Below are 72,089 nucleotides of genomic sequence, written 5' to 3' on the forward strand. Positions count from 1 at the left end.
CTGCAGATGTATTTCATGTTACAATTATATATTATTGGCAGGATTAGTGACTTGAAACCTTGAGACAGACTGTTAGCTATGCTGATGTTGCACTATTTGCAATCTGACATTCTCCCAGCTATTCTTCCATGGCTTATACATTTTCATATATCCCGTTTACTTTACTGTCCTTAATTCCATATATTCCGTTCAGATATCCACATCCCCCCTTTTATCATTCTATGATAACATTTAGGATCATTCTATGAGTATTGCATTGTTGAGTAGTTCTCTAGTTTGTTGGATCATAACCCGGAACCCTTGACCACAAGAGGGTCTGCTAACCTTGTCATTGCTTTACAGCAGAGGTTAAGGCAACCAACAATCAAACAGCAGGTAATTATTATGATGAGAACAATTGCCCCATGTATTAGATAGGATCTCCAAGATCCACCCAGAAACCAATCAAACCTGCTAAGTTCCTTTGCTGGTGTGGATAACTTCTTCACCTCCCTCCTTATGTGATCGGCAAGGTGGGCTATGTTTTCTGAACTATCAGGAATGTAAGTGCAACATTCAGATCCTATCAGGGCACACGTTCCCCCTTTCTCAGCTAACAGGTAATCGAGGGCCATTCGGTTTGTAATGCTACGGTCCTTATAGCTACCATTTCAGCTGTGATGCCCTCCAGAGCCTCAGCAGTGCGGTTAGCTACCTGTTCCAATATCGTTTCTTTGAATCCATCTAACAGTCTCAGTTAGGATCAGGGGAACGGTGCGCAAAGGAATTCCCCCTTTAGAATGTATAGGGATATGTGAACACACCCAGCATCTAGTGAAGTGCCCTTTTTCCGCATAAACGTAAGACATATACAAAAAGGTGTTTACATGGAGCTCTCGCCTTTGTCTTCCTTCCCGTGCACCAAAACTGTCATATATCAACACTATTATGCAGACAGTAGCATACAGACACAGTCTCATCTTATAAATAGTCCAATTATTTAGCTGATAAGAGTTCTGTTTTCACGTTTTCCTTCAGGTCTCCGTCAGTGTATTTGGCTGTCTGACAGGTAAGAGTTCAAACTGATCCTCCTTCAACTGCCTTGTTCAGCTATAGGGAGGAGGAGATCTGGAACAGAAACAGGAATTAGACTAACCAGCAAAATTTGTTTAAATGGTGATGAGCTTGCAGTGGTGCAGGTGAACCCAGGCACTTTTCCCCTCAACCTTGGCTGCAGTGGGGGTAGTGAGTGACACCTAAAAAGGCCCCTCCTATTGTGGCTCTAATCCCTTCCGAATCCATACTTCCCTGGTGCCACGAGGGACAATTCGGGTAAAACTGGGAGGTCGAGGTGAGCATCTTGAACCTGGTTGTGAACTAGTCGCAGAGCCTGAGTCAGAGAAAGAACATAGGTGGTCATCAGTCTAGCTGAGATCTCATATCTAGGAACAATTTCCCTCATTGACACCTTAACAACAGTCTGAGTCTTATTGTCCAGGTTAGGGTAGGCTTCAATCCATCTGCTAAACACATCTACTATTACTAACACATATCTGTAACACTGAACTTTTTGCAACTCAATGTAGTTCAACTGAAATGTCTCAAAGGGACCTTCGGGTAGGGGCGTTTTACCCCAATCACAGGGGACTCCCTTCCCTGGAATATGTTGCTGGCCAACCAGGCAACGACTACTGATGTTCTGGGTGAGCGCCTGGAGTTTAGGGTGCCACCAAGTAGCCAAAAGCGTATCACTTGTTGCCCTTGCTCCACAATGAGTAGCAAAATGCAGACATTCTATAACCCATGAGGCCAACTCGTCAGACATGCAAGTCTGTTCCGCGGGAGTGGTCCAGAGTTTAGAAACATTGTCATAAGTACATGCATAATATTTCCACAACAGTTTATCTTTTTCAGGAGCGTCCTCCTGTGCTTTTATAACATCTTGGATGGTTGGCATTGGTTTTTCCGAGGCAAACTTATCCTTCGCAGGATTTTTAGTCTGACTCATAATTTTGGGCACTACCATCTGTTGGTCACGAGAGGCCTGTTTGGCCTCTTGGTACAATGGCAATGCGTTTGGGGAACATGAGGGCTTGCAACAAATCAGATACTAGCTGTTTGAGATATCTCATTCCCCTGTGAGGTTAGGAATCCCCTATTTTTCCATAATTGTCCGAAATCATGCGCCACCCCAAAGGCATACCTAGAGTCGGTATAGATATTGACTTTGATATCTTTGGCCAAGATACAGGCTTGGGTGAGGGCGAATAGTTCAGCTTGTTGAGCAGAATAGGCGGTTTCAAAGCAGCAGATTCCAAGACCTGATTCTCCTGGTTTACTATGGCGTATCCTGAGATTTGTGTATCTTCTGGATTAATAGAAGTACTTCCGTCAACATACATAAACAATCATGACTGGGTTCTTCCTCATCTTGGGGTGGCTCAGTAAGAATACAGTCTGGATCTTCCATCAACTAAATCTTCCCTGACTGATGTGGCCTCTTAAATTAAAGATAAGCAATCATGACTGGGTTCTTCCTCATCTTGGGGTGGCTCAGTAAGAAAACAGGCCGGATTAATTGCAGTACAGTGCCGAAAAGTCAGTTTAGGATTGCCTGTGATTTCAGTGGGTTCTGTCGGATAGAGGGCCAGTCCACATTGCCCTGCACTGGGATCTCAATTAATGGGAGTATAACCCACTTGGAAAGGGGTCCTCTGCCCACACATGAGGATCCACATAGTCAGGTATGTCCGAGCCAGTATGATGCCATAGAGTTGTTAATACTTTCTCGGGGTCCCCATTAAATTGGACTGTTCGGCCATGTTTTACAATTTGCACATCCCGGCTGGTAGGGTCAGCCTCATCTATGGCCTTGCGTACCATAACTCCCAAATCTTTAGCATGGTGAGGGGCTAATACTTCACGAGCAATATACGGTGCCATTGTTAGGGGCTGTTTCCACAGATTCTTATCCACTTCCACAAAATCTGCCTCTCTTTCCAGTCCAGTCACTCTAGCCCTTAATAGAATTCCCTTCACTTCCCCTTCGTGATCCTGATAAAAGTTCTGCAGGTCCTGATTCTTTCCACTGGGATCGTATGCTAGGGTCACGTGATAGGGTGCCTGCGGCAGGTCCAGAGACCACCACTGAGGGGTTCTAGTGGTATAATACTGCCGCTTAAGGGTTTCCTGTTTTACAATAATCTCCATACTCCAAATGCAACTGGAATTTGCAAAGGAGGTCTCTAGCCATCAAGTTACAGTCCAGATTGGTAGTGATGACAAATCGATGTTCTACCAATTCTTCTTGGTAACCCACTTTAACTAGTTCTGACACCGGGAATGTCGAGATTTGTCCCAGGAATCCTGAAAGTTCCTGTGTTTCAGTAGAAGCAGGGAGTTTAAGCTTTGATTGTACAGAAGACATGAAGGCTCCCGTATCTATGGGTTCGTCGTCCGGGGAGGATCCCTGCACAATCAAGCTGCGTAGTCAATCGGGGGACAATTGACCAAAGGGGTTGTTCTGGGAGAAGTTAGTGTAAGATCCTCCTCTCCCCCTTTGCCCCCCTCCTCTTCCTCTTCCTTTTCCATGCTGACGGTAGGGGCAATTTTTATTCCAATGTCCTTCCTGCCCACAATTAAAACAGTCAATCCTCCTCTTACCCAGTCCCGGCCTCTTCCCATACCATGCCGGGGACAATAGGGAGGTTTATTAGCAGGGCTCGGGTCGTTTGGTTGTTTAGTATAACCGTATCCTTGCTTATCCATCCAATCCTGTATGCAACACTGCGGTTCTATTGATCCTTCCTCCCGAGATGGCTCTTCCTTTCTAGTCACGTATTCAGTCTTGACCCGGGTTGGGGGCGCACCTCCCCCCTCCCCTTTCTTTTTCTGCCAATAATATCTAACTGCCCTTTCCATCTGTCCGGATAGCGTGAGCAATCAAATAGTTGTTTGAAGATCACAGACATCTATAGAGAGGTGGTCTGCAGCTTGTTGTGCATCAGGGTTTGGCATTGGTCTGACAGGGAATTGGTGTCGGGACTTTGGGATCTTGGAAATCATTTCTAGGCCGGAGGATGTTTCAGAGCTGTCTGACTGCTTGACAGTTCTGCGTCTCGATCGGCGGGGGTGTTTGCTATGTCTTTCACAACTTGGACTGGTAGGTTGACTAGAAGATTTACGGGACTGTTTGTGATGTTGAGATATAGTTCTGCCCTTTCGAGTGTGAGATCTGGTCCTTTCGGCTATATTGCCTGTGAACTGGGGATCCGAATCGCTATCAGAGGATGAGGAGTCAGTTTGGGTTTGTTGCTTTGGTGATATGTGATTGTTCCTAACTCTTTTTACCGGAGTGTTAGGTGGAGGGTGTTGGGAAGAGGACTGGAGCAAGAGGCCAGGGGGTGCGGGAGGCGCCATTGGGCGCTGAGTCAGTGGCCACTCATCAATTTCATCATCAGCCTCGGTTAACACAAAGCCAGCCATTTTAACTTGTAGTTGATCAATACCTTTCTCAGAGGTCCCAGAGGATCTCTTAGCAAGTTTCTCGTGCGCACATTCATTTTTTTTTTAGACGTCTACAGCTTTAACATGTGTTCCCTCTGTCAATGCAAGTCCTAATTTAATAGCATTTGTTTGCCAACTCGATAGAAGTGATGCATCTTTTAATTTCTGACAATAATGTCGCCAGGTTGCAATTAAATTTTTTTTATCCCCTTTTCCTCGTCCCCTTCTCCAAATTAATCCCTGTGCTTTTTTTTTTTACCTCTACGCTTCTAGTGTCACCTAGAGGCCACTGGTCATCCCCTAATAATTTGTTCAGGGCTCCTGATAATTTTCTAAAGTCTTCAGCTCTTTCAGGGAATTCCTCACATAGCTTTTGTAGCGGATTATCCGCATCCGTGGTTTTATCCAACTGATTACCCATTTTCACACTGCCCCTCGTATTACTGTGTCGCTACGCGTTCGTGTCGCCATGCAATTTAAACAAACTTAAAAATAGACACAGACTTTACAGAACTAACACTAACTTTAACTAACTCCAAATAACCAAACTTTACTAATGCTAACACTTACCCGCGTCGCCGCGCGATTTCAATACTAAACTACCACGTTGCCTCGCAGTTCACGTCGCCGCGCAATCCGCGTTGCCTCGCAGTTCACGTCGCCGCGCAATCCGCGTCGACCCGTGGCTCGCGTCGCCGCGCGAGTTAAGATACTTTAAACTTTAAAAGATAAACAAGGACTTCTAACACTACACACGTCGCCGCGTGGTTCGCGTCGCCGCGCGATTTACAAAATAGACAAAGACTTCTAACACTTACCCGCGTCGCCGCGCGGTTCACGTCGCCGCGCGATTTCAATACTTAAAACTTTACTTAAAACTCTAAACACTTTAAAACTTACAGACTTACTGCCATTAGCACTGACTTTCGCGATTCGCGTTGCTGCGCCTCTGCGTCACTACGCGTCGGCGTCACCGCGTGTTTACGTCACTGCGCGTCTACGTCACTGCGCGTTGACGTCACTGCGCGTTCGCTTCACTGCGCGTTTACGTCACTGCGCGCTCGCTTCGGCCCTACCTTCCGAGTTGCTGCGGGGTTTTTTTTAAAATTCAATCAGAGCCTAGACGGGCCAAGTGATATACAAGGTCGACGTCGTACCTGAGTTGAACACCTATCTTCTATTTAAATCCCCATTTTATTCCCTGTGAGCCTAATTTTCTAATTTTGATTTCTTATGAGCCTTAATTAATTTCTTTTAGTCTCCAAATTTCCCTATCCTTTCGCGTTACTGCGCAGTTTAAATCCAATCAGTCAATGAAAGCCCTAATTTAATGGAGTTTTTCTGCCAACTGGACAGGAGTGATGTATTTAAAATCTCAGAACATTTTTTTTCTTTCGGCACCTATTTAGTACGTTACTTTTTTTATAACTAGAGAGAAGTCTGGCACGTAGGCTGTGGACTGCTTTTCGTTATCTCAATTGTTCCAGCCTCAAGGTCGTGTTATTTAATATTTTTTTTTAAATCCTTTTGAATCCATCTCAGTTGTTTTGCTGTGCCTTCTCTGAATGTTTTCTTTCAACAAGTTTTTCTTTTTTTTTTTAACCACCGGGACCATGTAATTTTTTCTTTTTTTTTTAACAAACCTATCCTTTGGGCATTTCCTGGCTCCGTAACTTATCATCCGAATATACGTAATTCAATAAGGTTCACACTCTTAAACTTCCCACATACAGGACAACACTACGAAGGGTTAAAACAAACTTTCATTCTGTTTGAGATAAAACAAACCACAACTCCCCGGCTTTTTTTTTACAGTAAAAGTCACAGAAGCATTTCTCATTTAAACAGACATTCACAAGAGTCTCTTTTCTTTCCTATTAATTTTTTTTTTGGATCCATGATTGATCATCTATCCCTATCTAGCTCTAACTATCTTTCCCTTTCCAAGTCGCCGCTTGGTTTGCGTCATCGCGCAATTTCCCTATCTCTATCCCTATTCTAAGTTTGAAAGGTATTCACCAGATTGTCCTGGATCTCGTTCAGACACTACCTGAGAACCAGCGAGTGGCCAAACTTTCCTCAGACTTTTGAAACCGGGGGAAACTGGAGCAGTATTGAAATCATACTCACTCCAGTGGCCATTTTCCCCTCGTCTCGTCCAAGGCTAGTCTGGCTCTTAATTCGCAAGTTTTCGGCAGTCGTCCGTTGAGATCCCACTTCTGACACCAAATGTTAATTCCTGGATTCTTTTACTTCAATCTGGTTCAGTAAAATTACTGAGTCGAATACCTCTTGTGCTTTGAACAAAGCAGTCTTTATTACCGGCCAGTAAGACCTATCAGACAGAAGATATACTCTCTGGATAGAGCGTACACACTCCCTACGGATAGGTGAAGTTACATCGTAAAGCGTTAACAGTTATACAGTTTTGAAATCAGATAACAAAATACAAATGGATTGACAGTCTAATTCAGCCACTCATTAGTCAATCTATATGAGATGCTCTTCTTGAAAGCTCAAGTATTGCCTCTAAATGTTTCAATCTAATGGTGTGACTATTTACTGAGACCTTGCAATTCTGCAGATGTATTTCATGTTACAATTATATATTATTGGCAGGATTAGTGACTTGAAACCTTGAGACAGACTGTTAGCTATGCTGATGTTGCACTATTTGCAATCTGACATTCTCCCAGCTATTCTTCCATGGCTTATACATTTTCATATATCCCGTTTACTTTACTGTCCTTAATTCCATATATTCCGTTCAGATATCCACAGCCCTATCTTGTTATCTTTTGCCCAAAATGTATAACCGTCGTCCCTTTACATTGTAACGTCACTTTGTCCGTAGGAAGTGGGTGCGTTCTATCAGAGTTGCATTCCTTCTGTCTGATAAGGTCCCCGATCGGGATTTGCTTTTTAAATAAAAGCTTGCTTTGTTTAAAGCACAAACGGTATTCGTTTCAGTAATTTTGCTGAACCAGATTGAGGTAAAAGAATCCAGAAATCAACACCCTGACCAATTTGATTTGTCCAATCAATATGGAGGTTATTGCTGATTATTGCTGTTCCCTTTTTACAAGCCCCCACTATTTCTTGGTTTATACTCTGACCAACAGAGTTGCGACTTAGGGGGCCTATAGACTACGCCCATCCCGTTTTCCCCTTATTATTCCTTATCTCCACCCAAACTGTTTCAAAATACTGATCATTTGAGCCATATCATTTCTCACTGTTGCAGTGATTCCATCCTTTATCAATAGAGCTATCCCAATTTCTTTTCCTTTCTGTCTGTCCTTCCGGATTGTCAAATACCCCTGAATATTTAGTTCCCAGTCCTGGTCACCTTGCAACCACGTCACTAATGGCTATCAGATCACACCCATTTGTATGTATTTGTGCCGTCAACTCATCTATTTTGTTATGAATGCTACGTGCATTTAGATAAAGAGCCTTTAAATTTGTTTTTTTACACTTTTTTCCTGCTTGTTTCCTCTGTCCTTCAAACTCACTTTCTTTATTTTTGCTTTCTAATTCCAGCTTTACTCCCCTCCCTACTGAATCTATTCTCAGGTTCCCATCCCCCTGCCAACCTAGTTTAAACCCTTCCTAACAGCACCAGCAAACCCCCCTGTGAGGATATTGGTCCCAGCTCTGTTGAGATGCAACCTGTTCGGCTTGTACAGGTCCCACATCCTTCAGAAACTGTCCCAATGCCTCAGGAAATTAAAGTCCTCCCTCCTGCACCATCTCTCCAGCCACGCATTCATCTGCTCTATCCTCCTGTTTCTGTACTCACTAGCTCGTGGCACCGAGTGTAATCGGAGACTACTACCTTTTGAGGTCTTGCTTTTTAATCTCTCCTAGCTCCCCAAACTCTGCTTGCAAGACCTCATCCCTCTTTTTACCCATGTCATTGGTCCCGATATGGACCACCACCTCTGGCTGGTCACCCTCCCCCCAGAATGCCCTGCAGCCGCTCAGTGACATCCGTCGGTGACACTTCACACTTTTCTGCACTAAATTTCATCTGCCATGTGTCTGCCCATTTCAACAGTCTGTCTACGTCTTCTTGAAGTCTATCATTCTCCTCCTCACTGTTCACTGTACTTTTGCAAGTTGGCTGCTGCATTTGCCACATTACAACAGTGACTACACTCCAAAACTACTTCATTGTGTAAACCGCCTTGCGACGTCTGGATAAATACAAGTCTTTCTTTTTTCTTTACAAGTTTTGTGCAAATTTTGAAATTATGCGCTGTAAACCCACATCCAAATCATTAATATATTTCAAGAAAAGCAGTGGTCCTAGTCCCTGGGGAACACCACTGTATGTATACCTTTGTCCAGTCTGAAAAACAATCGTTCACCACTACTCTCTGTGTCCTGTCATTAAGCCAATTTCGTATCCATGCTGCCACTGTCTCTCTTATTCCATGGGCTTCAACTTTGCTGGCAAGCCTATTATGTAGCACTTTGTCGAAAGCCTTTTGGAAATCCGTTACCTCATCAAAAAACTCGATCAAGTTGGTTAAACACGATTTGCCTTTACCAAATCCATGCTGGCTTTCCTTAACAAATCCACATCTATCCAAGTGACTGTTAATTTTGTCCCTGATCACTGTTTCTAAAAGTTTCAGCACTATCGTGGTTAAACTGACTGACCTGTAGTTGCTGAGTTTATCTTTACACCCATTTTTCAACAATGTTATAACATTTGCAATTTTCCAGTCCTATGGCGCCATCCCCATATCTATGGAGGATTGGAATATTATGGCCAGTACCTCCGTGATTTCCACCCTCAATTCCCTCAGCATCCTAGGATGCATCCCATCCACCCCTGGTGATTCATCTACTTTAAGTACAGCCAGCCTTTCTAATACCTCTATCAATTTTTATCCTATCAAGTATCTCCACTATCTCCTCCATCACTATGTCTATGGTAGCATCCTCTCTGTTGGTGAAGACAGATGCAAAGTCCTCTTTAGTACCTCAGCCTCCTTGCATAGGTCTCCTTGTTGTTCTCTAATCAGTCCCACCCTTCCTCTTACTACCCGTTTACTATGTATATGCCTATAGAAGACTTTTGGATTACCTTTTATGTTGGCTGCCATTCTATTCTCATACCCTCTTTGCCCCTCTTATTTTCTTTTTCACTTCTCTGACCTCTCTATATTTAGCCAGATTCTCAGATGTATTAGCAACCTGACATCTGTCATACATACTCTTTTACTGCTTCATCATATTCTCTGTCTGTTTCGTTATCCAGGGAGCCCTGACTTTAGTTGCCCTGCCTTTCCCCCTAGTGGGAATGTACCTCAACTGTAGCTGAACTATTTCCGCTTTAAAGGCAGCCCATTGTTCCATTACAGTTTTGACTGCCAGTCTTTGATTCCAGTTTAACTGGGCCAGATCCGTTCTCATCCCACTGAAATTGGCCTTTCCCCCCTCCCCCCTCCCCGCCCCCCCCCCCCCCAGTTAAACATTTTTATTCTAGATTGCTCCCTGTCCTTTTCCATAGTTAACCTAAACCTTATGGCACGATGTTTCCTAAATGGTTACCTACTGACACTTGCTCCACTTGACCTACCTCATTCCCCAGAACCAGATCCAGCAATGCCTTCTCCCTCGTTGGGCCAGAAACATACTGATCAGGAAAGTTCTCCCGAACACACTTCAGAAATTCTTCCCCTTCTCTGCTCTCAGCAGTATTATGATCCCAGTCTATACTCACTCGCGCGTGGCATCGGGGTAATCCGGAGATTACTACCTTCAAGGATTAGGATAGTTGAAGCTCCCCATTATTACAACTCTTAAGTTCTAGCACGTCTCTCGAACTTATCTGCAAATTTGCTCCTCTATCTTTCCCACTATTTGATGGTCTATAGAATACACATAGTAGTGTAATGCCACCTCTATTATTTCTTAACTCGAGCCATATAGACTCTGTCCTTGACCCCTCCAGGATAACCCTCCCTCCAGCACTATAACATTCTGCTTAACCAATACTGCCCCACCACCTCCTATCTTTCCTTCCCTATCTTTCCTGAACATCTTACTATTGTGTTCCTAACACAGATGAGGCTGCACACAGGGAGGTTAAAGTAACAGTGACCTCAGTCTTTAATAAGATACTCCAGAGTGAGGAACAGGCCTTAGGGGCTGGCTTATATACACTGCTCCCAAGGGATGCTGGGATCCCTTGGGACTTCAGGGGATGAGCTCCCTGGTGGCAGAACATGGGAGTGCATGCTTTACAGATACACAACACTTACCACCAGGAATATTTATTACCCAAACCTGCCCTTTTTTGAGCTAGGTCTCAGTTATTGCCACAACATCCTACTCCCAGCTATTTGTACCTCCAGCTCACTTACCTTGTTTTCTATGCTAGTGCGTTCACATACGTACACTGTAAACCCATCTTAGACCATCCTGTATTCTCTCTTAGTTTGACCCCACCTAATACCTTACTATTTCTTTCTTTAGTGCTCTCTGCCTTCCCAATCCTTTGAGCACTTTATTTCCCCTTTCTAATGTTATGTCCTGGTGACCATCCCCCTGCCAAATTAGTTTAAACCTCTCCAACAGCACTAGGAACCATCGCCCTCACCAGTGCTCAGAACAGAATACTGATTGGAGACGAGATATACTCAGGGGACTCCTGCTCTACCTGCCTTAAACTTAAAACTTAAAAAAAAAACCCTCACCAATCAGCTCCTTCCCGTGTGCTGACGTCACTTTAGGTTTTTTTACTCTGCGGCGCTCTGTCTTGCCCAGGTCCTGCTGCTTCTGCTCCCTGGTACAGAGAGTCATCGAATCCTGTTTGCACCACAACCACTTTAACCACTTTCACTCGTGGTGTGCAATAAATGTCCCATAAAGAAACTATTGTCCTGTCAGCCCACAAACCATTTCCCTTCATGTCTTAGTCCTCATTGCACTTATATTACTGCTGAATTTAATTTTCCTCAACATTGTGCATGTTTTTCATTCTCAAAATCTCTTATGTGGCAGGTTCTCTAATTCTATCAAACCAACACACTCAAGAAGCTTGACACTGTCCTGGACAAAGCTGCCCACTTGATTGGCAACCCATTCACTCGCTCCACAACTGGCGCACTATGGCTGCAGAGTGTACCGTCAACAAGATGCACAGCAGCTTCTTCAACAACAACCCCGAAACCTGCGGCCTCGACCACCTAGAAGGACAAGGGCAGCAGGCGCATGGGAACATCGCCACCTACAAGTTCCCCTCCATGTCCCACACCATCCTGACTTGGACATATATCGCCATTATTTCATCGTTGCTGGGTTACAATCCTGCAACTCCCTCCCTAACAGCAATGTGGGAGTACCTTCACCACATGGACTGCAGCGGTTCAAGGTGGCGGCTCACCAACTCGAGGGAAATTTGGGATGGCCTTTAAATGCTGGCCTTGTCAGAGACGCCTACATCCCAGGAACAAATTTAAAAAAAATAATGGATCTGTACATATCTGGCATTGTTCACTCAAACTCCTGGGGTCTCTGAGGCAACAATTCCACTCGGAGTCCATCTTCAGGGGTCAGGCAGCAGGTTCCTCCTCTTGTCCAATCGGTCGCAGTCAGGAGGTTCAGCAACATCTGCTTCCACATTTTGCATTACTGATCTGGAATAGGACCAGAATCCCCCTTGAACAGTCTGAGCTGGTTCGTGTGGAAGTGTCTCTCAGTGGGTCTCTCGCCACCTGTAACACGAGTCGTATACACAGATGAACTGGTTTTATCTACAATATAATATGGATGCTGCCATTTAGAGGAAAGACTATGCTCGCTACCCACCCCCCCACCATCAGGGAACTGAAGTGCCATCACCTTCTCCCACTTGCTAATCATTTTCTCGGATCCCTTTTAGCAAACCAAAGTTAGGATTTCTGTGACGCCACCCCAAGTTGATTTACCATCTACAACAGTAAGTCACTTACACTATCGTTCAACTGTTCCACGTACCTTTCCATCGTAACTCTATCATTGGCCCTGGGAGGTTGACCATGAGATGTTTGGGCAATTTCATGACTTTCCAAGTGATAACCTTGAATGAGGAGCACTTGGTGGACGTGGCTGGTGTGGCTCGGAGAGCCCTCAGCACTGAGGGCAGTTCCCTGGTGTGACTGAGAGCCCTCGGCACTGAGGGCAGTACCTTGGTGTGACTGAGAGCCCTCAGCACTGAGGACAGTTCCCTGGTGTGACTGAGAGTTCTCAGTACTGAGGGGACTTTACTGTTCCAGTCTTTGCCATTATTCAGAAATTTCCGCAGCATAGCTTTCAGTGTCCTATGCCCTTTCTTTCTTTTTTAAAAAGATGAGTGACGAAGGCAGTATACCAGGGATTCTAATCGTCAGGTCTGGGAGTCTCCCAAGGAGAACATCCACCATCGTTTTTTAAAATCAAAGCCACCGCATCAGCTATCACCATATCCTCCATTCTTGCCTTTCAACAATTGGTTAGTAAGATCAATCAAGCAACTGTTCTTGGTCATAAAATTGACCCTGAGGAGACCTCGTTATCTGGTAACCGCAAGCATGAATTTCGGTACACCTTCCCTCACCCCAAACTGAATACCTATGTTTTTAGAGAGGAAAGCCTCCACTTCATGTCCCACAAAATGACTTGCCTGAATTGAGCACGCTCTTCTTTGGGATTTCCTGGTACAGAGCTGACACAACAGCACCAATATCTCAAGGCATTACATATTGACGACTTCCTACCAACGCCTTGATACATGGTCTGCCATGGTTATCAACTTGGAGCGGTGCCAGGACCACCTCCGAGACCTGTATGTCAGGAACGGTGCCGTAGTGGTTATGTTACTTGACTAGTAATCCAGAGGCCTGGACTAATGATCTGGAAACGAGAGTTCAAATCCCACCATGGCAGCTGGGGAATTTAAATTCAGTTAGTTCAATAAATCTTGGATAATCTAATACCAGTAATGGTGACCATGAAACTATCTGATTGTCATGAAAACACATCTGGTTCACTAATGTCCTTTAGGGAAGGAATTATATAGGATATACAGCACAGAAACAGACCGTTCGCCCTAACCAGTCCATGCCAGTGTTTATGCTCCACTCAAGCCTTCTCCCGTCTTACTCTATCAGTATAATCCTCTATTCCATTCTTCATGTGCTTATCTAACCACCCCTTAAATGCATCTATACTAGTTGCTTCAACCACTGCCTGGGGTAGCGAGTGCCACATTCTCACCACGCTCTGGGTAAAGATATTTCTTTTGAATTCCCTATTTGATTTCTTGGTGACTATCTTATATTGATGGCCTCTAGTTAAGCTGTTCTCTGTATCTAAACATTTCATAATTTTAAAGACCTCTATCAGGTCACCCCTCACTCAGCCATATCTTTTCAAGAAAACAGAATCCCAGCCTGTTCATCCTTTCCCAAAGGGTATACCATCATATTTCTGATAACATCCTTGTAAATCTTCCCTGCACCTTCTCCAGTGCCTCTATATCCTTTTTATAATATGGTGACCAGAAATCTGCCATCCTTATCCGGTCAGGCCTATATGTGATTTCAGACCCACAGCAATTTGGTTGACTCTTAACTGCCCTCTTGTATTGTTGTATTCAAGGCAACAGCTCACCCCCATCCTCTCGGGGGCAATTAGGGATGGGCAATAAATGCTGGGCTTGCAAGCGACACCCATTTCCCAGGAATTATCTTTTTCAAAATCCTCTGGTTATCAACCCACCTGCCAGTGAAACTAATGTCTCCTTATTTACTCTTATCAAAAGCCTTCATAGGGTCATCACCCATAAGCCAGGTTTCTGTCAATGCCAGTATGTCCACGGATTCTCCAATGAGGGCACTCTTCATGAATTGGAGACCAATATAGTGTGGGTTGATAATTTGCTGGCAGGAATTGGGCGTGGGGTAGTGAAAGAGGAAAGCACCCCTAGAACAAGACTGTCGTATGAGGAGAGATTGGACCAACTAGGCCTGTTTTCACTAGAGGGGATCTCATTGAAAACGTATAAAATTCTGACTGGGGAAGATGTTTCCCCTAGCTGGGGAGTCTAGAACAAGGGGTCACAGTCTCAGGATATGAGGTAGGAAATTTAGGACTGAGATGAGGAGAAATTTTTTCACTCAGAGGGTGGTGAACCTGTGTAATTACCACAGAAGGCTGTGGAGGCCAAGTCACTGAATATATTTAAGAAGGAGATAGATAGATGTCTAGAAACATAAGAACGTAATAGGAACAAGAGTAGGCCATACGACCCCTCGAGCCTGCTTCGCCATTCAATAAGATCATGGCTGATCTGATCATGGACTCAGCTCCACTTCCCCGCCTGCTCCCCATAACCCCTTATCATTTAAGAAACTGCCTATTTCTGTCTTAAATTTATTCAATGTCCCAGTTTCCACAGCTCTGAGGCAGCGAATTCCACAGATTTACAACCCTCAGAAGAAATTTCTCATCTGTTTTAAATGGGTGGCCCCTTATTCTAAGATCATGCCCTCTAGTTCTAGTCTCCCCCATCAGTGGAAACATCCTCTTTGCATCCACCTTGTCAAGCCCCCTCAATCTTATACGTTTCGATAAGATCACCTCTCATTCTTCTGAATTCCAACATAGTCAACCTTTCCTCATAAGTCAATCCCCAGAATCAACCGAGTGAACCTTCTCTGAACTGCTTCCAAAGCAAGTATATCCTTTCGTAAATATGGAAACCAAAACTGCACGCAGTATTCCAGGTGTGGCCTCACCAATTCCTTATATAGCTGTAAGACTTTCCTGCTTTTATACTCCATCCCCTTTGCAATAAAGGCCAAGATACCATTGGCCTTCCTGATCACTTGCTGTACCTGCATACTATCCTTTTGTGCTTCATGCACAAGTACCCCCAGGTTACACTGTATTGCGGCACTTTGCAATCTTTCTCCATTTAAGTAATAACTTGCTCTTTGATTTTTTTCTGCCAACATTATACTCTATCTGCCAAATTTTTGCCCACTCACTTAGCCTGTGTCCTTTTGCAGATTTTTTGTGCCCTCCTCACACATTGCTTTTCCTCCAATCCTTGTATCGTCAGCAAACTTGGCTACTTTACACTTAGTCCCTTCTTCCAAGTCGTTAATATAGATTGTAAATAGTTGGGGTCCCAGCACTGATCCCTGCGGCACCCCACTAGTTATTGGTTGCCAACCAGAGAATGAACCATTTATCCCCACTCTCTGTTTTCTGTTAGTTAGCCAATCCTCTATCCATGCTAATAGATTACCTCCAACCCCGTGAACTTTTAACTTGTGCAGTAACCTTTTATGTGGCACCTTGTCAAATGCCTTCTGGAAGACCAAATGCACCACATCCACTAGTTCCCCGTTATTCACCCCGTTCGTTACATCCTCAAAGAATTCCAGCAAATTTGTCAAACATGACTGCTCCTTCATAAATCCATGCTGACTCTGCCTGACCGAATTTTGCTTTTCCAAATGTCCTGCTGCTTCTTTAATAATGGACTCCAACATTTTCCCAACCACAGATGTGTTAGGCTAACTGGTCTATAGTTGCCTGCTTTTTGTCTGCCTCTTTTTAAATAGGGGCATTACATTTGCAGTTTTCCAACAAAAGGCATCAATGGGTATGGGGGAGAAAGGAATATGGTGTTGAGATAGAGAATCAACCATGATCATATTGAATGTGCAGATTTGAAGGGCCAAATGGCCTCCCCTACTGCTCCTATTTTCTATGCTTTCAGCAAGGGGTGGTGTAGTCGGCATTCCTGCTCTGGGAGGGTCAGTGCTGAGATGCCATGACGGAAGAATGCCAAGAGGCAGAATTGGCAGGAGAAAATGCTGAGGGGCAGCATCACAATCGAGGAAGGGTGAAGAGAGCTGGGAAAGGGGCATTGCCCAATGGGATGAAGAGGAGAAAGCAGAGACGGCTGAAAAGGAAAAGTGGGAGCAAAGTGGGGGGGGGAGGAGAGATGGGTTGTCAGATTAGCAGCCACCATACAGACACAAAACAGACAGAGGGAAACCTTAAATCACATTCGATAGGAGAACTTTATTTAACATTACAAAGAAACCCTTCAAATCTGCAAGGAGCAGACACTGATCATGTGTTTATTACAATAGCAGCTTGGACTGTACATCTGTTCAGAGTGCGTTTTAACTTTCTCCTCGCACCATTGTTAAAAAGTCTCTGAGCTGCCTCAGTTTGCCCCACCCAGTATCCATCTGGCGAGTCTGCTAAACAACAACTTGCAATTATAAAGTGCCTTTAAGGTAGTAAAATGTCCAAAAGCGCTTCACAGCAGTGATATCAATCGAAATAATTCCTCTGCTCGGTCTTGCTGATTTAGGTTCGCACCACACAATTCTAAACATAGGATTGGCAGTCCACCAATCGCAATGAAAGCTGCTCAAAGGGGTATGTTGCTGCCTCCATCCTGTCTTTACCCAGTCCAGGGCTGAGTCATGTCATCCTTGTGTGATACGACACCTTGCGTCATTTCCCATCTGTCGCGACAATCAATATTTTCACAACGCAGGAAGGAAAAATAACATGAAAACCGCTTTGCAAAGTTTGCAGCACAAATTTTCTCTCACCCCGAAGCGACCATGCTTGAACAACTGAGCAGCTTTCAGGCAGAATGGGTCAATTCAGGACCCCAAATCCATCCATTACCTACAGTCGTCACAGCCGCTTGAAGAAAACTGGGGAGATACTGAATTGTTTCTGACTGTTTTGCACTCGAGACTCAAGTTAATGTGTCTCGCTCGTACCACCCAATGTAACTACCTGAACATGGAGGCGGCAGTGTTGTGGCACAGCACAGGTTGGCACCAGTACCCAGTGGTGAGTCCCAATCCTAAACACAGGGATGCCCCTTCTGGGGAGTTTGGGGTAATAAAGTGGTGGGAGAGTCGCCCTGCAACTGACTGAGGCATCTCCTCGGTTTTGGTTATATAGAGAGGCTGGAGGCTCTGTTCAGGAAGATACTTGGTGGAGGAAAGTGGGTGAAAACAACATTTCGACAAGGACGTCCCCTTTAAGAAGCACCATCACAAGGTCCTCCCCTCACCCCCGCCCCAAGGCAAAATAATTTTAGCATCCCATCTGATTACACAGCCTCAGTGGCACTGATTTGCCATCCTTCTTGTTGTGAGGGTTGAAGAGGGGGTACAGCTTCTCCGTGAACTTATCCTGCAAGGTATAGATACAACACAGGTTGTCAGCATCGTAGAAGGACAGCCGCCCCTCCTCGTAATTGAGGTAGACGCGGATGGCCCGTGGATTGCGGCGGAGAGGGAGGGTGCTGGCGCCAGGCGTCTTGGTGTTGACCAGGTGTCCGTTGAGCAGTTCCATGACCCAGTAGCCGTCCTGCGGCGTCAGCTGTTTAGTGATTAGGCGGTCGGCAGACGCCTTGGCCACCCCGACGAGACAGGCGTTGTTGCTGCCCAGCTCCACGTCCCAGTAGTGTTGCCCCGACAGGAAGCCGCTGCTGGCCAGGACGCAGAGCCAGTGGTTGAAGCGATGGGGCACAAACGAGTTCTCCCGCCGCTTTTCGCCATCAATCACGCTGGTCAGGTCCTCTGACAGGACGAGTCGTGGGTGCGCTGTCTTAGGGTCCAGCTTCAGAAACTCCTGGACTGGAAGACACAGAGAAAGAAAGACTTATATTTAGATAGAGCCATTCACGGCCATCGGACATCTCAAAGCGCTTTGCAGCCAGTGAATTTTTTATGATCACTGTTGTAATGTGGGAAACGTGACAGCCAATTTACGCACAGCAATCTCCCGCAAACAGCAATGTGATAATGACCAGATAATCTGTTTTTGTAATGGAGATTGAGGGATAAATATTGGCCAGGACACCAGGGATAACGCCCCTGCTCTTCTTCATACTAGCGCCATGGGATCTGACACTGAAGTGTCAGCCTAGATTTATGTGCTCTAGTCTCGAGTGGGATTTGAACCCACAACCTTCTGACTCAGAGACGAGTGTGCTATCCACTGAGTCACAGTTGACATCCTCAATTATTAGAGGCACTCACCTTCCATTATTACAGAGCTCACTCACTGTGTGTGTGTGTGTAAAACACTGGGACACACACCCTCTGTGTCCATTACTACAGTGCTCAGTGTGTGTGTGTGACACTGGAAAACGCACCAGCCGATTTCCCACGAACAACAATGTAATAATGAACTGATGTTCTGTTTTTCAGTTGGTTGCGGGACAAATATTGACCCAGACATCAGGGAAAACTCCCCTGCTCTCCTTCGCAAGGGGTACTTTTACGTCCACCTGAGAGAGCAGATTTAACGTGTTATCTTAAAGATGGCACCTCCGACAGTGCAGCACTCCCTCAGCACTGCATTGGAAGTGTCAGCCTAGATTTTGTCCTCAAGTCTCTTGAGTCGAACTTGAACCCACGACCTTTTGACTCATAGAATCTCAAATTTACAGCGTAAAAGGAGGCCATTTCGGCCCATCGTGTCCACGTCGGCAGACCAAGAGCTATCCAGCCTAATCCCATTTTCCAGCTCTTGGTCCATAGCCTGCACTTTAAGTGCACATCCAAGTATTTTTTAAATGTTTAAATAAAGGTTTCTGCCTCTACCACCCTTTCAGGCAGTGAGTTCCAGATCTTCACTACCCTCTGGGTGAACAATTTTCCCATATATCACCTCTAAATTACTTTAAATCTATGTCCCCTGGTTGTTGACCCCTCTGTCAAGAGAAACTGGTTCTTCCTATCTATTCTATCCAAGCCCCTCATAATTTTATACACCTCAATCAGGTCTCCCCTCAGCCTCCTCTGTTCCAAAGAAAACAGACGCAGAATCTCCAATCCTTTCTCATAGCCAAAAATTCTCCAATCCAGGCAACATTCTTGTAAATCTCCTCTGCACCCTTTTCAGTGCAATCACATATTTCCTGTAATGTGGTGACCAGCACGGCACACTGTACTCCAGCTACGGCCTAACCAGTGTTTTTTTTTTCAGTTCAAGCATAACCTCCTTGGTCTTGTATTCCATGCCTCAACTTATAAATGCAAGTATTCAATATGCCTTCTTAACCACCTTATCCACCTGGTTTATCTTTAGGGATCTGTGGACTTGCACTCCAAGGTCCCTTTGTTCCTCTACACTTTTCAGTGTTGTACTATTTAATGTGTATTCCATTGCCTTGTTAGACCTCCCCAACTGCATTACCTCACACTTACCCAGATTGAATTCCATTTGCCACTGTTCTGCCCACCTGACCAGTATATTGGTATCTTCCTGCAATCCGCAATTTTCTTCATCATCAACCACACAGCCTATTTTAGGGTCGTCTGCAAACTTCTTAATCATACCCCCCAACATTCAAGTCCAAGTCATTGATATATAGCACAAAAAGCAAGGGACCCCACTGAATTCCACCTTCCAGTCACAAGAACACCCATCAGCCATTACCCTTTGCTTCCTGCCTCGGAGCCAATTTTGGATCCAACTTGCCACTTTGCCATGGATCCCATAGACTTTTACTTTCGTGACCAGTCTACCATGTGGACCTTATCAAAAGCCTTGCTAAAATCCATATACACTACATCATATGCACTGTCCTCATCGACCCTCCTGGTTACCTTCTCAAAAAATTTCATCAAGTCAGTCAGACACAACCTTCCCTTAACAAATCCATGCTGACTGTTCTTGATTAATTCATGTCTTTACAAATGAAGATTTATCCTGTCCCTCAGGATTTTTTCGAATAATTTTCCCACCACTGAGGTTAGGCTGACTAGACTGTAATTACACGGTCTATCCCTTTCGCCCTTTTTAAACAAAGGTACAACATTAGCAGTCCTCTGGCACCACACCTGTAGCCAGAGAGGACTGGAAAATGATGGTCAGAGCCTCTGCTATTTGCTCTTTTGCTTCTCCCTTAACAGCCTGGGGTACATTTCATCCGGGCCTGGGGATTTATCCACTTTCAAAGCTGCTAACCTCCTCTCTCTCTATGTTTATCTCGTCTAATATTTCACACTCCTCCTCCCTCCCCAATGTCTGCAACGCCCCTCTCTTTTGTGAAAACCAATGCAAAGTATTCATTAAGAATCAAGTCTTTTTTGTCTCCACACACACATTTCCTTTGTGGTCTCTAATAGGCCCCACTCTTTCCCTAGTTATCCTCTTGCTCTTAATGAATTTATAAAACATCTTTGGGTTTTCCCCGTTTTTGCTTGCCAACATTATTTCATGCTCTCTCTTTACTTTCCTGATATATTTTTTAATTGCATCCCGCACTTCTTATACTCCTAGAGTCTCTGCATTATTGAGTTCTCAGAATCTGTCATAAGTTTCCCTTTTTTTCCCTTTATCGTAACCTGGATGTCCCTCTAGATTTGTTAGCCCCACCCTTTTTTTTTAAAAAAGGGAACATACTTGCTCTGTATCTGCAGGATCTCCTCCGTGAATGCCTCCCACTGCTCTGACACTGATGTACCGTCAAGTAATCATTTCCAGTCCATCTTGGCCAAATCCCATCTCAGCAAAAATCAGCTTTACCCCAATTGAGAACTTTTTTTCCTGGTCCAACTTTGTCCTTTTCCATAACTACACTAAATCTTACTGAATGATGATCACTAGCACCAAAATGCTCTCCCAGTGATACCCCCTTCCACCTGCCCCTCTTCATTCCCCAAAACCAAGTCCAAAACTGCCCCCTCCCTTGTTGAGCTTGTTACATTCTGGCTAAAGAAATTCTCCTGAATACATTTTAGGAATTCCGCACCCTCTGCACCATTCATACTGCTTTTTTCCCCAATTATTAGGGTAGTTGAAATCCCCCACTGTTACAGCTCTATAGTTTTTGCACTTCGCAGTAATTTGCCCATATGTTTGTTCATCTATCTCCCCTCTGACTGTTTTGAGGGTCTATAGTACACTCCCAGTCGTGTGCTCGACCTTTTTTTGTTCTTCTATTCAACCCCGATGGTGTCGTTTGATGACTCCTCTAACATATCATCCCTTCTCACAGCTGTAATTGTCTCTTTCATTAATACTGTGACACCCCCCCCCTCCTTTTTTACCTCCCTCTCTATCCCGTCTGAAACCCCTGTAACCAGGAATGTTGAGCTGCCATACCTGTCCTTCTTATAGCCATTACTGAGACATGGCTAAAATATCATTTTGCCAAGTGTCTATCTGTGCTCTCAGCTCGTCTGCCTTATTTCCTATACTCCTTGCATTGAAGTATATCTCAACACAGAGGTGAGAATGCTGCCCACTGAGCCACAGCTCACTATAATCACTGGGTAACAAATTCAGTTGCAGCTCGCCCCCTGCACGCATGTACCTGGCACAAAGGCATTAAGCTCATCCCAGATCTTAATGTAGCGGAAAGGCGTGATGATGGAGTCGGTACGGAGCTCAGTGGGAACATCCGCTGGTTTGGCGTGCACCTGTTTACACCTGGAATGGAGAACTGGAGTAAGATCAAGAGTAAAGTAATGACAAACTCAGTGCTTTACAAAAACAAAATCCTCCAAATTACTACGCTGCTCAAGCTGAGGACTCCTGATGGGTAAGGTTCCCCAGGGACGGGCAACCCTCTGGCCCCATGCCCAAGTGGCCGCTCTTTAGGTGTAAGTTTTAGACGGTGAAATGTTGGCAGGCTGCCTGGCTAAGAGGATCAGACCAGGCCTGAAGCTGTCTTTATTCATAAGAAAAAGGACTAGTGCCTTTCACATCTTCAGGACACAGCCAAAAGCACCAATTTTTCTTAAGTGTAGTCACTGCTGTGATGTGCGAAATGCGGCCGCCAATTTGCGCACAGTAAGATCCCACAAACATCAGTGAGATCATGACGAGGTAATCTGTTTTTAGGTTTTGGTTGAGGGATAAATATTATAGAACTCTGCTGCTCTTCTTCAAAATAGTGCCATGGGATCTTTTACGTCCATCGGAGAAGGCAGAGGGGGCATCGGTTTATCGTCTCATCCAAAGAACGGCACCTCCGACAGGGCAGAGATTTTGTGCTCAAGTCTCTGGAGTCGGACCTGAACCCACAACCTTCTGACTGGGAGGCCAGAGTACCAACTGAGCCAAGGCTCACACCATGCGTGCTTCCTGGCCAGCGACCAGGAGTGGGAATCCAGATTGGTCAATCCCCTCCCTGACTCACAGGTACTCAGGCCAACCGCATCACTGGGGTCACGACCCCACCCAACTCGGCACAGATCGGGGATTGAACCCGGGAGTGTCACGAGCTGTGGCTCAGGGTTGTGAATTTATCCAGTCGAGCCACCAATGGGAACTCAGGAGCATCATGGGCTGCGTGGCTCAGGGCTGTGAATTTATCCAATGGAGCCACCAAAGGGAACTCAGGAGCACATGTTCAGAAGGAATTTAAGACACGTACCTGTCCAGCAGCAGCTTGATATCCTAGAGAAGGAAAAAAAACAAGTTATAATCGCCACAATTTGATGATGATCAAAAATAAAATAAATTATCTCCATTGAGAGTATATTAATGAGTTAAAAGAAAAGAAAGAGTTGCATTTATATCCACCTTTCACGACCACCGGATGTCTCAAAGCGCTTTACAGCCAATGAAGTATCTTTTTGGAGTGCAGTCACTGTTGTAATTTGGGAAACACGGGCAGGCAATTGGCGCACAGCAAGCTATGTGATAATGAACAGATAATCTGTTTTTGTTATGTTGGTTGAGAGATAAATATTAGCCAGGACACCCCTGCTCTTTGAAATAGTGTCATAGGATCTTTTACGTCCACCTGAGATTCAAGTCCTGGAGTGGGACTTGAACCCACGACCTTCTGACTCAGGCGAGTGTGCTACCCACTGAGCCACAGCTGACATTCAACAAGGGCCATGCAGTGCAATCTCCACTAACCATACGCAGTAGACTTACAGCACAGAATGCGGTTTCTTCATCCAATGCACAGGCTCTCTTAGTGCCATTCCCCAAGCCTCTCGCTGTACCCTTTTGATTTCTGATCAGCACTTCAGTGCAGTACTGAGGGAGTGTTGCGCTGTCGGAGGTGCTATCTTTCAAGTGAGACGTTAAACCGACCCTGCCGTCTCAGCTAAAGATCCCATGTTACTATTTCGAAGAAGAGCATGGCCGTTCTCCCCAGTGTCCCTGTCAATATTTAGCCCTCAACCAGTTATCACTAAAATAACGAATTATCTGGTCATTTATCACATTGCTGTTTGTTGGACGCTGCTGTGTGCAAACTTGCAGACGCTTATCCCTATATTACAACAGTGAGTACACTTCAAAAATACCTTGGTGCTTTTTAAAGCACTTTGAGGCATCCTGAGGTTGTGAAAGGCGCTATATAATTGCAAAACATTTTTTTTCCCTGATCTTTTTCAAATATTTACCCACTTTTCCCCCTTTAAAAGCTATTAAGAATTCTGCTTCCACCACTGTTTCTGATAGAGCATTCTCTATCCTGATAACCCTCTGCATAAAAAATAAATGATCCTAATCTTTCTGCGTTTGTTTTTGGCGATGTACCTCATTACCAATGTTCCCTGCAATTTCTTTTTCGTGCGTGGTCCCTTTAACGGGCTGCACAGCCCATTCAAATTTTCAAGTCTGCAGAGTTAGGTCCATTGAAAGGTCGGTAAGTGGCCTGTGTGGGAGCTCCAGACCGCTGTGCGGCCACGCAGCTTAGCGGGAACATTGCTAGTTATCTTTTTAGTTACCGACTCACCAACCAACAACAACTGGCAATGATACAGCGTCTTTAATGTAGAAGAAAACATCTAATAGGCACTTCAGAGCGGTGAAAGGAAAAGATAGACCACCTAGACAAACAAGGCTATTAGGAGGGTTGGCCAAAAACGCTCTCGAAGAGGTGGTCTTTAAGGAGGGTCTTAAGGGAGGCGAGGGAGCTGGAGAGTGCAAGGGGTTTAGGGAGGGAATTCCAGAGCATGGGGCATAGGCGACTGAAGGCACGGCCACCAGTGGTGGGGGTAAAGAGCTGCACACGAGGCCAGAGTCAGAGAATTCTGGGCAGGCGGCGGGGTGGAGGCGTTATAGGACTGGAGAAGATTACAGACATAAAGCATAGGATCACATAGTATATTCAGCACAGAAACAGGCCATTCGGCCCAATCAGTCCATGCCGGTGTTTATGCTCCACTCGAGCCTCCTCCCGTCTTTCTTCACCTAAATCTATCAACATAACCCTCTATTCCCTTCTCCCTCATATGCTTGTCTAGCCTCTCCTTAAATGCATCGATACTATTTGCTTCAACCACTGCCACTGGTCGCCAGTTCCACATTCTCACCACTCTTTGGGTAAAGAATTTTCTTCTGAATTCCCTATTGGATTTCTTGGTGACTATTTTATTTTGATGGCCTCTAGTTATGCTGTTCCCCACAAGTGGAAACATCCTCTCTCTATCTACTATCAAAACCTTTCATAATTTTAAAAGACCTCTATTAGGGTGAAGCGATATGGGGGTCTCTGGAGTGGGACTTGAACCCACAACCTTGTGACTCAGAGGTGAGAATATTACCCACTGAGCCACAACTGACAAGGCAGCAGAAGGTGAATCTCATCGATGTGATGAGTTCAGAGATTGCATAAGGGGAGATGGGAAAGAAACTGGAGAGACACAGCTTCAGGTCTGGAGCAGTGGGGAGGTCGGGAAGAGGCTTGGGTTAGTGGGAAAGGGGAAAGCTGGGGGAAAGCTGCAGAGGCAGCTGAATGGATAAAGTCAACCTTAAGTGACAAATAAATCCTTGCCATTGCTGAAGGCGAGGGTTGAGGGAGCAGGGGAGGGTGGGGGGTTTATGGAGATAGTTGATTGTGGAGAAAGGATGTGATTTGTGTGTTGCAGCAACTGGAGCAAAACACTGCTTGGGATTGTTCTGTGCAGGCTGCTAACTGGCCCCATGCACACAACACAGTGGGAAGAGGCCCTCGTTCCTATACATCGTCACATGCCGAATTTAGCAACAGTCTGAAACTCACAGAGCACATGTGGCCGGCAGGTCTCGGGGGAGAGAAGAGGTCTGGTGAAAGATCTCACTGCAAAATGGCGAACTAATTTCTGCTTGCTTTAAAAAAAATCATACATTTTATTCCGCTGTCATCTTGTGCATCAGCTGAGGACAAGGCCTCCCCCAATTAGTCACACATAATGAATGGCATGGACAGGGTAATGGCTGACTGTCGGGGAGTTACAGGGCAGTAACTTGATCGACCAGCTCTGGTGATACCTTAAACCAAAAGAGCAAACCGAGAGCCTTTTCCCTGCGAGTCAATAATGCAGAGACAGTAACTGAAAGATGATCGCAAACCAGAGGGACACAAGACAGAATAGGGGCAGTCACTGAATGACTATTTCAGAACTCACCCATACATCCATAAACATAAACACACAGAGAATAGGGACACTAATTGAAATTATGATCTCACACATACACACACACACAAAATAGGGACAGTGATTGAATCACTGAAGACAATCGAGGGATATGAATTTGGGGCGGGAAAGTGGAGTTGAGGTGGAAGATTAGCCATGATCTTATTGAATGTCGTAGCAGGCTTGAAGGGCCGAATGGCCTACTCATGCTCCTATTTGTTATATTATGTCAATCCGAGACCCCTCTCACTCGCACAGAAGTGACTGAATGACTACCCCAGACCTCACCCATACATACACAACCCCTCAGCCACACACAGCCTGTGCCCTATGCACGCAACAAGTATATATATATGTATGGCACTATTACCGCCGTAAAACATCTCGCACACACGGGTTAGTACAGAGCTTGTCGAGCTGGCTAGGCAGCAAGGAGATGAATGACCAGTGAATCTACGTGTTTTTCTGGTTATATTTTGTAGAGGAACATTGACCAAGGTACCTGAAGAACCTAAAAGGCATGGACCCACAATACATTGCGGGTAATTCTAACCTAACTTGCCAGGTGGGAATCCCCGTCCGAAATTAATCTCCACTGACTTCAATGGAGTGTAAAATCAGTCAGTATCCCGAAGGGCGGGTTAGGTTAAAATTGCTCTCAATGTATAATTTGGAACAGATTGGCAATTTCATTCTGGGAAGCCATAAGGAAGGCCGATGTGGGAACTGGAAATAGCACTGGGCTGCAGAAAGGGGAGCCCTTCCGAGGTCAGGGCTGAAGCAGATTACTGGGCCGGGGAGAGGAAGGTGTATGATGCAGCTGGCCAGCGCTTTGTCCCAGACCAGTGACACCAACCCCATGCCTCGCAGTGACATATTCACCTCAGGTGTCAGCCGTGACTCAGTGGCTAGCACTCTCACCTTTGAGTCATAAGGTTGTGGGTTCCAGCTCCACTCCAGAGACTTGAGCACATAATCTAGGCTGAGACTCCAGTGCAGTACTGAGGGAGTGCTGCACTGTCTGAGGTGCCGTCTTTTGGATGAGACGTTAAACCGATGCCCCAGCTACTCCCTCAGATGGACGCAAGAGATCCCATGGTACTATTCAAAGAGGAGCTGTCCCCAGTGTCCTGGCCGATATTTATCTTCCAACCACATCTGGTCATTATCACATTGCTGCTTGTGAGACCTTGCTGTGCGCCACATTTCCCACATTGCAACAGTAGCTACACTTCAAAAGTACCTCATTGGCTGTGAAGCGTTTTGGCACATCACGAGGTCGGGAAAGATGCGATATAAATGCAAGCTCTTTCTTTTCCCAACCAGCAAAAAATCCCTCAAAGCCCAACAGACACCGAGCAAGAACAGAGGCGGAAGAGGAGCGGGAACATAAGAAATAGGAGCAGGAGTCAGCCATTTGGCCCCTCGAGCCTGCTCCATCATTTAATACGATCATGGCTGATCTGTATTCCTAACCACATCCACCTGCCTTGGCTCCGTATTTCTTTATATCCTTGTCTCAGATTTAAAATTACTTGAGCTAGCAACTACTGCTGATCTAATCATGGACTCAGTTCCACTTCCCTTCCCACTCCCCATAACTCTTTTCTCCCTTATCGCTCAAAAATCTGTCTATCTCTGCCTTAAATATATTCAATGACCCAGCCTCCACAGCTCTCTGGGGCAGAGAATTCCATAGATTTACAATCCTCCCTGCGAGAGTGCTGCCCACTGAGCCCCAGCTGATACTCATCTCAGTTTTAAATGGGCAGCCCCTTATTCCAAGACTATGTCCCCAAGTTTTAGTTTCCCCTATGAGTGGCAATATTCTCTCTGCATCCACCTTGTTGAGCCGCCTCATTATCTTATAAGTTTCAATAAGATCACCTCTCATTCTTCTGAACTCTAATGTGTATAGGCCCAACCTATCCTCATAAGGCAATCCCCTCATCTCCGGAATCAACCTAGTGAACCTTCTCTGAATAGCCTCAAATCCAAGTATATCCTTCCTTAAATACGGAGACCAAAACTGCATGCAGTACTCTAGGTGTGGCCTCACCAATACCCTGTACAGGTGTTGCAGGACTTCTCTGCTTTTATACTCCATCCCCCTTGCAATAAAGACCAACATTCAATTTGCCTTCCTGATTATTTGCTGTACCTGCATAATAACTTTTTGTGTTTCATGCACAAGGACCCCCAGATCTTTGTATTGCAGTTGCAATTTTTCTCCATTTAAATTAAAATTTGCTTTTCTATTACTTCTGCCAAAGTGGATAACCTCACATTTTCCCACATTATACTCCATTTGACAAATTTTTGCCCACTCACTTAGCCTGTCTATATCCCTTTGCAGATTTTTTGTGTCCTCACAATTTGCTTTCCCACCCATCTTTGTATCATTGGTAAACTTGGCTACATTACACTCGGCCCCTTCATCCAAGTCATTAATGGAGATTGTAAATAGCTGAGGACCTAGCACTGATCCCTGCGGCACCCCACTAGTTACTGTTTGCCCACCGGAAAATGACCCATTTATCCCGACTCTCTGTTTACTGTTAATTAGCTAATCCTCTATCCATGCTAATATATTACCCCCAACCCCATAAGCTTTTATCTTGTGCAGTAACCTCTTATGCGGCACCTTATCGAATACACCACATCCACAGATTCCCCCTTATCCACCCTGCCTGCTTCTTACCTGAAGCAGCTCTGGGGGCTCCTTGAAACTCAGCTGCACCTGCACATCCAGGATGGCACGCTCCATCATGGCGCTCTCCTCACAGATCTTCGTCAGATTGTCTTGCAAGGGCTGAATGGTCCTGCACACTTCCTCCTCAATCTTCGACTCCAGCTCTTGTTTCTTGGCATCTAGAAATTGATAGATGGCCACCAGTTCGGCCTCAACCTGTTCCTTCAGCATTTTGCCCTGTTCCTGCATGAAAATAATGACCCAGTGGTGTTACGTTGCAGAAATGTTGACCCTCGCCCTCCAACTTTCCCCCTCCCTTCTCACCCCTCCTCACTGAAAGGCATTCATTCCTGTCTGGGATTATGGTTCCATGAGAACTGGCCACTCTATTGGAACCCTGCTCAGGTGGCCACATGTAACCCAATGGCAGTCAATGTTGGCAGGATATTCGACCCCGGAGACCATCGCAATCAAGCCCAACCTCTTCCTGACGAACTGCCAAATAAATTAAATAAATAAAAAGTATATATTTATCTATGCATCTCCTGTAGTTGGCAATGGTCCTGCAGCCATCCACCTTCTCAATAATACGGAGGTGAATTTTCTTATCTTGGAATCATTACCAATAAAAATACAAACTAATCCCACCGACCATCAATGCTATCAATTAATGAGGTGCAGGATTGCAAGTTTCTCATTTATTTATACCTGCAAGTAACATATAACGTGGCCTATAGTGTCCTATTACCCAAGAAAGTGTGAAAACCTTGCCGAATTAGTCAATAAAAAGGTTAAAAAGATCTGGTTGAAGGAGGCCATGCTTGGTTGACTGATTGAGAAAGACCATTTCCTGAAGGGTTCCAGGGTTCCCCTTCAGTGCCCCAACTGAAGCCCATTCTCTGTGTTGAGGGCTCTGTGCAAAGAGCAGCTTGGTGCCGACCATAAATGTGTCGTCATTAGTTTGAACCTGTGCCCCAAGATCTTGCCGCCAAAGTTTAGTTTGAAGTAGTGTACAGGATATACCTTTTCCATACGATGTCACCGCTCACTCAGTCGCTTCCTTTCAAGGCTGAAGCGAGATTACAAAAGGATGAATCCCACCCGAAAGGTTAACCTACTTATCTCAGGTCAGACACTAATGGACGTGCGATGTACTTCCTGCATTATTGCGCATGGGAACAAAGAGCCATCCAGCCAACTCAAAAAACATAGCCTATTTTAATCTGTCTCTCATACCCACTGGAATTTGCTGTCTCCATTTGCTATTTTCATTTCAGACTTTGTGTGTTCACGAAATGTGGTGTCCCGAATTGGACACAACACCCCAGCTGGGGCCTAACCAGTCATTTAGCATAACATAGGAACTGAGGAACAGGAGGAGGCAATTCAGCCACTCAAACCTGTTCCTCCATTCAATGAGATCATGGCTAACCTGTATTCCTAACTACACCCCCCCTGCCTTAGCTCCATATCTCTTTATACCCTTGTCCCAGATTTAAAATTAATTGAGCTAGCAAGTACTGTTTTTTGTGGGAGAAAGTTCCACACTTCTACCACCCTTTGCGTGAAGAAGTGTTTCAGAACTTCTCTCCTGAATGGCCTGGCCCTGATTTTGTTACATTCCATTTTCCTAAAGTCACGCACCAGCGGAAAAATGTTTCTCTCCATCTACCCTATCAAATCATTTCAAAATCTTAAATACCTCAATCAATTCACCCCTTAAACTTCTATATTCCAGGCAATGCCAGCCGAGTTTTTGTGACCTTGCCTCATAATCTAGCCCTTGGAGCCCTAGCAACATTCTGGTGAATTTGCGCTGCACTCTTATCAAGGCCAATATATCCTTTCAGAACTGTACATTTAACTTCAGATGTGGTCTAACCAGGGCTTGGTATAACTAGCAAAACTTCCTCCTCTTTATATTCTAGCTCTCTAGATGTAATGGCCAACATTCCATTAGCATTTCCGATTAGTCTTTTGGACCTGAATATCACATTTTAGTGATCTGTGTACATGGATCCATAAATCTCTTTGGACTTCCACTGTTCCTGGCATTCCATCATTTAAATAATACCCGCATTTTTCGTCCAAAATGGATAATGGCCTTGCTTTTCATAGAATCATAGAATGGTTACAGCACTGAAGGAGGCCGTTCAGCCCGTTATGGCTCTCTGCAAGAGCACTTCAGCTAGTCCCACTCCTCCTGCCCTTTCCCCGTAGCCCTGCAAGTGTTTTTCCTTCAGGTATTTATTCAATTTCCTTCTAAAAGCAGTGATTGAGTCTGCCTCAATCACTCTTTCAGGCAGTGCATTCCAGATCCTAACCACTCGCTGCGTAAAAATTTTTCCTTAATGTCGCCTTTGGTTCTTCTACCAATCACCTTAAATCTGTGTCCTCTGGTTCGCAACCCCAGTTTCTCTCCATCTACTCTGTCCAGACCCCTCATGATTTTGAGCACCTCTATCAAATCTCTTCTCAATCTTCTCTGCTCCAAGGAGAACAACTCCAGCTTCTCCAGTCTATTCATGTAACTGAAGCCCCTCATCCCTGGAATCACTTGTAAATCTTTTCTGCACCCTCTCTAAGGCCTTCACAGCCTTCCTAAAGTACGGTGCCCAGAATTGGACACAATAATCTAGTTGAGGACGAACAGTGTTCTATAAATATTTGTACTCTACGGTTCTATTTATAAAGCCCAGGATCCCGTATGTTTACCTTCTCAACATGTCCTGCCACCTTCAAAGAGTTGTGGATATTAGGAGTCTTGTGCATTAAGTAGTTGCCGAACTGCTTTAAGGATGCAACATTTGAAGGAGCAGTGTTGCTGCACTGGAATATTTGGGTCCACTCCAAAAATGTAGCTCAAAACATCCTTTACCTAGCAAGCCAAAGGCCAGACACAGCCACGTGTGCAAGGATATGACTCTCACCTTTATTTTACAAATCTTGGCCTCTTCCTCACTTTGACTTTCACAGGCCTGTTCCTTCTGGGACTGCAGGAAGTCTATGGCTTGTTCCAATTTTTCCTGCAGGAGAAACATTCAGCAAGCTGTGTAAGGATAGCTTCGTCTGGATTATTCAACATAATAAGCTAGTTGGCATTACACAGTGCGACGTCCGAAATCCGGAAAACTCAGGACCGAGCCCGTTCCGGGTATTTCCGGATTTCGGAACATCTTTGCCTGGAACGAGGTAGGTGGAGTCAGGGGTCGGGCGGCTGGGGTTAATGGGGGTGGAAGGTGAGGTCGGGCTGCCGAGGTAAGAGTGGGGGTGGGGGGAGGTCGATCTTCTGAGGGCCGAGGTGAGGTCAGGCCGCCGAGGTCCGGATTTCGGAACATTTTTCGGTTTCCGGACGACCCAGCCACGGATCAGCCCGGTGTCCGGATTCCGTAACATCCCGAATTTCGGAACTCCAGATTTCGGACGCTCAACCTGTATATAAAAACACGGCAAAAGCTGGAAACAGGTTAGAGCAGCCTTTGTGGGGAAAGAGAAACAGAGTTAACGTTTCAGGTCGATGACCTTTCGTCGGAACAGTTCTGCTGAAAGGTCGTCGACCTGAAACGTTACTTACGCTCACAGAGGAACAGAGTTAAGGGAAGATGACCGAAGTGGAAAGTGGGCCAAAGGCGGGTATATGGAGTTAGGACACAGACCAGCCATGATCTCATTGAACTACAGAACAGGCTCGAGCGGCTAAATGGCTTACTCCTGTTGCTATGTATTCATGAAGTGGGAGAGAGATGTGTCTAGGCAAAGAGATTTCGGGAAAGAATTCCAGAGGCAGAATTTGGTGGTTCAATGGTGGAACAGAGGTGGAGGAAGCACACAGCAGACTAGAGTGGGAAGAGCAAAGAACATAAGAAATAGGAGCAGGCTATTTGGCCCTTCGAGCCTGTTCCGCCATACAATAAGATCATGGCTGATCTTCTACCTCAACTCCACTATCTTCATTTCCCTGGATTCCCTGAAAATCCAAAAATCTATCGCTCTCTGTCTTGAATAAACTCTTGAAAAGGCCACGAGGCAGACCCAGAACAAGATGGGATGATGATATAAAAGTGCTCCTTAACACTCTCTACCGATGATGCACAAGTGAGAGCCCACAACCGCAATGGTTGGAAGAAGCCGGTAGCAGCACTCTCCACTTATGGATAAGCCCTTAGATAACAAATGATCCCAATGGTATCTCATGCACCAACCTACACAAGCCACAACACATGCAGAACTCTGTGCCCTTCACAAAGTCCCGTTGCCCCTGTCCACATCGGCCTCCCTCATTTTTTCTCCAGTATGTAAACTTCAACGGCCTCGTTCTTGCCCTGAAATCCACCCCATGGCCTTGCTCCACCCAACCACCATTCTTCTCCGACCGAGCATAGGATGGTGCATATTCTCAAGAGTTTAGAAGAATGAGAGTTGATCTCACTGAAACATACAAAATTCTTACTGGGCTTGACAGGGTAGATGCAGGGGGGATGTTTCCCCGGCTGGGGAGTCTAGACCCAGGCATCACAGTCTCAGAATAAGGGGTTGCCCATTTAGGACTGAGATGAGGAGAAATTTCTTCACTCAGAGGGTGGTGAATCTTTGAAATTCTCTACCCCAGAGGGCTGTGGAGGCTCAATCGTTGAGTATATTCAAGACAGAGAGCGATAGATTTTTGGATATTAGGGGAATGAAGGGATATGGCGACAATGCGGAAAAGTGGAATTGAGGTAGAAGATCAGCCATGGACTTACTGAACGGCAGAGCAGGCTTGAGGTCAAATAACCTACTCCTGCTCCTAATTCTTATGTTAACTCTCTCTATATCGACACCACTCTCCCTGCCCCTCCTCTACCCCCACGCCACTCTCCCTGTACATCTATACCTCCTCTACCCCCACGCCACTCTCCCTGTACATCTATACCCCCTCTCCCTGCCCCTCTGTACATCTATACCCTCTCCCTGCCCCTCTGTACATCTATACCCCCTCTCCCTGCCCCTCTGTACATCTATACCCCTCTCTCCCTGCCCCTCTGTACATCTATACCCCCTCTCCCTGCCCCTCTGTACATCTATACCCCCTCTCCCTGCCCCTCTGTACATCTATACCCCCTCTCCCTGCCCCAATATATCTATCCCCCTCTCCCTGCCCCAATATATCTATGCTCCTCTCCCTGTCCCTACATATCTATGCCCTTTCCCAGTGCCCCTATATAACCCACAGCCCTCCCCCTGTATAATCCACCCCCCATACCCAGGCCCCTCTACGCCCCGCATCCTGTAAAGGCCACACCCCTCCCTGACCCCTGTATATTGACACCACTCTCACCCTGTAGAGGACGGCAGCCTCCTCGATGGGGATGAAGCTGTGGCCCCGGTGCTCGCTGGCGCACGAGCACACCACACAGATGGCCTCCCGGCAGTCCAGGCAAAAGAGCTTATGCCGCTCCTCGTGTCGCTGGCAGTAGAAGGCGGGGTGTCCCTGGCGGGGCTGCAGGTTCAGCTCCCTCACCCCCTCCACGATGTTGGCCAGCATGCGGTTGGGCTTCAGCTTCTTCTCGCGGAACTCCTTCCTGCACTCGGGGCAGGAGTAGAAGGCGTTCCCCTGCTCCCAGCTCCGGGAGATGCAGAGCCGGCAGAAGTTGTGCTCACACTCCAGTGCCACCGGCTCCTGGAAGAAATCCAGGCAGATGGAGCAGGTCACTTCATTAAAGAGTCGGCTGAGGTGCTGACCCGTCGCCATTCTCAAACCAATTTGGATAGAACGTCCTTCCCAAATATTCACCTTAAAAATAATTATACATATAAAAAAAAATACATCCTCATCACAACTGACCTTTCCATTCACCTTCATTTCTGATTAACTGAAATTAATACGCATTTTTTTTTAAAATGTATTCATTCATTGGATGTGGGTGTCGCTGGTAAGGCCAGCTTTTATTGTCCATCCCTAATTGCCCTCGAGAAGGTGGTGGTGAGTCGCCTTTCAAATCTCTGCAGTCCGTGTGCTGCTTATTGTTTTTCGTCGCGATTTGTTATAACGGAGTGGCTTGCTAGGCCATTTCAGAGGAACAGTTAAGAGTCAACTAGATTGCTGTACGTCTGGAGTTACATATAGGCCAGACCGGGCAAGGACGGCAGATTTCCTTTCCTAAAGGACATTAGTAAATCAGATGGGTTTTTGTGCCAATCTGGTAGTTTCATGGTTACCATGACTGATACGTTTTTTTAAATTCCAGATTTATTTAATTAACTGAATTTAAATTCCCCATCTGCTGTGGTGGGACTTGAACTCACTTCTCTGGATCATTAGTCTAGGCCTCTGCATTACTTGACCAGTAACATAACCACTATGCTACTGCTCCCGGTACAGGTATATACATCCAGCACTTTGTGCCGTGGCTCAGTGGGTCACACTATTGAGCCCAAGTCAGAAAGTTGAAGACCCACTTCAGACTCTTGAATACACAAATTTAGTCTGACACTCCAATCCAATACTGAGGGAGCACTGCACTGTCAGAGGTGCCATCTTTCGAATGAGATGTCAGACCAACGTCCCTGCCTGCACTCTCAGGTGGACGTAAAAGATCTCAAGGCACTATTTTTTGAAGAGGAGCAGGGAAGCTCTTGCTGATGTCCAGGCCAATATTTATCCCTAAATCAACATCACTAAAAACAGATTATCTGGTCATTACCTCATTGCTGTTTATGGGAGCTTGCTGTGTACAAATTGGCTGCTGCATTTCGAAAATGACAACAATGGCTATAATTTAAATACTTAATTAGCTGTAATGCACGCACTCTGGAAGATCCAGAGGTGGTAAAAAGCACTACATAAATGCAAGTTCTTCCCTTAAGCAAGCTGGCAGCATAGCAAGAGGCAATTGGGCCCATCATGTCTTTGCGAGAGCAATCCGAATTAAATCACTCTGCCCCACAATCCAAATCTAATCCCACTGCCCCATTCTCTCCCCATCGTCATGTATCTTTCTCTGCTTCAAATATATTTATCCAATTTACAAAGCATTCTATGCAACAACAACCTTCGATGTAAGTACATTTCAGCTACCCTCTCAACAATTTTAAATTGCAGATGCTTTGTCACCAACATGCTACAGGAGAACGTTTCCTTATTCATTGTCAAAACCCTTCAATGTTAAAAACATTTAAGTCTCATCTTGGCCTTCCCCTCTCCAGTGAAAACAGTAATATCTCCAGTGTCCACTTATAACTATGGTTTCCTACAAGATATTGAATATACAAAATTTGTTGAATTATTAAATACGCCCACATACAATTCTAATTATTTCATTTATTTATAAATTTTATATGAAATACACCAAGTTCTGATGAAAGGTCATCGACCTGAAACGTTAACGCTGTTTCTCTCTCGACAACTGCTGCCCTGACCTGCTGCGTGTTTCCAGCATTCTCTGCTTTTATTACAAAGTATTTGTGACAGCTCAACATTTCTGCGGGGTTGCGGGGCTTCAAAGCAACCTTGATTTTCCAGATTTGGCCCTTGCTTTGGGGCTGGGCCCTGGCCCACAAGATCACCTTTCTCAGCACTGCTCTGGACTCTGTGTTTCAAACAGCTGCTGTTGAAAGCGACATTTTACGCAATTTCTGCCACAAGTAATTAAAAAGTCCCTCAGGCTTTCAATGTGTTGCCCTCCCCCCCCATGCAGTTTGCAGAACGTGTCTGCAAATCAGCAGCTTCATGCAAGAACACAGTTCCTGGGCGCACATACTCTCCACACACAACTTTACAAACAAATTCAAAGTTTCTCAATTTAAAACTCTGGAATCTCCTGGGATGTGCATTTACATCAATGTAGCACAGCTTCTGTCTGTTTCTTGAAAGCCACACGCGCCATGCTCACAACACTCTACAAACTACAGGGAAAGTTGCTTTCACTTTCATTTCCCACTTTAACCCAATGACGTTCACGGCTTCAGTATCTAACTAAGTGGGCGAGCTGCTCCGCAGCACAGGGCTATTTTTTAAAACAAACTTTTAAAAGTTACTCTTACTTACAACCTTCTTTCATTCGCTGCCGCAATGTTTCCCTCCTGCTCTGTCTGGAAGTGACGAAACCTCCCCCCCCTGGGATTGTGGGCTACACACACTGCAGTACCGACCCCGCCGCTAAAGGGGCCACGGCGCTGTAGTACTGACCCCCGCTGCTAAAGGGGCCACGGCGCTGCAGTACCGACCCCCGCCGCTAAAGGGGTCACGGCGCTGTAGTACCGACCCCCGCCGCTAAAGGGGTCACGAAGCTGTAGTACCGACCCCCGCCGCTAAAGGAATCACGAAGCTGTAGTACCGACCCCCGCCGCTAAAGGGGTCACGGCGCTGCAATACCGACCCGCCGCTAAAGGGGCCACGGCACTGTAATACCGACCCCCGCCGCTAAAGGGGTCACGGCGCTGCAGTACCGACCCCCGTCACTAAAGGGGCCACGGCGCTGCAGTACCGACCCACGTCACTAAAGGGGCCACGGCGCTGCAGTACCGACTCGCCGCTAAAGGGGTTAAGGCACTGTAATACCAACCCCCGCCGCTAAAGGGGTCACGGCGCTGCAGTACCGACCCGCCACTAAAGGGGTCACGGCGCTGCAGTACCGACCCCTGTCACTAAAGGGGCCACGGCGTTGCAGTACCGACCCCCGTCACTAAAGGGGCCACGGCGCTGCAGTACCGACCCGCCGCTAAAGGGGCCACGGCGATGCAGTACCGATCCCCGTCACTAAAGGGGCCACGGCGCTGCAGTACCGACCCCCGTCACTAAAGGGGCCACGGCGCTGCAGTACCGACCCGCCGCTAAAGGGGCCACGACGCTGTAATACCGACCCCCGCCGCTAAAGGGGCCACGGCGCTGCAGTACCAATCCCTGTCACCAGGGACGCCATGGCACTGTAGAACCAATCTCTGCCACCAGGGACGCCATGGCACTGTAGAACCAATCTCTGTCACCAGGGGCGCCATGGCACTGTAGAACCAATCTCTGCCACCAGGGGCGATACAGCGCTGCAATACCAATCCCTGCCACCAGGGGCGACACAGTGCTGCAATACTGATCCCTCCTAATTCCCCAGTTAGGGGCTTGGCTCTGAAGTCTCACACGATGGAATAGCACATGAAAAATGGCCACTTGGACAAGGGACCAACAAGTGCTCATCGGCTGTGGAACAATACCCCCAAATCTTTTAAAAATTCATTCTTTGGATTATGGATATTGCTAGCAAGGCAGGCATTTATTGCCCACCCGAGATGCCCTTGAGAAGGTGGTGCGAGTCTTCTTGAACCTCTGCAGTCCGTGTGGGGAAGGTACTTCCACAGTGTTATTAATGAGAAAGTGCCAGGATTTTGACCCAGTGACAATGAAGGAACGGTTGTATATGTCCATGTCGGGATGGTGCGTGACTTAGAGGGTAACTTGAAGGTAGTGGTGTCCGCATGCATCTGCTGTTCTTGCCTTTCTCGGTGGTAGATCCTGTACCAGCCCTGGGAGTGTTTGTTGGTACAGTGCAGAGGGAGCTTTACTCAGCAAAGGGAGGTGTTGATGAACAAGGCTTGGCAAGTTGCTGCAGTGCATCCTGTACATAATACACACTCATCATCATCATAGACAGTTCCTCGGAATCGAGGAAGACTTGCTTCCACTCCTGGTGAGTTCTTTGGTGGCTGAACGGTCCAATACGAGAGCCACAGATTCTGTCACAGGTGGGACACATAGTCGTTGAGGGAAGGAGTGGGTGGGACTGGTTTGCCGCATGCTCTTTCCGCTGCCTGCGCTTGATTTCTGCATGCTCTCGGCGTTGAGACTCGAGGTGCTCAGTGCCCTCCCGGATGCACTTCCTCCACTTAGGGCGGTCTTGGGCCAGGGACTCCCAGGTGTCAGTGGGGATATCGCACTTTATCAGGGAGGCTTTGAGAGTGTCCTTGTAGCGTTTCCGCTGCCCACCTTTGGCTCGTTTACCATGAAGGAGCTCTGAGTAGAGCACTTGCTTTGGGAGTCTCGTGTCTGGCATGGGAACTATGTGGCCTGCCCAGCGGAGCTGATCGAGTGTGGTCAGTGCTTCAATGCTGTGGATGTTAGCCTGAATGTTAGTGCGCCTGTCCACCCAGGAGATTTGTAGGATCTTGCGGAGACATCGTTGGTGATATTTTTCCAACAACTTGAGGTGTCTAGTGTACATGGTCCATGTCTCTGAGCCATACAGGAGAGCAGGTATTACTGCAGCCCTGTAGACCATGAGCTTGGTGGAAGTTTTGAGGGCCTGGTCTTCAAACACTCTTTTCCTCAGGCAGCCGGCCGTAGGCTGCACTGGCGCACTGAAGGCGGTGTTGGTTCTCATCGTCAATGCCTGCTCTTGTTGATGGGAGGCTCCCGAGATATGGGAAGTGGTCCACGGTGTCCAGGGCCGCGCCGTGGATCTTGATGACTGGGGAGCAGTACTGTGCAGTGAGGACAGGCTGGTGGAGGACCTTTGTCTTACGGATGTTTAGCGTAAGGCCCGTGCCTTCGTACGCCCCACTATATCCTGGAGTTCAGCCTCTGTAAATGCGCAGACGCAGGCGTCGTCCACTTACTGTAGCTCGATGACAGAGATTGAGGTGGTCTTGGATCTGCCCTGGAGATAGCGCAGGTTGAACAGCTTCCCACTGGTTCTGTAGTTTAGTTCCATTCCAGCGGGGAGCTTGTTGAATGTGAGGTGGAGCATGTCAGCAAGAAAGATTGAGAAGAGGGTTGGGGAGATGACGCAGCCCTGTTTGACCCCGTGGATTGGGTCTGTGATGGGTCCGTTGGTAAGGATCACGGCTTGCATGTCATTGTGGAGCAGGCGGAAGGTGGTGACGAACTTTTGGGGGCATCCGAAACGGAGGAGGACGCTCCAGTTGACAGTGTCAAAGGCCTTTGTAAGGTCGAAGAAGGCCATGCACAAGGGCTGGTGCTGTTCCCTGCATTTTTCCTGCAACTATTGCGCTGTAAAAATCATATCCGTTGTGCCCCGTAAGGGACGAAATCCGCACTGTGACTCCGGGAGGAGCTCCTCAGCCACAGGGAGAAGACAGTTGAGGAGGACTCTAGCGACAACTTTCCCAGTGGCTGATAGCAGGGAGATTCCACTGTAGTTGCTGCAGTCGGACTTGTCCCCTTTTTTAAAGATGGTCACGATCACTGCATCTCTGAGATCTCCCGGCATGCTCTCCTCCCTCCAGATGAGAGAGATGAGGTCATGTATTCGCGCCAACAGTGCCTCTCCGCCATACTTCAGTGTGTCAGTGGGATTCCATCCGCTCCCGTGGCCTTGTTGTTCATAAGCTGTCTTACGACTTTTTCTACCTCGTGCATTGTTGGGGTTTTGCCGAGGTGGTGGCGGGTAGCATGCTGCGGAATGGAGTTGAGAACACTCGAGTCAAAGGCAGAGTCTCGATTGAGGAGATCTTCGAAATGCTCCTTTCAGCAGCCCTGACTGCCTCGGTGTCCTTGATGAGTGTTTCCCCATTCTTGGCCAGCAGCGGGGTGGGGCCTTGGGTGTTTGGCCCGTAGGTGGCCTTGATTGCGATGAAGAATCCTCGCACATCATGGCTGTCGGCTGGCTGCTGTATCTCCTGTGCTTTCTCCATCCACCACCTGTTCTTTAGGTCCCAGGTTTTTTGTTGGACCTCAGCCTTGAACCATCTGTAATGCTGCTTTGCTGCTCCCACGTTGGATTGTTGATTAAGGCTCAGAAATGCGCTGCGCTTGCGATATATTAGCTCTTGGATCTCCTGATCATTCTCATCCAACCAGTCCTGGTGTTTCCTGGTTGAGTAACCGAGCGTCTCTTTGCAGGCACTGGTTATGGAGGCCTGGAGGTCAGACCAAGCACTGTGGGTATTCTGTGTCTCGGGGTCATCAAGGCACGCCAGGTTAGCTGTGAGGCACTGGCTGTATAGGGCTCTCTTAGCTGGGTCCTTAAGTGCTCCGGCATTGACTTTTTTGCGGCACTATTTCTGCTGCCCCCTCTGCTTTGGGGCTATGTTGATGTCGATGATGGATTGGATTAGGTCTGTCCAGCAGTCGTCGGCTCCTGTCATGGAGCGGGTGATGTGCACGTCCTTGCGATCCCTGGCTCGGACGATGACATAGTCGAGCAGGTGCCAGTGCTTGGAGCGAGGGTGTTGCCACGATGCCTTGTATTTGTCCTTCTGGCGTAACAAGGTGTTGGTGTTGCCAAGTTAGTGCTCTAGACATTTTGTCAGGAGTAAGGTACCACTGGAGTTGGCTTTCCCTACCCCAGAGGTCTGTGTCCTTGCTAACCCTGGTGTTGAAGTCACCGAGGAGGATCAGTTTGTCGTCCGCGGGGATGCAGGTCAGGGATTTTTCGAGGTTGGTGTAAAAACCCTCTTTGGCCTCATCAGTTGCATCGAGTGTTGGGGCGTACGCCACAGTGGAGGGAACGGATGTTTAAGGGGGTGGAAGGGATGCCGATCGACCAGTCTGCTTTGTCGTAGACAGTGTCGAGCTGACTGCACACTCAGGAGATGAGGGAAAAATCTGGGGCTGCAGGGAAATTTCTTTCCACAGTAATAGGTTATCAGCTGCTGCTGTGGGAAATCAAGCTTTGGGGTTATACAAAGGTGCCATTTACAAGGATGATCCCAGAACTGAGTGTGTACAACTATCAGGACAGAGAAGACTGAGAGGTCTTCAAAATTGTGAAGGGGTTCGGTAGGGGAGATGTAGGAAGGATGTTTCCATTTGTGGGGGAGTCCAAGACTAAGGGGCCATGAATATAAGAATGTCGAGAGAAAGAAAGTCAAATTTTGTTTGATAATGCTCCTGCGAAGCATTTTACTGAATTAAAGGCACTATATAAATGTAAATAATATAAATTGTTGTTGTTAAGAGGGAGTTGGAACAGGCATTTGGTGAAGAATATCTACTCGGGAATCTAGGAGTGTAAACTTAGTGGCTCTTCCGCTGAGCTTTCCGTGGATGAGCAGGAGAACCCCGATGAAAATTCACCCACATTTGGTGAGTCGGAAGGTTGTCTGGTCAAGTCCCACAATGGGCACATAATCTAGCCTGACACTCCCAGTGCAGTACTGAGGGAGCACTGCACTATCAAGAGGTGCTGTCTTTCGGATCAAACATTGAACCGGGCCTCTCGGGTGCATGTAAAAGATTGCATTTGAAGAAGAGTTCTCCTTGATGTCCTGGCCAACACTTATCCCTGAACCAACGTTACTAAAACGTTACTAATCTGTTACTAAAACAGATTATCTGCCCATTATCCCATTGCTGTTTGTGGGAACTTGCTGTGTGCAAATTGTTTGCCACGTTTCCCTATATTACAACAATGGACCAAAAGTTGCAGTTGGAGGCTTCCCGCAACGGAAGCCTCCGACCGGCATTATATTTACGAAAGTACCTGGTGGTCCCAGAGGAACGAACACTTTCCCTCCGAGGCCTAGATGCGCAGCCCAGCACAGAGGCCCACGTACTCCAAGAGCGTTTACGCATCCTGGGATCACATGGGCCTGGATCACCAATCACAAGGTAGTATTCTCATCCATAGTAATGGGATCAATGAGACTCCCCTAAAATCAAATAAAAAACAAACTTAAATTTAAAAAAACTTCACTTTTTTTAACTTTTAGAAATTGGCCTAAATTAAATGTTTTAGACAAAAAATTATTTTTTATGTTTTAAGTGGTTAAAAATAAACTTATATTCATAGGCAGGGTTTTTAGTATAAAAATCAATAATATTTTTATACTAAATAAATAATATTTATTTTTTCTATCTATTAAAACTCTTACGCTGGTAAAAGCAGGCATAAGAATTTGAAGGACATTCACTGGACAAGAGTTGGGCAAATAGTCCAAATCTCCGCCCATGAAGGCCCTTCTCCTGGGGATGCGAGTGATCTGTCAAAAGACATTTTGTCAGATCGCAAGTCCTGGGTTCAGGCGCATGCACTTCGTGCACCTATAACCTGGAACTTGCAGGGCCTCTTCGGGTGCGTGCACACATCGTACACACCTGCAGAGGCCGCAATTTCAGGGCCAATGTCTACACTTCAATAGTATTTCATTCGCTGTGAAACTCTTTGGAACATACTGAGGTCGTGAAACATATAAGCTGTTTATACACATAAATATATATATACAAATGTAAGTTCTACCTTATTTCTGGTGCGTATTCTGTTCTTGAACTCTCGGGTAAGCCGGCAGGATCCTAAATTTCATATACTGTATTCGCTGCTCACGATGCGGTCTCCTCTACATTGAGGAGATCAAATGCAGACTGGGTGATTGCTTTACAGAACACCTTTGTTCAGTACGTAAGTATGACCCGAGCTTCCGGACGCCTGCCACTTTAATTCTCCGCTCCAATCCCACTCTGATCTCTCCGAACTCGGCCTCTTACACTGCTCCAACGAAGCTCAACCTAAGCTCGCGGAACAGCACCACATCTTTCGTTTAGGCACTTTACAGCCTTCTAGACTCAACATCCAGTTCAACAATTTCAAACCATAACCTCTGCCCCGATTTTTTTCTTCTTTTTTTCTGATTTTTCTCTCTTTCCCACAGCAGCTGTTGATGATTCTGCCATCTCCATTTCCACCTATCTAGACTCATCTTTTGTTTCTTTGATAGATTTTTTGTTATTAAGGGAATCAAGGGACATGGGGATAGTGCAGTCAAGTGGAGTTGAGGTAGAAGATCAGTCATGATTTCATTGAATGGTGGAGCTAGAGATGAACAGCTTTTAAGCAAATACAGAAAAGGGCAGGGGTGAGGAGGCTGGAAAAGAACAAAAGGGAAAAGGTCTGACAAAGTGGAAGGTGAGAGCGATTAAATGACAAAACACATGATGCTACATACCAAAAGGAGTTTGGCAGATTTAGATCTTATCCGCTAGAACCCGTGTCCAATTTCTCTTGGGCATTCTCTAACAACAATAGCAATTTGTATTTATCCAGTGCCTTTAATGTAGTAAAACATCCCAAGGTGCTTTACAGGAGTAATAGCAAACAAATTTTGACACTGAGCCACACAAGGAGATATTAGGACAAATAATCAAAAGCTTGGTCAAAGAGGTAGGTTTTAAGGAGCTTCGTAAAGGAGGTGAACTCTTACCTTTTCTGGACGTCTTTTGTTTCTATATTTATCCCATTATCATCTCCTTTTGCCTTTAGAAAAGCATTTTTCTTGAATGTATTTCCTATCTAAACCTTGATCCATTGCCAGTTGGAGCTGACTCTGTTTACTGCTGACTCAGAGGGGAGTAATGATAAAGCTATTTGATTCTGAACGACGTGGTATTTGGGAAAGGGTGGGAACATTTCGCAGAAACAAAACTGCAAGCAAAAAAAGGGCAGATAGAGAACAAGCTTTGAGATGGCATCTAGGAAAGAGTTGGGGGATCTAACATGTGAACTAACCTGTCCCATCTGCCTGGAGATGTTCACCGACCCAGTGTCCCTGGACTGTGGCCATCACTTCTGCCGATCCTGCATCTCTGGGAGTTGGGAGAAGATCCCTGGAGATGTCTCCTGTCCCCAGTGTCAGCAGGTCTTTACCCAGAGGGACACCAGGCCCGCACGGACCCTGGCCAAAATCGTGGAGCAGCTCAGACTGCTGAAGGTGAAGGCGACAGAGCGGGAGGAGGAGTTTTACTGCGAGGAACACGAGGAGAAGCTGAAACTGTTCTGTGAAGAGGAGGAGGAAGCGATCTGTGTGGTGTGCGAAATGTCTCGGGCTCACAAGATGCACAGTGTGATGCCCATAAAGGAGGCAGCCCAGATATACAAGGTACCGGATCACTGCCTTGCCGGCACAGGTAGTTGTGGGAAAAGGGGGTTGGGAAGAGGAATTAGACGGGGAGGGAAGGAGAAAGAGGGATAGGACAGAAGTTAAGGGAGAGATAGAAAGAGTTGGGGTGGAGGAAGAAAGGAGAGGAGTTGGCGATGAGGGAAGGAAAATAGCGAGGGCAGAAAGGAGGATAGGAGAGGAAGAATAACCATAGGGAGAGTGAATAGATGGCTGGGGAGGTAGCGGAGAGGGAGCGAGAGTGGTAGCAGAGACGGATAGGCTTAGGGAGGAGGGATGAAATGTAGGGGAGAGGGATAGAGAAAGAGCGAGAGGGGTAGGGGAGAGGGATAGGATAGGGGAGAGGGATGAAATGTAGGGGAGAGGGATAGGATAGGGGAGGAGGGAAGAAAGTTCGGGAGGGGAGGAGAAAGGGTGGGTCTGATCTACATTGGCTTCCAGTCCAGCAATATCTCAAATTTAAAATTCTCATCCTTATGTTCAAACCCTTCCCTGGCCTCACCTCTCCCTATCTTTATAATCTCCTCCAGCCCTACAACCCTCGAAGAACTTTCCAATCCTCCAACTCTGGACTGTTGTCTATCCCTGATTTTCTTCACCGCAGCACTGTGGCCGTGCCTTTAGCTGCCTAGGCACTAATTTCTGGAATGCCCTCCCCAAACCTCTCTGCCTTTCCCCTTGTTTAGGACCCTCCTTAAAACCTACCTCTGTGACCTAGCATTTAGTCACCTGTCCTAATTTCTTTACTTTACCTTGGTGTCAATTTTTGTCTTATTATGCTCCTTTGAAGTGCCTTGGGGCATGTTAGCAAATTAAAGAAGCGAAATAGCAAATTGTTGTGGTTGGTGTCTAGCTATGCATATGGGGTATCGCCGTGTCTATCCATCTATATGGGGTAACCCAGTGTCTATCCATGTATATGGCGTAATCCAGTGTCTATCCATGTATATGGTGTAACCCATTGTCTCGCTATATATGTGGGTATCCTGGAGCCAAGCTATGTCTATGTCTAATGCATATCGAAGGTTCCTGAATGAGATTGTTCAGGTACCATCTCAGAGTATTTTGTTGCATTGACTGTCGCACTGTTGACTGAACTAATGAAGCCTATCTGATTCAGTAATTACGCTCAGGTGTTCAATTTTACTGGAACTCTCATTCATTACCACACACAGTTCAGAGAAGGTTCATGAGGTTGATTCCTGAGATGAAGGGATTGACTTATGAAGAAAAGTTGAGCCTATACTCATTGGAGTTTAAAAGAATGAGAGGTGATCTTATTGAAACATATAAGATACTGAGGCGGTTCACCAAGGTACATGCAGAGAGGATATTTCCAGTCATGGGGGAATCTATGAGGAATTTCTTCTCTCAGAGGGTCGTAAATCTGTAATTCTCTGCCCCAGAGAGCTGTGGAGGCTGGGCCATTGAATATATTTAAGGTGGAGATAGACAGATTTTTGAGCGATAAGGGAGTGAAGGGTTACAGGGAGCGAACAGGGAAGTGGAGCTGAGCCCAAGATCAGATCAGCCATGAACTTAATGGGGCAGAAATTTCGGCCTCCTGGGTCCGTACTGAGTGTCTATGGACCTTGGAAGGCATTGCAAAAGCCAGTTTTCAGTGCACAATGCGCATGCGCTGAAAACCGGCTTTTCCGATCTGTATCTCAGGAGCGAGGACATTTGCAAAGGCAAGATTGCGGGATTTACTTATATCATGCCCAGCAAATGTCCTCAAAACTCTTGCGCCTGATAAAAGCAAGCGCATAGCCTCCTTTTACAGGCGTAAGTTTTAAAACACACAAAAACATTTTAAAATAAAATTATAAAAACACATTTTGTTGTTAAAGCCCTTCCCCACTACAGTAAGTTTATTTTAAACCGTTATTAAAAAAACTTTTTTTTAAATTGGAAAAATATATTTTTTAAACACATAAATAACTTTAATTTAAATTAATAAAAATATGTTGTGTTTTTTTTCTATTTTTTATTATTGGTTTTGTGTGTTTAGGGGGCTGTTTCTCATTCATAATGTTGGCACAGAAGTCCCTGCCTCCCCGGGTCTGGACGGAGTGTGTACTGACCCGGGAAGCATCAGAAAAAGCTGTTTTTCTGTGCGCATTGCGCATGTGCAGAAAACTGGCTTTTCCGATCTGTCAAGTTTCTGGCTTGACAGATCTCGCACATATTGGGAGCAAGGACATTTGCAAGGACGAGATTGCGAGATTTACCCATATCGTGCCCAGCAAATGTCCTCAAAACTCTTGCGCCTGATAAAAGCAAGCGCATAGCCTAATTTTACAGGCGTAAGAGTTTTAAAACACACAAAAACATTGTAAAATAAAATTATAAAAACACATTTTATTGTTAAAAACCCTCCCCACTTTGGTAAGTTTATTTTAAACCATAATTTAAAAAATCATTTTTAAAAATCGGAAAAATATATATTTTTTAATTACATAAATAACTTTAATTTAAATTAATAAAAATATGTCATTCATTTTTTTCCATCTTTTATTATTGCATATTAGTGTTTTGGGGGCTGTTTTTCATTCATAATAATGGGAACTCCAGCTTACGGAGTTCCCATTATTATGAATGAGAATATACTATACCTGATTGGTTGACCAGAGCCATGTGACTCCAGCTCTAGGCCTGCCCACGTCCCAACATGAACGTGCTCCATTGCGCAAGAAGAGGAGGCCTCGACTCCGGGATCTCTGGTGAACATTCGATCAAAATATAGGTGCACATCTTCTGTCCTATTTTTAGTCGAATGCCCGCGGGAAGAAGAAACCAAGATTACTGGGCCAATGGGAATTCCAACTTACAGAGTTCCCATTATTATGAATGAGAACATACTATACCTGATTGGCTGCCCAGAGCCATGTGACTCCAGCTCCAGGCCTGCGCACGTCCCGACGTGCACGCACTGTGACGCACAATCAGAGGAGGCCTCAGGACCGGGAACTCGCGTGGGTGCAGCAGGATAAGGTAAGTGCGCATTTTTTTAAAAAGTTTTTTACGCGACCGCCCGCGAGAAGCAGCCGACCGGGATTTCTGGGCTATTAAATGACGGAGCAGGCTCGAGGTGCCAAATGGCCTACACCTGCTCTTATTTCTTATGTTCATATATACACTAAATGTTTCAGGAAAAACTAGAAGCAGCTTTGGATTTGTTGAAGAGGAAAATGGAGTAAGCGACTGAAAACAAAAGGAAAGCAGAGGACAAGATGGGAGACCTAAAGGTAAGAATCCACTCCACTGTAAATAATTTTATTTAGAAAAATCATTCGCATGGCGTGGACTTCATTGGCAAGGCTTGTGTTTATTGCCCATCTCTAGTTGCACTCGAGATGTGGTGGTGGGTCTTCTCGAACTGCTGCTGTCCAGGGTATTAAAGGGGGTAATTGCACATAGAAATAGGAGCAGGAGTAGGCCATTTGGCTCCCAGAGCATGCTCCGCCATTCAACCAGATCATGGCTGATCTTCTACCTCAACTCCACCTTCCCGCACTATCCCCATCTCCCTTAATTCCCTTAGTTCCCAAACATTTATCGACCTCTGTCTTGAATATACTCAACGACACAGCATCCACAGATCTCTGGGATAGAGAATTCCAAAGATTCACCATCCTCTGAGTGAAGAAATTTCTCCTCATCCCAGTCCTAAATGACCGACCCCTTATTCTGAGACTGTCACAACCCCATATTCTAGATTCTCCAGCCAGTGGAAACATTTTCTCAACATTAACCCTGTCAAGCCCCTTTATAATTTTATATATTTCAATTAGATCACCTCTCATTCTTCTAAACTCTAGGCAATATAGTCCTAGTCTACTCAATTCCCCTCATAGGGAAATCCGCTCATCCCAGGAACTTGTCTAGTGAACCTTCGGTGCACTCCTTATCAGGCAAGTACATCTTTTCTTAAGTAAGGAGACCAGAACTGTACACAGTACTCCAGGTGCAAGTAGGTCTTCGTTTTTTTATTCGTTCATGGGATGTGTCTGTCACTGGCAAGGCCAGCATTTATTGCCCATCCCTCACTGCCCTGAGAAGGTGGTGGTGAGCCGCCTTCTTGAACCGCTGCAGTCCGTGTGGTGAAGGTACTCCCACAGTGCTGTTATGGAGGGAGTTGCAGCATTTTGACTCTTCCACCACCCTTTCAGGCCGTGAATTCCAGAGCATAACAACTGGTCCAGCCATGAAAGGGAGCTCCTTCTGTCACATTAGTACAAATATTCACCAGGACTGGAACTTTCTTTGCTGCAGGAAAGAGCACAGCAGCTGACGGCCACAATTGCAGATGAATTTGAGAAGATGCACAAGTTCCTGAACGAGCGACAAGAGGCCATGAGAAGTCACCTGAGAGAAGAAGCAGGAAACACATTAAAGATATTGGAGGAGAAGGTGAAAGCAATTGTGGGGGAAATGTCGGCTCTCGAGGGAAGAATATCAGAGATACAGACACGACTAAAGATGAGGGAGGCTGCAGAGATACTCAAGGTAATAATTAATATGGAAAAGGAGTTTGCCTGCTTTGGGAATTACACCTGCTTTGATAGTAATGCCTGTTCTTTTTCTCTCTCTCTGCTTAGGACATTAAAGACCTTCTCACCAGGTGGGCCCCTCTCATTGCCCGTGCTTGCCCTGTGCTTCTGTTGTGGCCGCTCACATGCACATCCTCTTTTCCCAGGTGTGATGCCCAGCCCCAGAGAGCAGAGGAGGTTGCAGTCGAGCTGACCATGGAGGTGTTCGGTGAGCCCTTCCAGTTTTTCAGAATGTGGAGGGCGATGAGGAGAATTATCGAACCAGGTAAGAGTCAGAGTGCAACAGTCCCCCTCTGGGGGGTGGCTTGACCCATCCACCTCCATGGCACGAACCTGGTATTGCAGTACTTCCAGGAACGGTGCTTGGGCTCTAGGCCTTTTGGCTAAGAGCATTAGTGCAGGGTGATCCTTGATGTGTGCATGGTGACCTCTGGCGTTTGTGATCTGACAAAGAATTGGAAAGATTGGCTACGATTTTAAAAAAAACAGTCCCCCTCTCCTTGCTGTCCCCTCCCCCCCCCCCCCCCCCTTTGCTCAGTCATTGGCCGGGGGGCAGTGGGGGGGTGGGAGGTTTAGATTTTCAAATGTTCCAATTGAATTCAACGGAAATGATAATAGGGCGGTTTCTACAAAAGTCGGCCATTCCGCAAAGCCAGTTGAAAATCTACTTTTTCCTTGTGTAGTAACTGTGTTCCCATCCTACAGCCTTCACTTTGTATAGTAATAAATATCTAAAGTTAGATTTCACTCTGCTCAGTGCATGTTCTTGGGTCTGCACCATCTACAGACCCTATTGGTATGGAGAAGAATAGAAGACAAATGAGTGGGTTGGACTGTGCAATGATCCATGTTTCCGGTCTTTATGGGTTGCACAGGTGTCTACGTTGGAGCCCTGGGGAGCTACACATAAAGTTTAAGTCCCATTAATTTGCCTTTATCTCATGTTGCTGAGACAAACAGTTCTTTTTGTTCTGATTTAGGATTTTATCCTATTGATGAGGCAACTGCACCAAGAATGACCCTTTCCCAAATTACAAGGCCCTCAAAATTTAAAAGGACAAGCCAGCAAATATAAGCACTGTTAATTTGTCCAAATGACGGCACCATCAACAGTGCAGCACTCCCTCAGTACTGCACTGAGCATGTTAGCCTAGATTCTGTTCTCTGGAATGGGACTGCTGACTCAGAGGCGAGATGCTACCCACTGAGCCATAGCTGACACCGAACAGCTAACTTGTGCTGCAGGTGAGAAAGGCTACGGTCTAAGAGCGCACAAACGGATGTTCGACCCCTCTTTGTAGGGAAGTGGTACAACCTTCTGACTCAGAGGCGAGAGCACTACCAACTCAACCACAGATGACAATTAGATGTTATCACTTGTCAAGCTCGTGTGGTGGCTGGTGTGCAATGGTCACCACACGTGAAAAAAATTCACGCACAGGCATCTTCCACCCCCTCAATTGGAGTTCAGGACTGGAACATCGGGTCCTTCATCGAAACACCTGTGAACTCGTGGAAGCAAGTCATCCTCATTCGAGGGACCACCTGTGGTGATGATCCCTTGTTATTTAATTTTAATGTGAATGAATACAAGTGAGATTTGCCTCTCTTTAGCCAGGCCTGGGTGCTATTTTGAATATCCTTCGACAGTGGTGTGGTAAATTCTTGGGCCGTATTTGACCCAGGTGTTACTCCTTTCATGAGTGGGTGAGATTATTTAGCTCCGTGGTTCCACACATAGAATAAATGACCATGTTTCCAGGCTCACCATTGGCTGTTGTGTAGACGGAAATAGAACTGTCGCCTCTTCAGTCCCATTCAGACATTAGAAAGGTCGTCATCACTGCCCCAAAAGTGCCAGAATACAACAGGTTGGGCTCAGGGAGGGAGATAGAGCTCCTGCAGCTTTTGGTCATTGATGAAAACCAAGCACTCGGGTTTATTTCTAGAGGTATAAAATTGAAAAGTAGGGAATTTATGCTAAACCTGTATCAAGCCTTGGTTAGACACACTTCGGAGTATTGCATGCAGTTCTGGTCACCATATTATAAATAGGATATAGAAGCGCTGGAGAGGGCACAGAGAAGATTTACAAGGATGATATCAGAAATACGAGGGTATACATATCAGGAAAGGATGAGCAGGCTGGGTTCTCTTCTCTTAAAAAAAGAAGGCTGAGGGGTGACCTAATAAAGGTCTTTAAAATTATGAAAGGTTTTAATAACAGTGGATACAGAGTGTTTCCACTTGTGGGGAAGAGCATAGCTAGAAGCCATCAATATAAGATAGTCACCAAGAAATCCAATCGGGAATTCACAAGAAACTTCTTTACCTAAAGAGTGGTGAGAATGTGGAACTCAACACCACAGGGAGTGGTTGAAGCGAATAGTATAGATGCATTTAAGGGGAGGCTAGACAAGCATATGAGGGAGAAGGGAATGGAGGGTTATGCGAATAGATTTAGATGAGGAAAGAGGGGAGGAGACTCGAGTGGAGCATAAACACTAGCATGGACTGGTTGGCCCAAATGACCAGTTTCTGTGCCGTATATCCAATGTAATCCCACGTAAAATCTGCACTGTGTAAATAGGGCTGAGAGAACGGTGAGGGTTCAAAGGTGAATAATCCCATAGACACCCTGTCCCTGAGGCTCCACAGTCCCTGGGATGAGGAAAGTGGTGATGGCCCATCACTGTCTGTACACATCTCGTGATTCAGTCCTGGTTTTCTTACAGTAACAGCTTCCCATTCATGTTTTGTTTCAGTCCCAGTGTCTCTCACCCTGGACCCAGAGACGGCAAATGAACAACTCATCTTGTCCCAGGAGGAGCTGATGAGTGTAAAGCATAGCAATGAAGAGCAAGTCGAGGAGCAAGACTTTCCTGATCTGCCGGAAACATTTGATGAATACTTACATGTTTTGAGCTCACAGAGTTTCACATCAGGGAGACACTACTGGGAGGTGGGCCTTGGGAACAAGGCCCAGTGGGTTATAGGTGTCTGTGGCGAGTCGGTCAACAGGAAGGGTGACATCCTAACTATACCTTCACATGGATACTGGGTCATAGGCTTGTTTAATGAGAATGATTATCGAGCATCAACCGAGCTTGAACATACAATCATTCCTGTTGAAATGAAACCGCGGAAGCTGGGAGTTTACCTGGATTATGAGGGAGGACAGGTGTCATTTTACGATGTTGAAGACATGACTCACCTGTACACTTTCATTGACACTTTCACCGAGAAACTCTATCCCATCTTTAATCCGTGTAATAACCTAACCGGCAAAAACTCTCAACCACTCACACTGCTCACTAGTTAACACAGGATCTGTTTCTCTATCTTTATATATATATCTACATATACATGTGGAGGTGGAATTGAAAACATGGACCGGGATTCAAAGAAGACGGAATCACATCAGTCACCTGTTTATATACTCCGCCCGTTATTCAGTCCAATTGACGTCAATAGCGTTGGATATCAGGTGTGTCACATAACGGCCATCTACTGCGATTCAGTCTGTTTTACGTCCAAATTCCACTCTCCTCCCTTCCACCACCACACACCTTCCTTTCTCTCTGTGTCTGTCTATCGAGCTGTACCTGCCTATCTACCTGTCTATATCTAGTTGTCTGACCACCTCCCCATTTGTGATGTTTGCACTTTGCAACATCATTCCCTTGTTGCCTGTCTGAGTCAGACCACTTACAAACCAGCAGTGACAGGTGCCCATCGCATTGGTACGGGTGTGCGCTGTCTACAACCCCAGTTCCAAGAGGCAACCGCAGCTTGCTGTAACCTCCGATTCCCCTTTTGGTGTTTTAAAGAATTGTATGATATTCACTGTTACATTAGGGAAGTTGCTGATTCATATTCAGCTGATCTATGACACACCAGTCATAAGAGGTTAAATTATAAGGACAGTGTGCATAAACTTGACTTGTATTCCCTTTAGTGTAGGGGACGATCTAATTGTAGCATTTAAAATGATTAAAAGATTTGATAGGGTAGATAAAGAGAAACTATTTCCTCTGGTTGGGGGAATGAGCAACAAGAGGACATAATCTTAAAATTGGAGCTCATCCATTCAGGAGCGAAATCAGGAAGCACTTCTTCACACAGAGGGTAGTGTAAATCTGGAACTCTCTCCCTCAAAAAGCTGTGGATGTCGGGGGTCAATTGGAACTTTGAAGCCCAAAATCGATCGATTTTTGCTGGGTGCGGGTATCACGGGATATGGAGCAAAGGCAGGGAAATGGGGATTGAGGTAGAAATCGGCCACGATCTCAATGGCAGAACAGGCTCGAGGGGCAGGATGGCCTCCTCCTGTTCCTATGTCTCTGCGAGCTCAGACCCTGAATCCAGGGCAGTGCTTCAGCAATGGCTCAGTCAGTGAGTGCGCGGCCCCATTGTGGTGGCTGCGGCCAAGGAGCTACATTTGGTTTCACTGTTGCTGGGGCTTAAATGTTGCGGGGGGGTGGGAGGAGGGGGAAATCAGCTCCCGATCCCCCCCCAACCACGATTGTCGTCATCAAGTCTTTATTGAAAATTGTACATGTCTGAGTGTCAGGTGCGGGCAGCCAGCACAGTCAAATAGCTTACTCACACACACAGTCTAGGCACTCATGGTTAAAGTAGTACAAGGCAATGCAAAGCACTGTGCGCCAGCAAGAGGAAGCACTTCAAGAGAGGAATAAAACACATATAAAAGAAAGAACTTGCATTTATACAAAACCTTTCATCACCTCAGGACATCCCAAAGCTTTTCACAGCCAATGTCGTACTTTTGAAGTGTGGTCACTGTCTTCAGGGCTGGATTAAGGGCCTCTTGGTCCTGGGGCAAACTGTTTGAAATGGCCCTATACTTATGTTTTGGGCAGGTTATGACTGTGATAGCTGGTTTGACCTGAAACAAATAAAATCAAGTGCATAAATATAATAACAAATTACTAGGTAGACTTTTACTATAATATATTATAACATTATAATATATTAAATATATTATATCGCACAGTTTAATAATAACACTGATTAAATAGTAAAGATTTTGTCTCTGCAAAAATAGGTATGTACAAGTTAGGCCAATAAACAATATTTTCCTCGGTCTTGTTTTTCCTCTCTTATTGTCTGTTCTGTTCAGCCTATTTAAGAGGCCATATATTTTCTTTCCTACATTTATTTGGTGGGTGTGTGTTCTTTGGTGGGCCTGGGGCTGCAGCCCCATCCGCCCCATGGTTAATCCACCCCTGACTGTTGTAACGTAGTAAACACTGCAGCCAATTTGCACACAGCAAGCCTCCACAAATAGCAATAATATTGTGTTGATCATAAGCACTGGTTGGGTCAAAAGGCCCATTTCTGCACTTTAAATTCTATGTAATTCCATGTAATATATATTGTAATAACATATATAATGTGTATCACCTGTGGGAGCGCTGCACTGTCAGAGGTGCCATCTTTCAGATGAGGCATTAAACCGAGGTCCCGTCTGCTCGCTCAAGTGGACGTAAGAGATCCCATGGCACTATTTTGAAGAAGAGCAGGGGCGTTATCCCCAGTGTCCTGGCCACTTTCCATACCTCGGGAGCCTATTATCAACAAGGGCAGACATCGACGACGATATTCAACACCGCCTCCAATGCACCAGCGCAGTCTTCGGCCGCCTGAGGAAAAGAGTGTTCGAAGATCAGGCCCTCAAATCTGCCACCAAGATCATGGTCTACAGGGCTGTAGTGATACCCGCCCTCCTGTATGGCTCAGAGATGTGGACCATGTACAGTAGACACCTCAAATCGCTGCAGAAATACCACCAACGATGTTTCCGTAAGATCTTGCAAATCCCCTGGAAGGACAGACACACCGACGTTAGCGTCCCCGACCAGACCAACATCCCCAGCATTGAAGCACTGACCACAGTCGACCAGCTCCGTTGGGCAGGCCACATTGTTCGCATGCCTGGCACAAGACTCCCAAAGCAAGCGCTCTACTCGGAACTCCTCCATGGCAAGCGAGTCCAAGGTGGGCAGAGGAAATGTTTCTAGGACACCCTCAAAGCCCCCTTGATAAAATGCAACACCCCCACTGACCCCTGGGAGTCACTGGCCAAAGATCGCCCTAAGTGGAGGAAGCGCATCTGGGAGGGCACTGAGCACCTTGAGTCTCATCGCCGAGAGCATGCAGAAAGCAAGCACAGGCAACAGAAGGAGCATGCGGAAAACCAGTCCCATCCACCCTTTCCTTCAACCACTGTCTGTCCCACCTGTGATAGACACTGTAATTCCTGTATTGGACTGTTCAGTCACCTAAGAACTCATTTTTAGAGTGGAAGCAAGTCTTCCTCGAATTCGAGAGCCTATGATGATGATGATGATTTATCCCTCAATTAATATAACAAAAAATCAGATTATCTGGTCATTATCATGTTGCTGTTTGTGGGAGCTTGCTTGGAAACAAATTGGCTGCCGCGTTTCCCATATTACAAGTGACTACACTCAAAGTACTTCATTGGCTATAAAGCGGCTTGAGACATCTGGTGGTTGTGAAAGGTGCTATATAAATGCGTCTTTTTTTCTTTCTTTCCAGTGAAACTCAATGCAAGTTCGATGGACTGCATCTGGAAACTTTCGATTTAGACATTTTACAACTTTCAGGATTCAACATTTGAGTTCCAACAACTTTAGATCAGGTGCTGGGATGGTTCTGCTGTACCCCTTTGTCTTCTCCCATCGTCCCTTATGTCATTTAATCACTCCTGCCCTTCACTGTATCACAGACCTTCCCTTTTATTCTTTCCTCCCCACCTTTGCCTGCCTTTGTATTTACTTCTAAACTGTAAATCACTATCTTCTTCCAGTTCTGACGAAAGGTCATCGACCTGAAACGTTAACTCTGTTTCTCTCTCCACAGATGTTGCCTGACCTGCTGACTGTTTCCAGCATTCTCTGTTTTCATTCCAGATTTCCAGCATCTGCAATATTTTGCTTTGGTGTTGTGTCATGATCTTGGTACCGCGCTTGAAATTATTTCCGTGTTACCTGAGTGTTTAATATTATCCTGGAATTCACATTGTAATCCAGTAACTGTAGCCCCCTCTCTCCTCCTTTTAATACCTGCCTCTTTGACCAAGCTTTTGATCACCTGTTCCAATATCTGCTTATGTGGCTCGGTGTCAAGTACTCCTTTGACTGAAAAGTGTTTTGAGACGTCCCGTGGTCGTGAAAGTTGGGCCGAATGCTGTAAAATTCTATTTAATAAATCGCAGCAAGAATCTAAACCGCTTACTGTGTTATTGTAACTTTCCCCCAGCTCCAGCCTCTCTGACTCTGGATCCAAATACAGCGAATCCCCAGCTCATCGTGTCTGAGAACCGGGCCAGTGTGAGACTTGGAGATAAAGAGCAGGAACTCCCTGTCACCCCGGAAAGGTTTGATTCCGGGGATCAGAGGGGTTCATGTCAGGGAGACACTACCAGGAGGTGGAGGTGGGCAACAAGACCAGCTGGCGCGTGGTAATAGCCAGAGAGCCTGCCGACAGGAAAGGGCGCGTTAGATACCTGAGGCCGGATACTGGACTGTGTGTGTGTTGGCTGGAAGTGGCTACGTTGTATTCACCACTACATTATCGACCCCCACCAGAACCAGGGAGTTTACCTGGACCATGAGAGCGGACAGGTGTCATTTTACAATGATGATGACCATGTGCCATCTCCACACCTTTACCTGGATATTCACCGAGAGACTCTTTCCCATCTTCCGCCCGTGACTGATTGATGGCGGGAAATACTGAGTGCCGCTGACAAACTGCCGGGTTAAAGGTCGCTGACGTGTCCACCCCAGAATTCCACATTGCCGACCGGCCAGCTGATGGGGATTGGTCTGAGTCACAGGTGGTGCGGGTGGGGGAAATACTATCTAGGGTCGCAAACCCTCCGTGATTGCCCTGGAGTCCGCAGGAATTAAAGACTAATTGGCAGGACACTGCTGCGATCAACACCCGGGAAAAAGGGGCGGTAAAAAGCAACTGTGTTTTAAAACAATATATATATTTTAACACTTTTGTTTATTCCACTTGTGGGAAATTGTGTTAGGGAAATTGATGGGATTGAAGGCAGATAAACTGACAGCAAAAGTTTCTATGGATATGTGAAGAGAAAAAGATTAGTGAAGACAAACGTAGGTCCCTTGCAGTCAGATTTAGGTGAATTTATAATGGGGAACAAAGAAATGGCAGACCAGTTGAACAAATACTTTGGTTCTGTCTTCATGAAGGAAGACACAAATAACCTTCCGAAAGTAGTAGGGGACCGAGGGTCTAGTGAGAAGGAGGAACTGAAGGATATCCTTATTAGGCAGGAAATTGTGTTAGGGAAATTGATGGGATTGAAGGCCGATAAATCCCTGGGGTCTGATAGTCTGCATCCCAGAGTACTTAGGGAAGTGGCCCTAGAAATAGTGGATGCATTGGTGATCATTTTCCAACAGTCTATCGACTCTGGATCAGTTCCTATTGATTGGAGGGTAGCTAATGTAACACCACTTTTTAAGAAAGGAGGGAGAGAGAAAATGGGTAATTATAAACTGGTTAGCCTGACATCAGTAGTGGGGAAAATGTTGGAATCAATTATTAAAGATGAAATAACAGCACATTTGGAAAGCAGTGACAGGATCGGTCCAAGTCAGCATGGATTTATGAAAGGGAAATCCTGCTTGATAAATCTTCTGGAATTTTTTGAGGATGTAACTAGTAGAGTGAGCAAGGGAGAATCAGTGGATGTGGTGTATTTGGACTTTCAAAAGGCTTTTGACAAGGCTCCACACAAAGGAGACCAAAACTGAACACAATAATCCAGGTGAAGCCTCACTAAGGCCCTGTACAACTGCAGTACAACCTCCCTGCTCTTATACTCAAATCCTCTAGCTATGAAGGCCAACATACCATTTGCTTTCTTCACTGCCTGCTATACCTGCATGCCAACTTTCAATGACTAATATATCATGACACCCAGGTCTCGTTGCACCTCCCCTTTTCCTAATCTGCCGCCATTCAGATAATATTCTGCCTTCGTGTTTTTGCCCCCAAAGTGGATAACCTCACAATTATCCACATTATACTGCATCTGCCATGCATTTGTCCACTCACTTAACCTGTCCAAGTCACCCTGCAGCCTCTTAGCGTCCTCCTCACAGCTCACACCGCCACCCAGGTTAGTGTCATCTGTAAACTTGGAGATATCACACTCTATTCCTTCATCTAAATCATTAATGAAAATTTTAAATAGCTGCGGTCCCAGCACTGAGCCCTGCGGCACTCCACTAGTCACTGCCTGCCATTCTGAAAAGGACCCATTTATCCCGACTCGCTGCTTCCTGTCTGCCAACCAGTTCTCTATCCACGTCAGTACATTATCCCCAATACCATGTGCTTTAACTTTGCACACCAATCTCTTGTGTGGGACCTTGTCAAAAGCCTTTTGAAAGTCCAAATACACCACATCCACTGGTTCTCCCTTGTCTATTCTGCTAGTTACATCCTCAAAAAATTCCAGAAGATTTGTCAAGCATGATTTCCCTTTCATAAATCCATGCTGACTTGGACCGATCCTGTCACTGCTTTCCAAATGCGCTGCTATTTCATCTTTAATAATTGATTCCAACATTTTCCCCACGACTGATGTCAGGCTAACGGGTCTATAATTACCAAATTTCTCTCTCCCTCGTTTTTTAAAAAGTGGTGTTACATTAGTTACCCTCCAGTCCATAGGAACCGATCCAGAGTCGATAGACTGTTGGAAAATGATCACCAATGCATCCACTATTTCTAGGGCCACTTCCTTAAGTACTCTGGGATGCAGACTATCAGACCCCGGGGATTTATCGGCCTTCAATCCCATCAATTTCCCTAACACAATTTCCCGCATAATAAGGATTTCCTTCAGTTCCTCCTTCTCACTAGACACTCGGTCCCCTAGTATTTCCCGAAGGTTATTTGTGTCTTCCTTTGTGAAGACAGAACCAAAGTATTTGTTCAACTAGTTTGCCATTTCTTTGTTCCCCATTATAAATTCACCTGAATCTGACTGCAAGGGACCTACGTTTGTCTTCACTAATCTTTTTCTCTTCACATATCCATAGAAGCTTTTGCAGTCAGTTTTTATGTTCCCGGCAAGTTTCCTCTCATATTCTATTCCCCCCTCCTAATTAAACCCTTTGTCCTCCTCTGCTGAATTCTAAATTTCTCCCAGTCCTCAGGTTTGCTGCTTTTTCTGGTCAATTTATATGCCTCTTCCTTGGATTTAACACTATCCTTAATTTCCCTTGTTAGCCACACTTGAGCCACCTTCCCCGTTTTATTTTTACACCAGACAGGGATGTACAATTGTTGAAGTTCATCCATGTGATCTTTAAATGTTTGCCATTGCCTATCCACTGTCAACCCTTTAAGTATCATTTGCCAGTCTATTCTAGCCAATTCACGTCTCATACCATCAAAGTTACCTTTCCTTAAGTTCAGGACCCTAGTCTCTGAATTAACTGCGTCACTCTCCACCTTAATAAAGAATTCTACCATATTATGGTCACTCTTCCCCAAGGGGCCTCGCACAACAAGATTGCTAATTAGTCCTTTCTCATTACACATCACCCAGTCTAGGATGACCAGTCCTCTAGTTGGTTCCTCAACATATTGGTCTAGAAAACCATCCCTAATACACTCCAGGAAATCCTCCTCCACCGTATTGCTACCAGTTTGGTTCGCCCAAACTATATGTAGATTAAAGTCACCCATGATAACTGCTGTACCCTTATGGCATGTATCCCTAATTTCTTGTTTGATGCTGTCCCCAACCTCACTACTACTGTTTGGTGGTCTGTACACAACTCCCACTAGCGTTTTCTGCCCTTTGGTATTCCGCAGCTCCACCCATACAGATTCCACATCATCCAAGCTAATATCCTTCCTTATTATTGCGTTAATTTCCTCTTTAACCTGCAACCCTACCCCACCTCCTTTTTCTTTCTGTCTATCCTTCCTGAATGTTGAATACCAATGGATGTTGAGTTCCCAGCCTTGGTCACCCTGGAGCCATGTTTCCGTAATGCCAATTATATCATATTCATTAATTGCTGCCTGTGCAGTTAATTCATCCACCTTATTATGAATACTCCTTGCATTGAGGCACAGAGCCTTCAGGCTTGTCTTTTTAAACACACTTTGCCCCTTTAGAATTTTGCTGTAATGTGGCCCTTTTTGATTTTTGCCTTGGGTTTCTCTGCCTTGCACTTTTACTTTTCTTCGTTCTATCTTTTGCTTCTGCCCCCATTCTACTTCCCTCTGTCTCCCTTCAAAGGTTCCCATCCCCCTGCCGTATTCGTTTAACCCCTCCCCAACAGCACTAGCAAACACTCCCCCCTAGAACATTGGTTCCGATCCTGCCCAGGTGCAGACTGTCCGGTTTGTACTTGTCCCACCTCCCCGAGAAACGGTTCCAATGTCCCAGGAATTTGAATTCCTCCCTTCTGCACCACTCCTCAAGCCATGTATTCATCTGAGCTCTCCTGCGATTCCTACTCTGACTAGCACGTGGCACTGGTAACAATCCAAAAACAAGCAATGCCTTCTCCTCACGGCACCTCAGTGTCATCCCGCTTATATCGGAAAGCCCGACAGTGCATTCCTTCTACGACACTAACAGGAAAGCCTGTTGCTATAAGAGAAAAAGTAGTTTGACTGTTAAACTTTTAACTTTCACGATGTCCAACAATGAGTAGCTCAGATGAACTGTGGCATTGGAAACCTCAATGCTGCATTACAACACAGGGCCAATAATGCATTCGTTGCCCAGTGGTGCTGGGATCACTGCTCCCTGGGTGCAGTGCGTATCTGCAGTACTTCCTGTTGATCATGCACTAGAACATGAAGTTACCTCATTTAAGTAAGGACGTGACCGCTGCCAACGAACTGGAAGTGGACTGCGCATGCGCGCAGCCAGTTCATCATGGGAGCGGGTTCGTTAAAAAAAATGTAAATGCTGGGAGCGAACGGGCTGTGTGGAAAAATGCCGGGAAGCCGGAGCAGTTCTCAGATCCTCCATCTGTTGTGGTGAATGCTATTTTTTTTAAATTGGGAACTGAAAATTATGCATAAAATGTTTCTGTGCAGCTTCCGGTCATTGGAAGTAGTCATGTTGTTTAAATATATATTAGAAACATAGAAATTTACAGCGCAGAAGGAGGCATTGACATACCGCCAAGCGGTATGCACACCATCAGCCATGCAGGACCGCCTGCATTCTGGGTTGGGTTGCACCGCAACAGAGCCGAGACCAATATCCTCACGGGCAGTTTTGCTAGTGCGGTTGGGGAGAGTTTAAACTAGCTTGGCGGGGGTTGGAAACCTGAGAACAAATTCAATAAGGAAGTAAAGCTGAAATTGAAAAGCAAGAATGTAGAAAGTGAATCTGTAAGACAGAGGAAACAAGGGTTTGTAATTTATAATCAAGGAGGTCTTCCTGTGCTAAATGCTATATACTTCAATGCAAGGAGTATAGCGAAGAAGGCGGATGAGCTGAATGCACGGGTCGATACTTGGGAGTATGACGTTATAGACATTACAGAGACATGGCTGAAAGAGGGGCAGATTTGGCAGCTCAATATTCCTGGTTACAGATTTTTAGACAGAATGAGGATGGGGGTAAAAAGGGGCTGGGGGGTGGGGGTTCGCAGTATTGATTAAAGAAACTATTACAGCTGTGAGGAGGGATGATATGTTAGAGGGATCATCAAACAAGGCCATATGGGTCAAACTGAAAAATAAAAAAGCGGCCTTCACACTGTTGGGCATGTATTATTGACCCCCAAACAGTGGGAGGGAGATAGAAGAGCAAATATGTTGGCAAATTTCTGAGGTTCAAAAACCATAAGGCAATAATAGTAGGGGATTTCAACTATCCTAATATTGATTGGGACAAATATAGTGTGAAGGGTATAGAGGGTGCGGAATTCCTAAAATGCATTCAAGAGAACTTTTTTAGTCAGCATGTAACAAGCCCAACATGGGAGGGGGCAATTCTGGATTTAGTTTTGGGGAATGAAGCTGGGCAGGTGGAAAGGGTATCAGCGGGAGAGCACTTGGGTGCTAGTGACCATAATTCAATCAGATTCAAGGTTGTTATGGATAAGGACAAGGATAGACCAAGAATAAAAGTCCCAAATTGGGGAAAAGCTAACTTTGCTAAGTTGAGAGGTGATTTGGCCACAGTGGACTGGAAACAGCTACTTGAAGGTAAATCAGTGTCGGAACAGTGGAAGGCATTCAAGGAGGAGTTCTGTAGGGCTCAGGCCAAACATGTGCCCTTAAAGAAAAAGGGTGGGAATAACAATTCTAGAGCCCCTTGGATGTCTAGGGATTCACAGGGGAGGATAAAGAAAAAAAGGGAAGCTTATACAGACAGCTAAATACTGTAGAATCTCTGGAGGAATATACAAAGTTCAGAGGTGAAATTAAAAAGATTAGAAATAGAAACATAGAAAATAGGTGCAGGAGTAGGCCATTCGGCCCTTCGAGCCTGCACCGCCATTCAATGAGTTCATGGCTAAACATGCAACTTCAGTACCCCATTCCTGCTTCTCGCCATACCCCTTGATCCTCCTAGTAGTAAGGAATACATCTAACTACTTTTTGAATATATTTAGTGAATCCTCCCAGACATGCATGAAATTGTTGAGGCTAAGCGTCAAAAGCTAACTGAGTACCATGACCGAAATTGGAGGGGAAGGTGGAATGAGATAGGGGACAAAGTGTTTGTGCTAAACTATGGCCGGGGTCCCAAATGGCTTGCAGGGACAGTAATAGACAAAGAGGAAAACAGGCTACTGGTTGTACAAATAGACAATGGCCAAACCTTCCGGAGGCATGTAGACCAAGTAAAAAGTAGATTCACTGATAACACTGAAGAACCAGAGGCAGACTACAATGTGGAACTCACACCACACCTGGTGGACAGACAGGTGGAACAACCTGAGGAAAGGGAAGTCTCAACAGACAGCCCAGGTGAGATACCAGCAAACACACCGAACGAAACAGACAGCCCAGGCAAGATACCAGCAATCACATCGAACAAAAAACAGACACCAAGGCAAACAACGGAAGCACAACTAAGATGCTCCATGCGAGAGCGCAGACCACCTGAGAGACTGAATCTATAAAGGCAATAAGACCTTGGGGGAGGGTGATGTCATGTATCTCACATTATTGTATATAACTGTATCTTACCATGCTATACATGACTGTAAATGGATATGACCTGTAACAATAAGCATACCTTACCACCAGGGGTGCACTTGCAGGAGACACTCCATACCTGTCCCACTGAGGTATATAAAGGGAGGTCTCAGGCAAGTGCGGCACTGGAGAGCTGTGAATTAAAGGTGCAGGTCCTGAGTGACCTTGACTTCAGCATGTGTCTCGTGTAAGTCAGTACATTAGAGTCAGGACTTAACAGTCTTTAATTCAGATTAAGCAGAATTTTGCAGCTATTTCTTTGCACAATCTACATGGGGAACACCACACAACTGCATTTACAATATTCATAAGTAACTTTCTCACTCTGGAATTAGATGAATATAGATATCTTTAGGAAAGCAATCTTTTAATACCATTAATGCTTGTTTATTATTATTACACTTAGATAAAATTATTTTGCCTGGGACTAAGATAAATAAAATGAACATAAAAAAATGGCAGGTACAGAGACAATGTTAATTGTTTGGTATATTTGTAAAGATCATTGCAGATACACCAAACCAATCAACATCATCTCAATCTGGCTAACTTTTTGAAAACAGACACCATAACAGAATTGTAGAAACAGCCAATATATTATTTCCTGCAAGATCCCACAACAGGAAATATAACAGTGGTGTGTTGAAAAATTTATTGAACACTCAATGTTCTATCAACTGTAATGTCATATACTAATACAGGTTGAACCTCTCTGGTGCGGGACTCTGGTCAGGAAACATCCTTGGTTCGACATTAGTTTGTGGAACTGTTGCTTTGCATGGGTGGCAAAATACATGAAAAACCAAAATGCATGAGGCAAGCCAAGAGAGAGCATGAAAAGTTATTGGCAAGTAAAATCAAGGAAAACCCAAAGATATTCTATAAATATTTTAAGAGCAAGAGAGTAATTAAAGAAAGGGTAGGGCCTATTAGAGACAATGAGGATAATTGTGTGGAGGCAGAAGATGTGGGTATGGTTCTTAATAAATACCTTGTGTCTGTTTTCATAAAGGAAAGGGGCAATGCAGATACTGCTATCGAGGAGGAGTGTGATATTCTGGATGAAATAAACATAGTGAGAGAGGAGGTAATAAGGTGTTTAGCAGCTTTGAAAGTGGATAGGTCCCCAGGCCCGGATGAAATGCATCCCAGGCTGTTGAGTGAAGCAGAAGAGGAAATAGGAGAGGCCTTGACCATCATTTTCCGGTCTTCCTTGGATTCAGGAATGGTGCCAGAGTACTGGAGGACTGCGAATGTTGGTACCCTTGTTTAAGAAGGGAGAAAGGGATAGGCTGAGTAATTATAGGCCTGTCAGCCTAACTTCAGTGGTGGGAAAATTATGGAAAAAATCCTGAAAGACAGGATAAATCTGCATTGGGAAAGGCAAGGATTAATTAGGGACAGTCGGCACGGATTTGTTAAGGTAAGATCGTGTTTGACTAACCTAATTGAATTTTTCGAGGAGGTAACCAGGAGGGTAGATGAGGGTAGTGTGTACGATGTACCTATGTCATTCCTGCAATAAGAGTAATTTAGGTGGAGACGTGGGCATGACTGTAAGGGACTGTGACTGGGCAATCCAGTGCACCAGCATGTTCGACCTATGTCATTGGTACCTACCTGGACCATGACAACTGGATCTTCCCCCTCCCATTCCAAGTTCGTCTCCAACCCAGAGGAGATGACCTCATCTTACAGCACAGAAGGAGGTCATTCAGCCTGTACAGGTTCTTTTAACTCCACAGCATGTGTTTTTTCTCTTTGACAGGTTTCCTGTCCGGAAATCAGCCTGATTGACAGGCTTAGCTTCCAGGCCGCAAGACCATGTAGGTCCAATATACCACCCCAGGTGAATTCCGATCCCAACTCCGGAGGGGTTATGATCCCTGATCCCTGGGCGGAGTTTCTGATCCCAGGGGCTAGTCCGATCCCCAACCTGGGGGGCCTTTGGAGGGAGAGCTTGGAGGCTGGAAGAAAGCACTCCTGCTCCTCCTGGCCTACAAGCAGTGCTGTAAAGGCACTTACCTGCTCTCCGAAGCCTCCCTTCAGCTGCCAGGTTTCCCCAAGGCCTGGGAATGATAATGCTGTAAAACAGGTAAAATCAGAGGATGCCTGCCTCATTAAAATATTTAAATTGCCAAACCACCTCCTGGGAGCAGGCTGGCTGCCCACCCCTTGTCCCATCTCCAAAAAACCTGGGAGTGGGCAGGTTGGCTGCGGGTTTGGGATTTACATTTTTTTTTAACTTCTGACCTGACCCCAAACCACCTGTTTTTGGGTGTTAAAATCCAGCCCATTCGTGTCTATTGTGAAATTGCACACATCCAGTTCGGAGGAGGCAGGGGAAAATTTATTTTTAATTTTATTTGTCTGTTTCTGATAATACAATACAGTGCATTAAAAACAAATATCCGCCGGTAATTCATCAAAGCTCAAAGCATGCGCTGAATTTTCATCAACGTTCTGTGTGAGCGATGCACGTTCCTTTTGTCTCCACCTCCTGTGACACACTTGTGATCTGACGTTCCTCGTGTTAAGATCCTGCCTGTTGGTCGACCCGTGTTGCGGGTTCTCCCATCTGTTCATCAGCCATACGACCTGAGGGGGATCCCTGTTGGGAAAAACATAGTCACATCCGGAAACGTGAGCTATAACAATCCTGAGCAGGGAAACCGAGGGACTCCCTGCTTCTCGTTATCATAAGAAATGTGCAACCAGTGCTGGCACCCAATCCTGGGTCAGAAGCCTTTGTGGACATGCATTGATTACTACAGTAGTGCAACATTAGGCAATGCCTTTCATGACCACCAGAGGTCTCGAAGCGCTTTACAGCCAATGAAGTACTTTTGAAGTGTAGTCACTGCTGTAATGTGGGAAATGCGGCAGCGCACAGCAAGCTCCCACAAACAGCAGTGTGATAATGACCAGATAATCTGTTTTGTTATGTTGATTGAGTGCTAAATATTGGCTAGGATACCGGGGATAACTACACTGCTCTTCTTCGAAATAGTGCCATGGGATCTTTTATGCCCACCTGAGACAGCAGACCAGGCCTCGGTTTAACCTTTCATCTAAAAGATGGCCCTCGGACAATGCAGCACTGCCTGAGTATTGCTCTGCAGAATCAGCCTAGATTTATGTGTTCAAGTCCCTGAAGTGGGACTTAAACCCACAACCTTCTGACCCAGAGGCAAGTGTGCTACCCACTGAGCTACAGCTGTCATATATTGTGCAAAGGGGTCAATAACCAGAGAGTAGATTTAAAGTAGTTGTTAGAAGGATTAGAGGGGAGATGGGGACACATTCTTTCACCCAGAGCTTGGTGGAAGTCTGGAACTCACTGCCAGAAAGGGTGATAGAGGCAGAAACACTCATCACATTTAAAAGATACTTGGCTACAGGGCTGAATATGGGGCGGTGCATATAACAGGCGGCCAAGATGAATTTCTGCCACCATATGTTTAAATACTCTGCAGGTTGAATTTAGCTGTGCTTGTTACACATTTTCTCTGCACACAGCTTGTCATATTAGCTCCGATAGCTTTGGTGGGTCTGCCCTTGCATAACACTTACTAGTTGCTCCATTTCTGTGTCCTCACTGCCCGGTCCGGATTGAGTCCTAGTTTGAGATTGCTTATTACTGGGGAATATTTCTGATATCTTAGTCGCACAGCCTTCTTTCGCCTTTTCAACCGCTCTGTTTTTCAATGCTGTCCTAATCAGCATTACTTCCTCTTCATCACGCAGGCAATCATGGTCAAACTCATCATAAGATTTCATTGCGCAGCCATGAGCACATTGATGAAGAAAGTAGATTAATAGTAACACAGCCAGCATTCCGACCAGTAAAATGCCACCGATGAGCTGTTGAGTTGTGGGTGGAGAGATAAGAAATTGAATTAAACAATAATCTATAGAATCCTAGAATGAAACACCACAGATGGAGGCCATTCAGCCCATCGTGCCTGTGCTGGCACTTTGAAAGAGAAATCCAGTTCGTCGCAACCCTGCACTTTCCCCATAGCCCTACACATTTCTCCTCTAAAATATTTATCCAAATTGCTATTGAAAGTTATTATTGAATCTGCTCCCACCACCTTTCAGGCATCACATTCCAGTTCAAAGCAACAAGCTGTGTAAATTAAATTTTTCCTCACATCGCCTCTGGTTCTTTTGCCAATTATCTTAAATCTGTGTCCTCTGATTACTGACCCTTCTGTCACTGGAAACAGTTTCTCCTTAGTTACTCAATTCATGACTTTTAACACCTCTGTCACATCTCCCCTTAACCTTCCCTGCTCTAAGGAGAACAATCCCAACTTCTCTCCTCTCTCCACATAACTGGTCCCTCATCCCTGGTACCATTCTGGTAAATTTCCTCTGCACCCTCTCCATTGCCTTGACTTCCTTCCTAAAGTGTGGTGCCCAGAATTAACCTTCAACAGAACTGTTCCATTCTTGAGGTTTACAGGTTCATTTTGTGATGGGTGACTCAAATTTTGAAATCCTTGTCCTTGTTTTCAAATCCCTGCACACCTCACCTCTTTAATCCCAATGTCCCTCCTGCATTCTCTGCTCTTCCAACTCAGGTGGTACACTGTGCCTTTCATTCCCTCCGCTCTACCATCAGTGATGGGCTTTCAGCCATCTCGCCTCCATGCTAAACCCCTCAATATTACTATATGTCTCCCCACTTTCAAAAGAACCTCTTTAGACATACTTCCTGGGTAGTACTTTCAGCTGTCTCCCTTCTACTCCAATTCGAGGCTGATCTTCAATTGTGAAGGGTATTAGGTGATTTGCTGCATTTAAGGTGCCGCATTATTGCAAGCTACTTTGCAGTTTCTGACCTTGGAGGGAGTGCAGCATAGATTTAGTAGAATGATATCTGGACTTGAAAAGTTAAATTATGAGGAGAGATTACACAAACTAGGATTATATTCCCTAGAATTTAGAAGATTAAGTTGTGATTTGATGCAAGTTTCAAGATATTAAGGGGAACTGATAAGGTAAATAGAGAAAAACTATTTCCACTGGTTGTGGAATCTAGGACTAGGGGGCATAGTCTACAAATTAGAGCCATGCCTTTCAGGAGTTAAATTAGGAAACACGTCTACACACAAAGGGGCTGAAATTGGTCGATGTTCCGCCCCCATCAGCCAAGGTGCAGCTGCAAATGTCAGTTTTCTGGTCGATTCCTCTGGAACCGCCCATCTGCCATCAATGTTCCACCTGGCGGAAGATTGGTGAGGAAGGGTTCCACCGACATCAGATCGTGCCGCCCGCCCATGCCGGATGTTGGATCAGTTATACTTGCCTCCGGTCGACCTGCCTTCTGCCAGAACGACCGATCTGATCTGGACGGCAGTCGGCTAGCAGTGAGATCGGGTGGGAGGGAGGGAGAGATGGTCGGCATTCAGCCAGTAGTGAGATCACGTGAGAGGGAGGGAGAGGTGCATGGCATTCAGCCAGCAGTGAGATCCAGTGAGAGGGAGGGAGAGGAGATTGGCATTCAGCCAGCAGTGAGATCGCGTGAGAGGGAGGGAGAGGAGATTGGCATTCAGCCAGCAGTGAGATCCGGTGAGAGGGAGGGAGAGGAGATTTGCATTCAGCCAGCAGTGAGATCCGGTGAGAGGGAGGGAGAGGAGATTGGCATTCAGCCAGCAGTGAGATCGCGTGAGAGGGAGGGAGAGGAGATTGGCATTCAGCCAGCAGTGAGATCCGGTGAGAGGGAGGGAGAGGAGATTGGCATTCAGCCAGCAGTGAGATCCGGTGAGAGGGAGGGAGAGGAGATTGGCATTCAGCCAGCAGTGAGATCCGGTGAGAGGGAGGGAGAGGTGGTCGGCAGTCGGGCAGCACGGAGAACGGGAGGCTGGTAATCTGATGGCAGTCAGGCAGCATGGAGAATGGGTAGGAGGGAGTGCTGGAGACCATCACATCACGACAGTCGGGCGGATGCTGCACCACACGATTGGGACTGTTGGAGAAAAGTTAGGTGCATGTTGCATTATTTTATTGCTGATGGTGATGTTTAAATTGGATGTTATAAAAGCGACTGAAATGTATCTAAGCTGATGGAGGCTTTTTTTGTTGGACCTTGCTGAAAGTCCTTCATTGGGAAGCCCAATGGTGAAGGGAAAATTATTATGAATAACTGAAAAGTGTTCAGCATGTCACATTTTGTACACCCAAGCTGATTCATTAATCGTGTCACACAATGTACTGCAATGTAACTGATGACCATGTCAGCTCAGGAGTGGCAATCCTCCATGTTTGGTCTAAAAAAAATAGGGTTGAAGTACAAGCCTTAAGGTCTGCCCTGCAAGTAGGTAAACTGAGAGCACTGAATGGCAGGCTTCCTGCATTGGTGACCCTTCCTTGTCGTCTTGCGATGGCCTGATGACAGGACCCATTATACACTGCAGTCAGATGTGGATGGGAAGATATTCCTGATGAAGCAAATGACCTGAGGGACAGCTGTGTGTTTCTCACAACTCACCACACGTGACGTTAAACTGACACACACACCAACTGAGGGTCAGTAATGTGAGTGTATTTACAAGTGCACAATAACAAAGGTTACATAAGATGATTACATTTACATAAATTTACAGGAACATCACCCACCCCTCTACCCGGCACCTCTTTCTGCCCCCCCCCCCTCACTTGCAGCGATGCCCGATGTCCTCTTCCTCCTCACGTCTACACGGATGGTATGGCACTCCCCTGCTCGTCACTGCCTCTGGTTGAGGAGGTTGCGCAAGAAGACAGTGGGATGCCTGCAGCCGTGTGAGTCTTGGTGAAAAGGTAGGGAGCGGGACGGAAGGCGCAGGGATCTCCTACTCCTCCGGATCTGTCTGCCTTGAGGGTGTGGAGTCGGGGGCTTGCACCACACGTGCAGAAGCAATCTCTTGCCTCATGGCCTCAACGCTTTCCGTTGTGCGCTCCAAGACTGTAATGAGCCTGTCCATCCTCTGATCATACTGCTGGGTGAAGGAGGCGATGCTGCCAGCTCTCCCAGCCATGGTCTGCAGCATGTCACAACCTATCTCCACGCCGGTGCTTGATAGCTGCACCATCTGGTTGAGTACAGAGAGCCATGATGCATCCGCAGGTGGTTGCTTGCTGCTGCTGGGTTCAGGCCCCTTGCTTCACTTCGAGCCATGGCCTCTGCGCATGGTTGAGCTTGCGTCTGTGGAGTCCATTGGAAAGCCCAGGAAATCGGAGCCTGACGCCGAGATTCTGCGGACACTTGGCTCACATGGCAGGAGGCTGATGTCAGCCGCTTCCTGCTCCTCCAGGTCAAAGGGCAGAAAGATGGGCCCTTCTCCCTCGTCTCTCTCCTGTTCTTCCTGACTGTGGGTGGCGAAGATGGCAGCGGTAGAAATAGGTGATCTGGGAGCGGGGGAGGTCGGGGGGGAGCGAGTGCAGGAAGGATCTCGTGTCTTCAGATGTGGAGAATGTCGAGGTGGAAGATGCTGGGGTCTGATGGCTTCTGTGAAGGTCAGAGGTCGATGGTCTCTCTAGATCCGTGCTGTCTGACACATCATCTGCAAGTAGAGGACAACATTTCAGTCTGTGGCGGGGGGCGGGGGGGAAGGGGGAGGGGGGCAGGGGCGGCGGCACTGGTGGTCAAGCTGAGATGTGAGCCGTTCCATCTCACATTATACCAGCAAGGAGTTCCATCTGTACATGTCCACACCAATAATGGCCGACAAAGTGTGAGTTCAACTGCAAGTGTCTTAACGTTGCATTTACTTTCATGCCATGAGTGCCGCTGACACCAGAGATGAATATAATCTTACCACGCGGTAGCACCGGATCTGCATCAATGTCTGTGGTTGCACGGCGGCAGTCACCCATCACTGCCAACGCACGCTCCTCCAACCTGGTCAATTAGACCATCTCTTCTGGGCCCCATTCGGTTGCACTCAGGCTTGCTTGGTTTGCTGCTTGTTTTTTTCTCCACAAAGAAACATTGCTGCCTTTCGCCCCTTTGCTGATGCCCCCGCCTCCCCCCCCCCCCCCCCCCACCACACACACACAAACACACACACACACATCTGCATCTGCCGCACAACCTTTTTAGTCTTGGAGAGAAGGGGGCGAATAAGTTTGTACTCACTCTAGCTGACGCCAGCAAATCGTTCCGTTTGTGGCATTGGTCCCCATCCCGCTCAACGTTGCCCATCGCAGTCACCATCTCACCGATGTCTATCCAAAGACGTCGGTATTGGGCTGGTGAAGGCTTGCCACGATCATCCCGGGTGAGTTCGTTGTACCTGCACTCCACCTCCATCACTAGCTCCTCCAATTCCTGTTCATTGAACCACACAGCTCTGGGCCTGGTTTTGGCAGTCTTCATTGAAGATTTCTGGCCACTCATCCTCAATGATGAGAGGAATGGCTGCTGAAGAGTTTGTGGGTTTAAATTTCACACACTGCCACCTCTGCAACTGAGACTGCCCCCTCTCCAGTGCCACCTCTTTGCTCTCTAACCTCCAACTCTGTCCTCTCCCCTCTCACACTCACAGGTGGAATAAAGTGCTCTCCTTTTGTGCGCATGTGTAGTTCCCCAATCAGCCTCCAAGGGCCACGAAAGGACTACACGTTGGATCAAGAAAACTGCAAAAAAAACAAAACCCAAAATCTCGCACATGCACAGTGGAGGTCTTCTGAAGATCCCCAAATGGAGAGGCCTCCAACTGATGCACAGAAGTGAATCCTGCTCCCGCTTGCTGACTGCCGCTCCCGTTGCCGCCCACACAGCGGAGTCGAAAATGGCTCCCAATGGGACCTGGTGGCAGCGGGTGGCAAAAACGGACCTCCCGCCTGGGTGCCACCGAACAATGGTCG

General features: G+C 46.1%; 1 protein-coding gene and 1 pseudogene across 6 annotated transcripts; one reads left to right on the plus strand and one right to left on the minus strand.

Moving 5' to 3' along the window:
- Positions 1 to 16,577: 16,577 nt before the first annotated feature.
- On the minus strand, positions 16,578 to 36,679 carry LOC139230395 (zinc-binding protein A33-like). 6 transcript variants are annotated; one of them, XM_070862224.1, is made up of 7 exons: positions 36,608 to 36,679; positions 33,899 to 34,354; positions 31,512 to 31,607; positions 28,591 to 28,824; positions 22,907 to 22,929; positions 21,842 to 21,957; positions 16,578 to 18,149 (listed from the first exon to the last, which is right to left on the minus strand). In XM_070862224.1, exons 2-7 carry the CDS (start codon positions 34,310 to 34,312, stop codon positions 17,605 to 17,607), a joined length of 1,428 nt encoding a protein of 475 aa, XP_070718325.1. In that variant the 5' UTR covers positions 34,313 to 34,354; positions 36,608 to 36,679; the 3' UTR covers positions 16,578 to 17,604. The 6 variants fall into 6 exon arrangements, with proteins under 6 accessions (XP_070718325.1, XP_070718327.1, XP_070718326.1 ...); XM_070862226.1 differs by having other exon boundaries at positions 36,611 to 36,674; XM_070862225.1 differs by having other exon boundaries at positions 36,604 to 36,664.
- A 7,289-nt stretch (positions 36,680 to 43,968) lies between these two features.
- On the plus strand, positions 43,969 to 52,727 carry LOC139229808 (E3 ubiquitin-protein ligase TRIM39-like; annotated as a pseudogene).
- The last annotated feature ends 19,362 nt before the right edge of the window (positions 52,728 to 72,089 follow it).

Source organism: Pristiophorus japonicus, chromosome 19, assembly GCF_044704955.1.
Source record: "Pristiophorus japonicus isolate sPriJap1 chromosome 19, sPriJap1.hap1, whole genome shotgun sequence".
Taxonomy (NCBI): Eukaryota; Metazoa; Chordata; class Chondrichthyes; family Pristiophoridae; genus Pristiophorus; species Pristiophorus japonicus.

What these genes read in the sequence shown, in the direction of transcription:
- LOC139230395 (XM_070862224.1), bottom strand. Translation starts at nt 34,312, where the DNA reads ATGGCGACGGGTCAGCACCTCAGCCGACTCTTTAATGAAGTGACCTGC. An exon ending in AGGCTGCCGTCCTCTACAGG is followed by an intron (nt 31,608 to 33,898) that starts GTGAGAGTGGTG and finishes TTTCTCCTGCAG; the next exon opens with GAAAAATTGGAACAAGCCAT. An exon ending in CCAAGATTTGTAAAATAAAG is followed by an intron (nt 28,825 to 31,511) that starts GTGAGAGTCATA and finishes ATTTTCATGCAG; the next exon opens with GAACAGGGCAAAATGCTGAA.